Source organism: Herpailurus yagouaroundi, unplaced genomic scaffold (genome assembly GCF_014898765.1).
Source record: "Herpailurus yagouaroundi ecotype Mexico unplaced genomic scaffold, PumYag 193, whole genome shotgun sequence".
In the NCBI taxonomy this organism is placed as follows: Eukaryota; Metazoa; Chordata; class Mammalia; order Carnivora; family Felidae; genus Herpailurus; species Herpailurus yagouaroundi.
The window spans coordinates 799,996-870,810 of NW_024412424.1; the positions used below are offsets into that span (position 1 = coordinate 799,996).

Here is a 70,815-nt window from a genome sequence, read left to right on the forward strand (position 1 = left end):
CCAGCGAATTCCTGGGGCTTGTCGTTTACTTCTTTCAACAAAGACTAGCTGGCCACTAGTGCGAACTGTTCAGTTCTCTTCAGGTTCTTAAACACAGATTAATAGGCAAGGACAGATCTTGTGTGTGGTAACTTTGGTAGCCCTTGTGCCTCAGGGCACTGACTCACATCAGACAGACTCAGGTGGAAATCCTGGGAATGACCTCACCTCTCCGATTCTCTGTCTGAAGACGGGGAAGCTAATAGTAATAGCATCTGCCTAACATATAAACTGTCTGGCACTTAGCACATGTTATTATTTTGCCACTCAGGGGAGCCCTGTAGGACTGTGGCCAGAAGGAATGGAGCCAGCTCACTGTTTGCCTACCTTACCCCGTGCCTTTGGAACTTATCCATCCATTCATTCACCAAACGTCATTGAGAGATTTCTGCGTTCCAGGCTCTAGAAATTCAAACACAGAGCAAGCAAGATGCGGTTCCTTCTGGTGTTTACTTTCTCAGGGGGAGAAACTAGTTTATGCAAATATGAGTTAAAGAGTCCACACGAGCAAAATGCTACTTTCTTGGACTGGCTGTAGCATCAGAGTCAACAAATAAACGGATGTTCTCTCAGAGTCAGGGTGGGCTGCGATGAAATTATTTTCCTGGATTTGGATCCTTCCCCAGTGGGGATCAGGTCCCACTGTTGCTTGTTCAGACCCCCCGTCGCGAGCACTCTATGGAGGCACATACACATGTTGTGTGTGTCCCCACAGGGTCCGCTTTGTTCAGCCATACGGCAAGGTTAACGTAATTGTAAAGCAGGCTCAGGATTCCAAACTCAGTGACATTTTACTACGTGTTTAACTTGGCTTCACTCACGTCACACAAAGCAAAGTGCAAGACAAAGTCACACAACTAACAAGGCACCGCAAGGGGTAAGAAGTTAACAAAGCAAATGCGAGGTCAGTCCGTGAGCGCACAGCTGGGATGAGGCTTCAGTCTGGTCTGGGTCAGCTCCCCGCACATGTTATGTTATTATGTTCAAGTGCTGGAGGATGATCTCTGAACCTCTTGTGGGCAGTCGCCTTTTCAATGCGTTTAGATGTGAAAGGGGCAGCGTCTGGAGAGTCTGACAGTTTGCTGCAAAGATACTCCCCCCCCCTTTTTTTTTTTTTAAGAAATACCTAGAGTATTTCTTTTTTTTTATGTTTATTTATTTCTGAGACAGAGAGAGACAGAGCATGAACAGGGAAGGGGCAGAGAGAGAGAGGGAAACACAGAATCCGAAGCAGGCTCCAGGCTCTGAGCTGTCAGCACAGAGCCTGACGTGGGGCCCGAACTCACGGACTGCGAGATCATGACCTGAGCGGAAGTCGGACGCTTAACCAACTGAGCCACCCAGGCGCCCCGGATACTCCCTTTTGAAAAAAGAGCTGAATCAGTCTTGGGCCTCAGCAGACCTCTTTTGGCTCTGCAGATTACCAGTTCTGGAGGCCATCAGCTTGTGCTGGTTTCGGTGGATGTCTTTGGCTGTGTGTGTCCCTGCTTGACATAAGTTACTGCTTGACATGAGTGACTCCGTCTTGCTCTCTACCCCTGTTCTATCAGCTCCCCCTCTGCCATAAACTACAAAGCCCCATCAAGGCAACCTGGTGGCAGGTGTGTCCACCCTGGTTCTTAATCACTGTCTCTGGCATATTATAGGTACTTGTGAGTTTTTACTGAATGAATCAGTTGCAAAATGCATCCAGAGAGAGCACATGGTTTGGTCCCCTTCGCCAAATCATTGTGAGACATCTGGTCAACCTGGCGACTGCATTTTTCTAATAGCTGAACTTCAGCTACACTTTCTGAAGAACAAGAGGCCACTCCTAGTTTCTGACCACTCACCTCCGTGGTCCTGGAAGAGAATCACATTTTATTTTTCTCTTCTTTGCAGCAGCGATACAGGCATGTATCTCATCCCCATACAGTTTCAGATTCTGACGAGAGAGATGGCAGGGACCAGACCAAATTGCTATTTTGGCCAATTCAAAATGAAACTTATTGGAGAACAATTATTCTGACAGACCTTAACTTTCTTGTGCCATGACTATCTAGCCATGAGTGACACACGTATAAGGAAGAGAGCCTGGGCCAGGTGCAGGGAATGGCCATGCCTAATCCTAATGCCTGATGCCTGCACTTTCTCACAGATCTTGGTCTCAAGAATCCAGGCTTACAAATGTGGAGGAAACTGACATAGGTTTTGGAATTAACAGAAATGGCAAGACACAGTTAAGGGATTGAAGGATTTTTTTTAATGGGTTAAGAATCCACTGCATTGTACAACATAAATCATAATCACAAAGTTAATAAAGGTCTCTGGTAGGAAAGCAAGAGTCAGACTCTTGAGTAGCCCATGCAGATGGTACCAGTTGATTTGGGCCCAGTGAAGGATGAGGAAATGTCCCACAGGAAGCCAGGGGCAGGGAGCATTCCAGGCAAAGAAAACTACAAGAGCAAACACATGGAGGTGTGAGGGGCGTGAAGAAAGGGAAGTGGCCAGATGGTGAAGGGGCTTTGGAGATGTCTTAGAACAATCTCACTGGGAACCAGAGAGGAGACTGGCCTGGAGGGAGATGCTGAAGAGGAAGATAGAGAGGCTGGCTGAGGTAATGGTAATGTTGAATGAATGTGAGGGACCCAATCACCCCGTATCCACAAGCTTTAGGCTTTTTGTGTTAGAAGAAAGCCCTAGATCTTGGGGTTTTATGAAATGGAACTTTGTCCCCTGTATCAGTCAGCATAAGTTCAGTATGCTGCGGTAACAACTGGTGACCTCAAAATCTTAGTGGCCAATAACCACAAAAAAATTCACTTCTTGGTCGTGTTTATGGGTCAGCAGAAGCTCTGCCTGAAGGGGGTCTTCTTCACTGCAGGACCATATTTGAAGGAGCTGTCCTTTCTAGGAAGAGGTGGTCTTCTGACAAGGGCAAACTGAAGATGGAAGAACCACACAAGGCTCTTAAGATTCCTGCTTAACGTGGCACATGTCAATTCCCATCACATTTCATTGGCTCAAGCAAGATCGTGGCCAAGCCTGGATTTAATGGAAGTTAAGAATTATCATTCTCCTGCAAGGATGGGCCCAGGACTGCTTCTGGAACATTCCACTCAGCAGAAATCGGGAAAGGAAATAAAGGGTGAGCAAGCCCAATGCCAAGAAAAGGACACTAGGCTTTGGAGAAATGTCCTCTATTGTTGCCTCTGTGAACTCAGAACCCAGAGAAGGCAGGGATAGGGCTTGAGGCTGTATATCAAGGGTTCTGCATCAGTCCCAGGAAGTGCAGTATAAGGGCTTGGTTAGCAGTTCTGTCGCCTCTCACAAATGAAAGCAAATCTCCCTGATTCACAAGAGAAGTTGCTCCAGTATCCATGGTTGTGTATCATCATGCAGGCGGGGGCAGCTCCATTATCATGTAGCTTCTTGGACTCCCAGTTACTGTCAAGAGATGCCCACAAATTCCTGAGTAGATGGGCCAGTGCCTGAGCCCCCTACCCTGCTCTCTATGAGTGAGGGTCTGGCCCTAAGGTTCTTGAGGCCCCAAGTGGGAATCATTTATTGAGCCCATCTTACAGTAGTCATCTGGTCAACCCCTTCCCATTTTTTTTTTTTTCCAAGTGGAGAGACTGAGCTCAAATGGGAGTAGCAACAGGAAACAGTCTTCAGGGGAGCTGGGAGTCTCCAAGTTCTGGGGCCACTTTCTCTGACTCCCTCATCTCGCTGACCCTCTCCCCTTCTCTGAGGTCCATTCACCTTGAAGCCAGATTCACCCTGTCCAACGTCTAGCTCTGCCACCTGTCATCTATGTGACCAGGGCAACAGTCTTAATATCCGAGCCACTGTTTTCCTCTTTTGCAAAATGGGAGCACATTCTGAGGACGTGATGACCAGTGCATGTAAGGTATATGGTAGGTGCTCAGGTGGCAGATGAGTTTGCCAAGGTGATTAATTATGCCCTGGGCCTGGACCCATCCAGAGCAGTTTGCCAGACAGGGAAGGGTGATGCTGGCAGATGGAAATGTCCAAAAGCAAAGAGTGTGAGAAGGCAGGTAACTGCCAGGAAGGTATAGTGGGTTCAGTGTTGTCCCCATTGAAAAGATATGCCCACATCCTAACCCCAGATATCTGTGAGTGCGACCTTACTTGGGAAAAGAGTCTTTGCAGATTAACTTAAGTGAAGGATGCTGAGAGGGGATCATCCTGGATTGACTGAGTGAGCCTCAATCCAACTATAAGTGTCCTTATAAGGGACGGAAGAGAGAAGACACAGGGGAGAGGAGAAGGGTATGTGACCACAGAGGCAGAGATTGGAGTGATGGGCCCATGAGCCAAGGAACAACTGAGCCACCAGAAGCTGGAAGAGGCAGGAAAAGATCCTCCCCTACAGGCATTGGAGGGAGTGTAGTCCTGCTGACATATTGGTTTGGGACTCTGGCCTCCATAACTGTGAGAGAATACGTTTCTGTTGTTTTCACCTCCCAGTTTGTGGCTCTTTGCTACAGCGACTACAGGAAACTCATACAGTTGGCAAAGGCTACATTATTATACTCCTGAATAGGCACATCCAAGGCTCTGAGAAGTCCTGCAACACAGGACCAGTTTGGCATTGAATCTGCTGTTTCTCAAGCATTTTAAATGGGAACACCATTCCCAGGTAATAAAATAACGATAGCTGCTATGATAGAAAGGGCTTGTGTTTTGGGAGTTGCTTCAGGTAAATAGTGAATGAATGACAGGGGAACATCCGGAGTGGTCATAAAATCGCGCTTTAAAAGCCCTGCCAGTCTCTTAGGGGAAGACTGTCTTGGGTGGTTAGGGACATCTGCATCACAGACAGGGAGACTCACGTGTAAGTGGGGGTTGAGCCATCCATCCACTTGTGGTTTCCTTTCTGGCCCTCTTTGAAGAGGCCTATCCAGGATGTCACCTGCTCAGTTGATGTCAGGAAGTCCTAGATGGGAGAAGGCACAGTGCGAGGTAAAATTCCATCAGAGCTGAAAGGACAGAGGTTGGAGTGTCCGGGGACCGGAGGAGGGCTAAGGTGTAGAGGGGATTTGGGGTGGGCAAGCAGACAGAGGCAGCCACGCACAGCACTTTCTATCCTGATGCGAACTCCAGACCTACTATGTGCATATTGTATGGCCTCAGACATTTAATCCACCCCTTGGTTTCTTCATCTGTATAATGGAAAGAACAGAATCTCCACTTCATAGCATATTCTCAAGATCAAAAGAATAGACTGTGTGAGGTATGTGCACCTAGAAAGAAGCAGTGGACAAAGATTGGTTGTGACTGTTTTTTAAGGTCAATGCATATCAGAGCAAGGTTTGATCTTAGGCTGTAGGAATAGCTCTGGCTGGAAACCCAGCTCAAAAGACACTCTTGATGCGTTTCTTCGGGCCAAGCCTTGTTTCTGGACCAGGAGAGCCAGATATTATTTAGATCCAGCCTCACACTTACAACCCTGATGCAGTGTGAAGTTCTGTGGTGAAGGTCTCTGATGATGTCATGAGAGAATATGGAGAAGGGATGTTTGTGTTGGGGTTTTGACAGGTGAGTAGGAGTTCTCCACACAGATAGCAAGAGTAAGGACCTACATGAATCAGAGCTTGGAGGCAGGACCTCAGTGCACAGGGTCCATTCCCCACATGGCACAGCAGTGAGCTTGGGTTGAAGCAAGATGAAGCAGGTCTTGAAGACCATACTAGGAGTATTGTGCTAGACCCCAAAGGGGACAGATATATGAACCCCCAAATTCTTTTATAATCCCTCTCCCAACCTGCTAAGATTCTACCTTCCGTTTCCCACCTGTTCTGCTCGGCTGTTGATGATAACCAGGTGAGCTTGCTTCTGGGCACAAGAATCATTAGCCTGGGTCCAGGTGAGGTTGTCCAGGGAGAAAAAGTAGCAGGAGCCCTGAAAGACCTTCCAGTCCAGGGGGCAAGGCTCACATGAGGATTCTGTGAGAATGGAGCCATTAGCCAAACTGGCATATCCAGTTTCCCATCCGGTGAAGGGGTGTGTCCCCCATCACCCCCTGGTCACATTCCCAATGGTCTCCACTTGAACACACCCAACAGTTGGAAGCTCACTACCTAGTAAGATGGCACCCCCCATTATTGAACCTCATCAGATGGAAATAGGAAAATGCTATAGATAGCCTATGAGATGGGGAAAAGGGACTCAAGGAACAGTGTGAATAATATCCTACTTTAGTGTAAAATAGAGGCACATAAGTTTTGACATTCCTCATTTGCTTAAAGAAACTCTAGAGCAGTGGTCTTCAGCCAGAAGTGATTCTTTCCCCAGGGGACAATGGCCAACACCTGGAGACCTTTTTTGGTTGTCATAACTGACAGAAGGTTACCCCATCAGGTGGGTCAAGGCCAGGGATGCTACATTACACAGGACAGTTTCCCCCCACTGGAAGAATGATTCAGCCCCAAACATCAATGGTGCACAGTTGAAGAAACTGTGCTCTGAAGAAAAACATATATAACTATACAATATAATTACAGTGGTTCCTGGGGGTTAGGTGGGAACTGAGCAGTGAGGGCTCAGGAGTGATACAGAGAATTCTCACTGCATCCATCTATATCCAGTTAGTGAACGCACACACACACACACACACACACACACACACAGTGGATCTTTGTTATTTGCAGACTCCATATTTGTAAATTCACCTACTTGTTAACATTGATTGGCAACCCCCAAATCAATACTTGTGAGGTTTTCCTTGTCACTCACAGACCTGCACAGAGTGGCAAAAAGCTGGAGTCAGACAGAATAAGGCAAGTTCTGCCTTGCTGTTTCTTTTCTCATACCATAAGCAAGTGCGCCTTTGGTGGGCCATTTCGTGTCATGCGCTTCATGTTTTTATGCCTTCTGTAGGCGATTTTGCTGTTTACAAAGGCCCTCAAGAGTCGTGCTAAAGCACTGTCAGTGTTCCTACATGCGCAAGAAGGCTGCGACGTGCCTTACAGAGAAAATGCGTGCGCATTAGGTAAGCTTCCTTCAGGCATGAGTTATAGTGCTGTTGGCCATGAGTTCAATGTTAGTGAAACAATATCTATTAAATATATTTAAACAGGTGAGCCTGGTGGCTCGGTCGGTTAAGCATCCGTCTCTTGATTTTGACTCAGGCCATGATCTCATAGTTCTTGGGATCGAGCCACAGGTCAGACTCAGTGTTGAAAGCACAGAGCCTGCTTGGGATTCTCTCTCTTCCTCTCTTTCTTTCTCAAAATAAATAAACTTTAGGGGTGCCTGGGTGGCTCAGTCGGTTAAGTGTCTGACTTTGGCTCAGGTCATGATCTCATAGTTGGAGGCCCCTGTCAGGCTCTGTGCTGGCAGTTCGGAGCCTGGAGCCTGCTTCAGATTCTGTGTCTCCTCTCTCTCTCTCTCTCTTTCTCTCTCTCTGCCCCTCCCCCACTCGCTCTCTGTCTCTCTCAAAAATAAATAAACATTAAAAATATTTTAATAAAAAAATAAAAATAAACTTTACATTTATACAGAAACACACAAAAACAAGGTTATGTATTGACCAGTTGACAAAATGTTATGACCAGGGGGTCAAGTAAAACTAATGCTGTTATTTCTGCAATGATTCAGTATTCGCCAATCCATCATTTGCAGGGACCACATAAAACATAGCTACATGAATAATAAGAACTAAATGTAGGTATACCGCATCTCATCCACTCACGCAAAAGTTATATAAAAAGTATGTAGCACCAAGAACACTCCCTCCAGCAGCATTCGATCCAGTAGTGTTTGCTTGGGGCTCAGAAATCTACACTGTGGCAAGTTCTCCAGGTACTTCTAACGTGCTGGTAAGGACTGACCACATTTTGTAACACACTAGTGTGGTTTTTGAGAGTGGAGGCTCCGGATCCTGACAGTCTGTCTTAAAGAAGATAGTGTTTATTTGCCCCCCCCCCCCCCACTTTACAGCTGAGGAAACTGAAGCTCAGAGTGGTTTAAATGGGCTGCCCAAGGTCATACACAACCACAAGCCTAGACCAGATCTGGCTGTCTCAAAAGTCTTGTTTTCCTGGGAGCCCTCCACTCTAAGTGTGATCTGATCATGTCACGTGAACTTTCTGAAAAGATCTAAGGAGCCATTGGCATCGGGGTGCCCCTCTGAGAGCCACTTGCCACAAGCCCCACCACTGTTATAGGTGCTGTGACAGGAGCACAACCCCTCCCTCTCCACCTCCCCTCCCTCACTCCTTACCATTGCCTGCCAGTACAGCCTTCATTTGCCGGAACATTTCACCCCGAATGAAGTCCAGGTCGTGCCTGGCATGCCCCAGTCCCTGCATCACTGGGAGGCCCAAAAAGAAAGGGCTGGTCAAGGTCTTGGCAGAGAGAGGAGATTTGGTGGAGAGGCAAGAGGCTGACCATGTTGAACCCCACTCACCTTTTTCATTCAGTTGAATGACTTCTTTCTGCACCTGCTGTGTCCTCTTCAAGACTGGGGAGAGGCGCAAGTAGGTGTTCTGGACCCCAGAACCTTCCTGGGGTCTCTCCCTGTTCCCCAAACCCCAAGGGGCCAAGACTTTCTCCTGTTCCCAGAGCAAGGCATTCTGGGGCTCTGAAATGCCCCACCCATTTTTCAGATGAGGAAACTGAGGCCCAGAGAGGTAAACGTCCTTGTCTAAAGCATCCAGCTAGTAAGCGGCAAGACAGGACCTTTGTCCAGGTGTATACTTTTTAGCAGGGAGGCTGGAGTTCGAGTCCAGTTGGGGGATGAGCTTTGGGAAGACACTCACCAACAACTCAGACTGACTTGGGCCCATGCAGGCCCCCCAGCCTGTTAGACTGGTTGGGGAGTGAGCTCCATTCTGTTGCCATTATGATCCCACTAGGGACAAAGACAGGCCACCCCTGCACCAGCCCTGCAGACCTGCCTTTGCAGGTTAGGAGCCAAGGTGCTTGCTTCCCTGTGGTCACCCTGTCCCCATTGGCCCAGATGCCTTACCTTTGGGCAGAACCACACAGAGGATAATGAGCATGAGAAGCAGGATCAGGGACACGGCCAGGCAGAGATATCTCCAGGTCTTATCCTTGGACGTCTGTCCCCATCGACCTGGGGGAAACCAGGTAAGCCTCCCTCTCCCCAAGGATATACACTCTCTCACCCCCTGAGATGCCTCAAACAGTCTTCAGGAAACTGCCTTATCCCCCGGGGTATTCTGGGTTCACTTCCTACCAGACGGGAGGACTTAGAAAGGGCTGGAAAAAGAAGGCTATCTCTCTAGTATAAGAAGTCACGGCGGTGACGGCGGATGGGCTGAAAAGGGGCTCAGGAAGACTCAAACCTGATATTCCCTTCCTCCAACCTGTGAGGGAATCGGGGCAACCCAGCACCCAGCTCTTCCTGACATGGAAAAGGGCCCCTGGTCCCAGCTCCCTGACTCACCAGTGTTCCCCGGCTGCGGGGGGAGTTTGGCTCTCAATGCGGTAATCTCATTGGGGTTTGGGAAGTTCCTGGCTTCAGCCATGGCTACAATTCACTCAGCTCTGAGATGCCCCTGCCCTGCAGGCTGTCGGGTGACTCTACCCGGTCCTGAGAAGGAAATACTCTCGTCCCCAACCCTCCCACATTTGTCTTCCTTCCTGGCTCAGTGTGGGGCCCCAAGATCTCTAGATGGCCTGTGATCAAGTAATCTGATGGGGGAAGGGACCTGGGCACCTGGGGCAGAGGTAGCAGGCACCGAGCTTCCCCTGCAAACTTGATCTCCGCCCAAGGTGGTTAAGACACAAAACAACCCAGAACTGGATCCAAATCCCTATACTCATACCGTCACCCCTCTCTGCTTCTAACAGCTTCGTGTAAACAGTCATCCTAGGTTTGCACATTAAGTGGTGGACATTTGGCCTTAGGAAATCACTTGTGTGACTCTTTTCTTGGCTACTGAGGCGGGTGTCACTTCCCAGCACCATTCATTCATTCATGCATTCATTCATGCATTCCTCTAGTTAGCTAGCTGATTAACTATTTATTATTTTAAAGTTGTAAAATGTTGAATATAATGCAATGACAAAGGGAGAAGGAGTTGGTATTTACTGACTGCCCTGTTTGTCAAATACGATGAAATGCCCTTTCCTTTTTTTTAGTTTATTTATTTTTGAGAGAGAGAGAGAGAGAGAGAGACAGAGCATGAGCCAGGGAGGGTCAGAGAGAGAGGGAGACACAGAATCTGAAGCAGGCTTCAAGCTCTGAGCTGACAGCACAGAGCCCAATGTGGTCCTAGAACTCATGAACCACGAGATCGTGACCTGAGCCAAAGTCAGATGCCCAACCGACTGAGCCACCCAGATGCCCCAAAATGCCCTTTCTTTATACATTCTATCCCATTTCATTTTCACAAAAAACTGTCCAAGATAGCGACTATTCAACACAGGGTAGATGAAAAGCTTGGCATGGTGAAAACTCAAGGCTAATAAAAAGCACAGCTGGGATGTAAATCAATCCTTTCTGACACCAAGCAGTTTTCCCCATCATTCTCTGCTGTGTTACCAACATCAGCATTATGCACTTGAAAGAAAGGAAAGAAAAGTTGCCTAGCCATCTATTTTGAGTTGAATGGTAACCCTCTACCCACCCCCCAAAACTTAGGTGTTAGAGCCCTAACCTCCGAGACCTCAGAATGGGACTTTATTTGGAAATAGGGTCGTTGCAGATGTAATCAGTTCAAAGGAAATCATATGAAGGGTAGTAGGGTGGGCCCCCTCATCCAACTTGGCAGGTGTCCTTATAAAACATGGGAACTAGTCCACAAGGAGAATACCATGTGAGGATAAAGGCAGAGGTCAAGGTGATGCTTCTACAAGGCAAGGAACACTGCAGATGGCCAGCATGCTACAAAAGCCAGGGGAGATGCTAGCAACAGATCCCAGATCCTTCCCTTACACCCCCCCCCCCCCCCCCCCCCCCCCCAGAAAGAACCAAACTGCTGATGCCTGGATCTGGAACTTTTATCCTCCCAAACTGTGAGACAATAAGCTTCTGTTGTTTGAGCCCCTCGGCGTGCCGTACTTTGTTACAAAAGCCCCAGGAAACTAACATACCACCTATTTTGCATATTGCATTGTAATCTTTAGCCACATGCATACGTATTTCACACAATTATGACCAAAGTGGTGTATGTCAGAGAGTTTCCTCATGCTTCTAGGCAATCCTGATAATTTTTTAAATAGGAAAAAGTGCTCACATTTATTGGTAATCGGGAAAAACACAAACCAAATGACAAGGGAATATTATTACATGCATATCAGATTGGGGCAAATCTTTAAGTCCGTCAGGAAGTGTTGCTGGAGATACGGAGCGACTGGAACATTCCTACACTGCTGGCGTGAGTGTAAATTGGTGCAGTAATTCGGGGCGCCTGGGTGGCTCAGTCGGTTGAGTGTCCAATTTCGGCTTAGGTCATGATCTCACAGTTCGTGAGTTCAAGCCCCGCGTGGGGCTCTGTGCTGACAGCTCGGAGCCTGGAGCCTGCTTCAGATTCTTTGTCTCCCTCTCTCTGCCCCTTCCCCGCTCATGCTCTGTCTCTCTCTGTCTCTCAAAGATGAATAAACATTAAAAAAAATTTTTTTTAAATGGTGCAGTAATTCTAGAAAACAGTTGAGCACAGACGTCAAAGCTGAGAACACACATATCCTTGGAGTTGCACTTGTAGGTGTATATCCAACACAGCTGTGTGCTTATTTGCACGGGGAGGTGTGTTCAAGAATGCTCATCACAATATTTTGTAATGGCCAAAATTGAGAATAATCAAATAGAATAGAAGAATAAGTTGCGGTATATCCATATGATGGAAAACCAGAAAACATAAATCAATGAAGATGAGCCAACAAGAGCTGTATACAGCAGCTTGGATGAGTCTTTCATATTTTATTCTGATGGAAAAAAAAACCCACACAAGATTACATAAATTATCTCCTCAGAAACTAAAGCAATTATTCAAAAACAATTTGTGCAACCCACTCTCAAATGGAAGAGCAATGAAGAGTATATGTGAGGTAGGTAGATGATAGATGATAGATAAATAGATGGATAGATAGATAGACACATGGACGGATAGATAGATAGACGGATAGATAGATAGATAGCTCTGTAAAGTAAATATATCACAGAGTTGATAAATGGTGAAGCTAGACGAAGGGCACACAGGTTCATTGGGCTATTCCTACAACCTTTCTGTAGATCTAAATGTTTTCAATTTGATGGGGCGCCTGGGTGGCTCAGTTGGTTAAGCGTCTGACTTCAGCTCAGGTCATGATCTCATGTTTTGTGGGTATGAGCCCCGTGTTGAGCTCTATGCTGACAGCTCAGAGCCTGGACCCTGCTTTAAATTCTGAGTCTCCCTCTCTCTCTGTCCCTCCTCTGCTCGCACTCTGTCCCTCCTCTGCTCGCACTCTGTCTCTCAAAAATGAATAAACGTTAAAAAAATAAATACAGGGGTGCCTGGGTGGCGCAGTCGGTTAGGCGTCCGACTTCAGCCAGGTCACCATCTCGCGGTCCGTGAGTTCGAGCCCCGCGTCGGGCTCCGGGCTGATGGCTCAGAGCCTGGAGCCTGTTTCCGATTCTGTGCCTCCCTCTCTCTCTGCCCCTCCCCCGTTCATGCTCTGTCTCTCTCTGTCCCAAAAATAAATAAACGTTGACAAAAAAAAATTTTTTTTAATAATAAATAAATAAATAAATACATTTTTTCAATTTGAAATTTGTGGAGAAAAAGTTCAAAAATGTGAAACACTAATATTCTTAGCAGTTTTACTTTTAATAGCCTCAAGGCTGAAATAACTGAAATGTCATCAATTTGTGAATGGAAAAGCAAATCATAATATCCGCACAATGGAACACCCCTGAGCGATGTAAAAGGAGTGAATTCCTGACCCATGCAACAACATGAATGATTCTTTTTTTTTTTTAATGTTTTTATTTATTTTTGAGACAGAGAGAGACAGAGCATGAACGGGGGAGGGTCAGAGAGAAGGAGACACAGAATCTGAAACAGGCCCCAGGCTCTGAGCTGTCAGCACAGAGCCCAACGCGGGGCTCGAACTCACGGACCACGAGATCATGACCTGAGCCGAAGTTGGCCGCTTAGCCGACTGAGCCACCCAGGTGCCACCATGAATGATTCTTAAAAGCATGTTGAGGGGCACCTGGGTGGCTCAGTCGGTTGAGTATCTGACTCTTGATTTCGGCTCAGGTCATGATCCCAGGGTTGTAGGATCCACAACCTTCCACACTGAGCATGAAGCCTGCTTCAGATTCTCTCTCTCTCCTTCTGCCCTTCTCCCCCGCTCAAACACACTCTCTCTCTAAAGTACATACATACATACATACACACACACATACAAGCAAGCCTGTTGAATGAAGCCAGACCAAAAATACTAGCTTACTATAGGTCTCATCTATACAGAGCTACCTATAACAAGAGAAAATAGAATATAGTTGTCTGGAAATATGGAAACATTCTATATCTTGATTGTGGTGAAGGTTCTGTGCCAAACTCATCAAAATATATAACTTAAGGGGGCGCCTGGGTGGGTCAGTGGATTTAGCATCCGACTCTTGATCTCGGCTCAGGTCATGATCCCAGAGTTGTGAGATCAAGCACTGTCAGTGCAAAGCCTACTTGGTATTCTCTCTCTCTCCCTCTGCCCCTAACCCTAACCTATACATACATGTATATATATGTATATATCTTAAGATGAGGTCATTTTAAGTAAACTATACATCAATAGAGTTGGGTTTTTTTTTATTTTTAATGTTTTTATTTATTTTTTGAGAGAGAGAAAGAGACAGAGCATGAGTAGGGGAGGGGCAGAGAGAGAGGGAGACACAGAATCCAAAGCAGGTTCCAGGCTCTGACCCGTCAGCACAGAGCCTGATGTGGGGCTCGAACTCACGGACCACGAGATCATGACCTGAGCTGAAGTCGGAGGCCCAACCGACTGAGACACCCAGGCGCCCCTAAGAGTTATTTTTTTTTTTAATTTTTTTTTTCAACGTTTATTTATTTTGGGGACAGAGAGAGACAGAGCATGAACGGGGGAGGGGCAGAGAGAGAGGGAGACACAGAATCGGAAACAGGCTCCAGGCTCTGAGCCATCAGCCCAGAGCCTGACGCAGGGCTCGAACTCACGGACCGCGAGATCGTGACCTGGCTGAAGTCGGCCGCTTAACCGACTGTGCCACCCAGGCGCCCCGAGTTATTTTTTTTTTAATGGCAAAACTAAACTATATTGTTTAGGGGTGTATATATACATGGGTAGAAAACTGTAAAGAAAATCAGTACATGATTATCAGAAATTCAGGATACTGGGTAAGTCTGGAGAACTAACCCATGTGATGAGAGAGAAACATGTGGGGGCCTCTGGGTCTGGCAAGAGCACCTTTTACTGCACTTGGGTTGTAAATGTGGGAACATTTATCATATAACCATCCACTGTGCATGTTTGTTTATACATCTTGTGTATATGCATTATGTTTCATAATGAAGGTTTAAAAATGTTGTAAAAAGGGATACAAAAATACTTTGCAAAGTTAAACTGCTATATGGTTGCTAATGGAATGAGGGACTTTTATAGTCCTCTTGCTTTTTGTGATTAAGCGTTAAAAAAAAAAAAAAAGATGGCTTTTTCAGTTTGGAGATCCATCTATCAGAACGGTATTTTCTGAGGACCTATTTTAGAGGTCAGCACAATAACACTGTCTTACTCATACACTACACAGTTGGCTCCTATGTAACCACAAAGTCAGAACATTTTTATGTCTGGTATTGAGCAATGCTGCCTTCTAAACGATTCCCATAAATTCTGTTTCCACCGTCCTGGAGAGAAATTATTCAAGGAAGGTCAAGGATAAGGACAGAGCCTTCCTATACCTGGATTCACTGTCTGGGAACTTGGAAGTGTTGGAGAAACAAAAATCAAAACCCAAAGAACATGCCAATTCCTAAATACAGAATTAGCTCAGTTTACTATTGAACAAAGAAAAGGCCCAGAACGCCTGCGGGTAGCCTGTAATTGGTTACAAAGATGTAAGTGTTCAGCTCTATTTACAAGGAGCTAAAACCACAGTTGACACGCATCACCTTTTAGTAAACAGTCAGCAGTTACTGGATTTGCATTGGTATTTTGTATTAGTCGTGACTTTTTATTTTCTGATGTGTTGACAGCTGGGGTCTTGCTGATCCTGGAGAGACTAGACAATTTCTAAAGATAGCAAACAACTCATCTGGGAGCATATGTTTCATATGCACATCAACCAATCCAAAAAAGCCCATAAACGCCCAACTACCTCCTTTATCTATATACAAATTGCATAACTTATATAAAGTTTATGTAACTATTTATAAATATTCATATATTTATTTTATATGTATAAAGTATTTATAAGTACATTTTAAGTTTATATTCATACATTTATATTTAATATTAATCAAATATTTCTCAAAAGTCATCATATATGCTGTCCAAGAAACACTCAACAGATTCCAGACCATGCATACCTACCTCCAGTTATGGGGCCTTCTTGCTCAACCAAGTTAAAACCAGAAAGAGACAAGACGGCTTAACTCACACACTAAAACCCATTATGCTTATTTCTTATCGCACTTTCTCTAGGCATTGAGGAAGGTGTTTTGCAATGACCAGAACATTCCAACTGCCAGACCAGAAAAGCCCACACCCCACGCTTCCCCTTTCCTGCCTGAGATCCTCAGATCCAGATCCTCAGATCCACAGACCCAGCCCCATCCCCCTCCACACCCTGATCATGTGCTCTCTGTCTGCTCTCTGCCTGCTTTCCTGCAGCAAACCAACCCCTCAACCTCTCCTTATAAAAATCTAGGACTCCTGGGGCACCTGGGTGGCTCAGTCGATTAAGCATCTGACTTTAGCTCAGGTCATGATCTCACCGTGCGTGAGTTTGAGCGGCGTCAGGCTGTGTGCTGACAGCTCAGAGCCTGGAGCCTGCTTCAGATTCTGTGTCTCCCTCTCTCTCTGCCCCTCCCCCACTTGTGCTCTGTCTCTCTCTCAAAAGTAAATAAACGTTAAAAAAAAATCTAGGTCTCCTTCTTGTGGGCACGGAGGTTGCCACCTGCCCCAGCCGGCAGCACCCAAAATAAATCCCCCCTTCTCTTCCAAACAAACCCTCCTCTCTTGAATTATTGGAGGCAGGAGGGAGTGGGGTGGGGGGTGGAAGGAGGTGGGAGTGGGGGGTTGAAGGGGAGCGGGGGTGAGGGTGCACTGTTGGCCTGGGCAGTGTCCTCCCATTCATTTCCTGACTTACAGACTATGATTGATCATTCGGTAACAGCGCCTGCCTTCTTTGACTGCAATGCAAATATGCATTCTGTGAGTGCCCTCAGAGAGACGGGAATTACTCTAGAATAGGTAGAATAACTGGGGGCTATTTCCTGGTTATTCTTCTAACATCACAGCTTCATTATTTCGCTCTAAAAAATTCTCTAAAAATCAGAAATGTTAATTTTGTGTGTGTTCATGTTCATGTGTATCCATGCTTTAAAAAAGGCGGGGGGAGGGGGGATTCCCACATCCCCTCTCTCACAAGGGGACACATAAAGACTTCTGAATTATCAGACACTATTGTTGGCCTTTAGATTCTTTGGAGAGTTCAGTTATCTCCCACAGTGCTTCCCACCTTCCTGGAATGGAGGGTTGGGCAAATGTATCTCCTGGCATAATTTCAGTCTCAAGGGCTCTAGCTCCCATGGCTATTAATTTTCTCTCTCTCTCTCTCTCTCTGACAAAAGGAGATAAAAAGAAGCTTTCTGATGTAACACAGTCCCCCAGGGCCTCTATCCTCAGACAATTTTGTCAGTCACCCCGTAGACCAAGGCAAGATTAATTAATCAAAGGATTAATTTAATGCTGGATTCTGGGGAGGTTTTATCAAGAAAGCATCCCAGTATAAGAAGTGAAATATTTGTGAGGGCCTAGAGGGGGGTCTTTCAGACCCTGGCAAGTAGAAGTGAGAGCCTGGAACCCCACTGCTTGTGGAGGTTTCTGGAGAGTAGGCATGGTTAGAGAGGAGATATTGAGGGCAAGAAAGAGCCTCAGAAGTTTGTAGTTTTATATTCATTTTTATGATGGTGCAGAATTTGAGTGTATGCAGGCATTTGCAGGGACAGGGATTGTATTTGCCTCTTTATCTTCCCCGGCTCACAGGTGAGCATCTTACCATCTGTTTTATCTCAATCCGTCAGCACTGCCAAGAGCCTGAGAGTGCCAGACCCTGGGATGTGGGGGTGGGGTGTCTATTTTAATGTCCACACATGAACTTTCATAGAAGCTGCCCTCTGTCTGATGGAGGGAGGGCTCAGCCACGCTTCCTCATAGGGGGGTGATGGTGTGAAGGTTTTACTGGCAACAGGGAGTCCACTAACTCCAGGGCCTCTTCTCTCACTTTTCATTTCAGCAAAGGGCATCAGGTCTGAAATGCAAACAATAATGAGGAAAAGGTAAGAAGGAAGGAGTTTAAAAGTCAGCTCAAAAAACTGGTTGGAGAGGTGCCTGGCTGGCTCAGCAGGTAGAGCATCCAACTCTTGATCTCGAGGTTGTGAGTCCAAGCCCCACCTTGGGTGTAGAGCTTACTTAAGAAAAAAAGACTGGCTGGAGTTGGAGAGACTCTTGATCCTAAGATATGAGGGAGCTGGCTGACTTAGAACAAGGAGACAACACACCCAAAGCCAAGATTGGTTCCTGTCCCGTGCTTCCTGCTGCCTGGCTGGGGAAGGTGGGTTGAGTGGAAGGAAGTACCCTGTCCTGAAGGAAGAATGTGCACAAAGCCCAAGGCAAACAAACCATGATAGAGGGGCTCACAGTCCTGTTGGAGAAGCTGCTTACAGGAGCTCCCAGAAGCCAGAATGGGAGAGTGTGCTGCTCTGTGGACATAGCATTAGCAAAGAGACCACTTGGAAATTCTGGAAGGGAAAGTGAGGTCAGGGAAACAGTGTTGAGGGTGAAGGAAGGAAGGGAGCCTTTACTGGGTAAGACATTGGGGAGATAATCATGTAGTCTTCAGAGGTAGAGGATCCAAGGTACCAGGGCAAATGGTACTGAGTTCACATCACGCTCCAGACCAATTGACACTTCTTGGAGGTAAGCCAGAGTTGATCTGCATGGTTTCTCAAGGTGAAGAGTAGGGGACTGTTGACCAATCTGCTGAAAGGACCACTGTGCCAAAGCCAGGTGAGTGAGTGGGAGAGCTCCAGGGCAAGAGTATCCAAGACCATGGACCCACAGCTGGTGAGGTCCTGGCTCCTGCCCCAGGCCACACAGGTAGATAATTCTCCAACAGAAGAGAAGAACATAGCATGACTGGAGCAGGAATGCCAAGGGTTTACCTAGAGAAGCAGGACCTGAACAATCCATTATTTTTTGTTAGAAAGTAGGATGTGAAGAAAAAACATAGGAACCCTGGAATCGCACCAGCTGTTGTTTAAAAGTTGATTCTACCACTTGTTTGCTGGGTGACCTTGGATTGGTGTATGAGTGTGCGGGGGTCACAAACTGGGTGGTCTAAAGCAAGACGTGTTCTCTCACAGTTCTGGAGACCAGATGTCCGAACTCAAGGTGTTGACAGGATTGATTCCTTCTGGGGGTTCTTTTTTTTTTTTAATTTTTTTTTTTAACGTTTATTTATCTTTGAGACAGAGAGAGACAGAGCATGAACGGGGGAGGGTCAGAGAGAGAGGGAGACACAGAATCTGAAACAGGCTCCAGGCTCTGAGCTGTCAGCCCAGAGCCCGACGCGAGGCTCGAACTCACGGACCACGAGATCATGACCTGAGCCAAAGTCGGCCACCCAATCGACCAAGCCACCCAGGTGCCCCCCTTCTGGGGGTTCTGAGGGGCAATCTGTCCCATGGCTCTTTTCTAGATTCTGACATCTCTGGCAAACTTTGATGCTCCTTGTCTTTTATCTGGGGCAGTTCAATCTCTGCTTCCATCTCCACACGCCCACCTTCCCTGTGCCCGCTCTTAGAGGACACCCTGAATCCAGGATGATTTAGGCTCAAGATGCTTAACAGTTACATCTGCAAAGACCCTCTTTCCAAATAGGGACACATTCCGAGGTTCCAAGGGGACATGAATTTGAGAGAAACATTATTCAACCTAATATACTCAGCTATTGCCCTTCTTTGAATCCCTGATCCTTCACCTATACAAGGCAGATGATAATACCTACCAGCAAGATTAAATTTAAAAAATGCTTGTAACATACCTAAAATGATCTGGCCCAAAATGTCACTAGTGTCAATGTTGAGAAACCCTCAACTGAAACCCATCAGCCTTTCTCTGACCTTAGCAGGGTGTCTGATGCATAGTAAATGCTTAAAAGGAATTAACTTCCTTTTCTTCCCTTTGGTGTATGGGTTGAGGGGGAGATATGGGTGAAATGAGAAGAGCTAAGTACGCTGTCCACTTGCAAATCCTTTGACAAGGTCCAGAGGGACTATTTGGCTATGAATTTGCCCCAAGGAATAATGATTAAAAGAACAAACCCTTCTCTATACACAGTCATGGAAACAGTGCAGTTCTCCAAGGATTTCAGTTGGGACTAGTCTTATTAATATTTCCTTTAAAATGTATCTGGAAATTCAACTTCACAGATTAATCTCTAGGCACGCATGGGACACGAAGCTCATCCCTGTTGGATAACCAAGACAATGGACTCAAGAGATCTCCCAGAGGCTCAGCTCCAGGTCAGAGAAGAGTTGATGGATATCAGTTGAAGGGTTTCTCGACCTTGGCACCATTGAAATTTGAGACCAAACAATTCTTTGTGGTGGGGGCCATCCTGTGCCTTATAGGATATTCAGTAGCATCTCTAACCTCTACCCACTAGATCCATTAGCACTCTGTCATGGCAATCAGAAATATCTCCAGACATTGCCAATGCCCTCTGGACAGGAAAGAGGGCTAAATTACCTCTGGTTGAGAACCACTGACTTAGGGTAAGGACAGGGAAATTGTCATTTCAAGAGAGCATGACTGAGAATAAACTTGATCAGTTTTTGCCATGCAACTGGACAAGAATTATACTGTTGAATAACATCAACAAAAAGAGCTAATATTTATTGAACAGTACTACTATATCCCAGACATTGAGCTAAGCACCAGGCATACATTGCCCAACTATAGCTGAATTTTTTTAATGTTTACATTTCCTTTACGATATGAGTAATAGTTGTGAACTGAAATCAAGAAATTACCACATGGTTGTCATTGTGCTGAGCTCTTTAATTCACTATCTCATTTGACACTCAGAGCTACTCTTACGAAGAGGTGTTATTTATCTCCATAGGCGGATGGGGAAACTGACTCCCAGAAAGGTTAAATAACTTGTCCAAAGTCACAAAGCTGGGACACAGCTGAGTTGGCATCTGAATCTTGCTCTAGCCCAGAATATATTCTTTTAACTATATTCCAAACAATCCAAACACACTACATTCCTTCTCCAGCCTCATCATCTCCTATTATCTTTGGCAAAGTCTCCCTAGTTGACATCTAATCTCTTTGGAATACAACCTCTGCTTTGGCTCCAGGACATCTGGGATGGGCATATTCCAATATGGCACTGGGATTGACTTGGACTCCTTAGGTTGGGGATAGAGAGTTTAACTGCAAGTACAGGTGGATAGGGCTTGCCTGGAGGGTAAAGGCAAGACTTTGCTATTCCCTACCTCCTGACCAAAGCATATATAATGAATCAATTATTTTTTTTCTTACTGAGACTGTGTTCTTCATCCTTCTTGAGACTCCAGAGCAACCCTTACCAAACAATTCTATTTGGCATGCAAGACAAAACTACTACCCACTGAGACTCCTTCCAAATATCCCCTTCTTCCTGCAGATGGGTGATGCCTCCTGGAGGATGGGGGAATCAAATCAGTCAGTGACCTCAGACTTCACTCTCATGGGGCTCTTGAGCCACTCGGGGCCACATCTGGTCCTATTCTCCCTTGTGGCTGTCATATTCACTATGGGCCTTCTGGGAAATTCCATCCTGCTCTTCCTGATCCGCACAGACTCCAGGCTCCACACGCCCATGTACTTCCTGCTCAGTCAACTCTCCTTATTGGATGTTGGCTTTCTACTGGTCACCATCCCCAAGATGGCAGCCAACTTCCTGCAGGGAGTGGGTTCCATCTCCTTTGGGGGTTGTGCAGCTCAGATGTTCTTCCTGATGCTGATGGGCGTCTCTGAGGGTGTCCTGCTATCCCTCATGTCTTACGACCGCTATGTTGCCGTGTGCCACCCCCTGCATTATCCTGTACTCATGAGACGTCAGGTCTGCCTGCTCGTGGTGGGCACCTCCTGGTTGTCAGGTGTGCTCGTGGCCTCCATCCAGACCTCCATCACCCTGCACTTCCCCTACTGTGCCTCACACACTGTGGATCACTTCTTCTGTGAGCTACCGGCTCTGCTGAAGCTCTCTTGTGCAGACACCTCTGCTTATGAGTTGTCGCTGTCCATCTCAGGAGTGCTGATCTTGCTTCTGCCCCTGTCACTCATCACCACCTCCTACAGCCATGTGTTGAGGGCCGTTCTCTGCATGCACTCAGCAGAGACCCGACACAAGGCCTACACCACCTGTTCCTCTCACATCACTGTTGTGGGGCTCTTTTATGGGGCAGACATGTTCATGTACATGGTTCCAGGCACCTACCACAGCCCACAGCAGGACAATGTGGTCTCCCTCTTCTATAGCCTTGTCACCCCCACACTCAACCCCCTCATCTATAGCCTGAGAAACAGAGAGGTTCGAATGGCTTTGGTCAAGGTTCTTGGCAGAACTGGCTTTATGTCAAAGAGATGACCTCATGGAGGATTCTGGGTTGTTTCTGGGACCCTCCCTTACAGCTGAGGCCTATCCTTCATTTACAATTCATGTGGTGCAAGGTAACTATATCCAACTCCCTTTTCTCCTCCAAGAGTTGCTTTTTCTCTTGGGGATTTATAGAAAACAAGAACCCAATCGCTTAAATAAGAGGAGGAGTTGTTTGTTTGTTTGTTTGTTTGTTTGTTTTCAGTGTTAAACAGAAGGAGATTTTACTGAAATAATGTTAACCCAACAGCTTGTGGATATTTTGGTCACCTGTTATTGTTATGGCTTACACCCTATTCTTATACATTTTTGCAGAGTGAGTGATGGGTCTGGGATCCCATCTCTGAAATCCGAGTAAGCCGTGTTGGTTCTCAGTGGTATCTTTGTTCAAGTCATATTTTTAGGTTTCACTGAAATGGAAGACTGTCACTCACGATGACCCTGGTTGGACAGTCCAAGCATGTGTTATATTTACTATCTCAATTATTATGAAGCGGTTGTAAGATGGTGAAGACCACTCTTATCTGAATGCCCAGGCCTTCTAAGATTGGATGCTGCCATTTTTAAACTTTTGTTGTCATCACCATTGACTACAAGAGTTAAGATTACTCAATTAAGGATTTCCAGAAGAATGATACATCCCTACTCTTTGTCTTTGCAGAGATATGTACCTAATGTATCTTTGGGTTAAGAATCAGAGCTGTTATGCATACCAAGGCTGAGTTGACACGTTATCTTAAGCATTTTGAATGATGGGTGTCAATCTATGTGTGTGGAGGTATTGTGTGTGTCGAGGAAAGGAGTTATTGAGTGAGGGCTTTTAAGTATTTGAACTATGTCATCAAGCCCACATTTAAGCCCAAGTTCCATTTTCAGAGCTCTCTTGGACCAGTGAACATAGGTATCAGGGATGATACCTGTAGAATACTATACTATTTGTAGTACACAATATTGCAATATACTATCACAATTTGACTACAGTATAGTATCAGAGTAGTATAGTATGGTATTAGAGATAACCTATACTGGGATTTATGTGGGTGATAAACTTTTATTTATAAAGCCAACAGGGTTTCTATTGTCACAGCATATACCCTCAACAACCCTCTGAGTCCATACTATTATTGTCTTATGTATAGATAAAGAAACTGAAACATGGGGAGTTTAAGTAACATACCCAAGATAACCCAGGTAGGAAGTTGCTAGGATTCTTTTTTAAATTTACATCCAAGTTAGTTGGCATATAGTGCAATGATTTCAGGAGTAGTTTCCAGGGATTCATCCCCTATGTATAACACCCAGTGCTCATCCCAACAAGTGCTTTGATTAATGCCCCTGGCCCATTTAGCCCATCCCCCCACCAACAACCCTTCCAGCAACCCTCAGTTTGTTCTCCATATTTAGGGAGCTGGGATTCTAACCCAGGCTGCCCGAGTCTGTGTTCAACATATCACAGTGCTTCCAACTGGCAAATGGCTCCTGAAGACTAGAAAGGAAATTGTAAAAATCAAGGCAAGGAAATACAGCTTTCTGGTGAGAATTCTCTTGTCTCCTACTGGCCACAGTCATCCTTGGGCTGATCACTGTGAGGTCATAGGTGAAATGAAGGTCAGGAGACATGAGTGGAAGTTCCTTATAATGGTTTTCTACTCTCAGGACTGGGCAGGTGAGTGGGGTGGGGAGGGCATGTTTTGTGCAGTTTTACAAACCAGCGAGAATAAGCTGGCCAGGATCTTGAGTCTTCTCTATTGCTCTTCTCTTTAATTTCTACCCCCGCTCTTCCCAGACCCAGTAAAGCTTCCCTGAAGTTACAAAAAACAGACTGGATGTGTGTATATTTCTCCCCAAATTTGAGATACTTTTAAAGAAATATTCGATTGTAGAGACGCTTGGGTGGCTCAGTCAGTTAAGTGTCTGACTTTGGCTCAGGGCATGATCTCACGGTTCGTGAGTTCGAACCCCACGTCGGGCTTTGTGCTGACACCTTGGAGCCTGGAGCCTGCTTCGGATTCTGTGTCTCCCTCTCTCTGTGCTCCTCCCCTGCTCACACTCTGTCTCTCTCTCTCCCTCAAAAATAACCAAACACTAAAACAATTTTAAGAAATATTTCATTGTACTCAATACAACAAAGGTAATATGGAAAAGAGTAAGGTTCTGTGAGGCTGATTAGTTTTATTTCTTAGACTTTCATGAACATTAGCATGAGAGGCTTTAAGCAAGTTCAGTGGGGGAAATGGTGCCAGGCCTGGGTCGGGCTCTTCCTCTGCCTTCACCTACACCACTGATCTTGTCGGAAGAACTGAGTCTCTCACTTCCTCTCAATCTCATCACACCCAGCTGTTATCTCTAAGAGATGAGTGGCTTCCTCATAAAGTACACACATTTTTTAAATAGACATTGCCAAATTACTGTGCAAAGATTGCCACCCACACAGGAGACTGGTCATTTCCCCAACTATGTCAACAACATTTTGGACGATAAAACTTCAAGATGTGGCCAATTTCTTGGAGGAAAATTCTATGTCTTGGTTGGTGTACTTTCAATCTCCTTGATTTCTAGTGAGAGTGAGAATCTTTTCCTAAGTTTATTGGCCATTTAAGTTTCCTTGGCTATGTATCTCTTCTAAAAGTATGGAAAGCAAATTGTGAAAATATTAATCATAAGAAAGGTGGAGTGTCTGTATCAATATCAGGAAAAAAACAGACTTGAAAGCAAGAAGAATTACCAGAGATAAAGAAGGACATTTCAGGGGCACATGTACCCCAATGTCTATAGCAGCGCTTTCAACAATAGCCAAATTATGGAAATAGCCCAAATGTCCATCGATGGATGAATGGATAAAGAACATGTGGTTTATATATACAATGGAGTACTACTCAGTGATGAAAAAGAACGAAATCCTGCCATTTCCAACAATGTGGATGGAACTGGAGGGTATTATGCTAAATGAAATAAGTCAGTCAGAGAAAGACAGATATCATATGATTTCACTCATATGTGGACATTGAGAAACTTAATAGAAGAGCATGGGGGAAGGGAAAGACAAAAACATATACAGTTACAAAGAGGGAGGCAAACCATAAGAGACTCTTAAATACAGAGGACAAACTGAGGGTTGCTGGAAGGGAGGTGGATGGGGGGTGGGCTAAATGGGTGATGGGCATTGAGGAGGACACTTGTTGGGATGAGCACTGGGTGTTATATGTAAGTGATGAATCATGGGAATCTACTCCTGAAGCTAAGAGCACACCGTATACACTATATGTTAGCTAACTTGACAATAAATTATATATTTAAAACAAGGATACATCATAATGAGAAAAGGGTCGATTCATCAAGAAGATATAAATATAGATGTTATGGAGGAATTCCTTCCTCATCCCCATTCACGGTGAAACCCTCTTCCATGATGTGTAACCCAAACCAAGCGCTAGGGGACGCTAGTGTTTCAAAATCAGGTGGATCATTCCCAAGATTTTCCAGAGGCATATTGCACATAACTTAAGGGTTTAACGAGGCCTTTATTTCTTTCCTCAAGCTTCAAACCTGGCATTGCCCACTGGCAGTCTGCAGCATCCCAGGAGCTTCTGAACCTAACGGGGACCTAGGAATGAAAACAAAATTTTAAAAAAAGGAGAAAAGCAGAGTTTTGCTCCAAAGCACAAAAGTAAAACCACAAAGTTGAAATCAATAAGTGTTTACAGAAATGAATGTTGAGTGAAATGTTATATCAATTTCACTAATTGTTGGCTTCGGAATTTATAAAAGTGACAATACAGCCCCCCCCCCCCACACACACACACAAACCTGTACACAAATATTCACAGCAGCTATCATTTGTAATAGTGAAAAACTGGAAATGACCCAAATATCCTTCGACACGTGAATGCTTGAACAAACACCAGGAAACCCTACAATAGTATTCTACCCTCTGTATTAGTTATCTCGGGCTAACTGAACAAAGTACACCGACTGGGTGGTTTAAACAACAAAAATGTATTTTCTCACAGCTCTGGAGGCCAGAGGTGTCTTCTTATGTCTTCACATCATCTTTTCTCTGTGTCTATCTTTGTGTCCAACTATCCTCTTCTTATAAGGACATCAGTCATATGGGATTAAGGCCCACCCTCAGAGGTCATTTTAAACTTACTAATCCCTGTAAAGACCTTATCTCCAAATGAAGTCATATTCTAAGGTACTAAGGATTAGTACACCAACATACGAATTTGGAGTGAGGAGTACAATTCAGCCCATGACATGCCCAGTAATAAAAAAAAAAAAAAAAAAAAAAAAAAGGAATAAAATGTCATGATACATACAACAACTTGGTCAGATTTCCAGGGCATTACACTGAGTGCAAAAAGCCAATCACAAAAGGTTACACATTGTGTGATTTCATTCTATGGCACCCTCAAAATGACAATTTTATCCACGCCTGTGATTAAATTGCATACAACTATATAGATACATTGTACTAATGTGAATTCCTTGGTTTTGATTTTGTACTACATACTTATATACAATGTAACTACCGGGTGAAACTGAGTGGAAGGTTTGCAGAATTCTATGTACTATTTTTGAAACTTCTCATGCATCTATAACTATTTCAAGATAAGTTTAAAAAAACAAAAAAAATTACTTTGGTAATAAAGACTCATTCTTGGGTTAAAAAAATCCAGTGGAAGTCATTTATATTTTTGTTTTTTAACTTAATGGGAAAGTCCACTGATGCTCCAAGTATCCAGCTAAGGGTTAAATAAGCAATATACTCATGGTAACAAAATGATTTCAAGAGAGAAATACCCTTTTTCCTCAAGAGATCATTTCCTCCTCTTCTTTTTTCTTAAAGTTTATTTATTTATTTTGAGAGACAGAGAGAGAGGGGAGAAAGAATCCCAAATACGCTCTATGCTGTCAGCACAGAGCCCGACATGGGGCTCAATCTCACAAACTGTGAGATCATGACCTGAGCTGAGATCAAGAGTCAGACGCTTGGGGCGCCTGGGTGGCGCAGTCGGGTAAGCGTCCGACTGCAGCCAGGTCAGGGTCTCGCGGTCCGTGAGTTCGAGCCCCGCGTCGGGCTCTGGGCTGATAGCTCAGAGCCTGGAGCCTGTTTCCGATTCTGTGTCTCCCTCTCTCTCTGCCCCTCGCCCGTTCATGCTCTGTCTCTCTCTGTCCCAAAAATAAATAAACGTTGAAAAAAAAATTAAAAAAAAAAAAAAAGAGTCAGACGCTTAACCAACTGAGGTACTCAGACACCCCTCCTCTTTTTCACAGAGAAAAATACACATATTTTCACAGATAAATATATTTTTAATGTATATTGTTCTTAATTTGTCTTATAGAAGGATTGCATACTTGGTAAAGTGCACAAATGGCTTGAGTTATCCAGATTTCCCTAAACCACCCTCCATGTAACAGACAAGTAACTTAAAGAACGTTCCTTGAAAATAATCTGCAGAAAAAAATTAATTTTAACAACGCAAGCACAATACCTGTGAAAGTGACTGAGGCTAGGACCCTTCACTGGGTAAAATGTGAGAGGAAAATACCGTAATCAGTGACATTAGCAGATTACATTTTCCAAGGATGACCACACTAATATCTGCCATCCCACATACTGTTCTTACAATGTGATGTTGATACTCTTCCATCAAAAAGTGGGGCGTAAATATCCTCCCCTTAAATCTGGGGGGGAGGGGCACTGTGACTATGTCAAAGTGGCCCTATGTGACTTCCAAAGCTGAATCATTAAAGGTCATACAGTTTCCACCTGGTCCTGTTGGGATGCTTACTCTTGGAATCTTGGAACCCAGCTGCATGTTGCAAGGAAGCCAAGGTGTAACATGGAGGCACCACCCAGAGGTGTCGCAAGCCAGTCCCAGCCGAAGTCCAGCTGACATCCAGAATACACTGTGTTCAATGATTCCCACCCTCAGCCTTCCAATGGAAGAGGTGAACTGGCCTTGCCAAGCCCGTCTCAAATTAAAATCCATAAGCAAACAAACACAGTTTTACTTCTTTCTTTCCAGTTGGATGCCCTTTATTTTTTTTTTCTTGCCTAATTGCTTTGGCTAGGACTTCTAGTACTATATTGAATAGGAAAGGTGAGAGTGGGTATCCTTGTCTTGTTCTTGATCTTAGAGAAAAAGATTTCAACCTTTCACTGTTGAGTATGATGTTAGCTATAAGCTTGTCATATGTGGCCTTTAATATGTTGAGGTTCAGTCCTTCTATATCCAATTTGTTGAAAGTTTTTATCACAAAAGGATGTTGAGTATTGTCAGATGCTTCTTCTGCATCTAATGATATGATCATATGATTTTTACCTTTCATTCTGTTAGTGTTCCATATCACATTTACTTACTGTATATGTTGAACCTTCCTTACATTTCTGAGATAAATCCCATTTGATCATGATGTATGATTCTTTTTTTTTAATTTTTTTAACATTTATTTATTTTTTGAGAGACAGAGAGAGATAGAGGATGAGTAGGGGAGGTGCAGAGAGAGGGAGACACAGAATTGGAAGCAGGCTCCAGGCTCTGAGCTGTCAGCACAGAGCCCAACACGGGGCTCAAACTCACAAACCATGAGATCATGACCTGGGCCGAAGTTGGTCGCCTAACCAACTGAGCCACCCAGGCGCCCCACGATGTATGATTCTTTTAACGTGCTATTGAATTTGCTTTGCTAATATTTTGTTGAGGACTTTTGCATTCATGTTCCTCAGAGATATTGTCTTGTATTTCAAAAAGATATCTGGATGTTGAAGTTCATTGCAGCATTTTTCACAATAGCTAAGACACAGAAACAACCTAAGTGTCCATCATCAGATAAATGGATAAAGGAATGCGATATACAGATGGAGATTTATCGATATAGATAAGAGGGAAATAATGCCGTTCGTGACAACGTAGACGAACCTGGAGGACATTATGCTCAGTGAAATAAGCCAGGCACAGAAAGACAAATGCTGCATAGTTTCACTTATCTGCCACATCTGGGAGGGGGAAAAAAAATCAAACTTATAGAAACGGAGCAGAATGGTGGTTGCCAGGATTGGAAGGGAGAGAAATGGGGAGGTGTTGGTCAAAAGGTACAAACTTTCAGTTATAAGATGCACAAGTGCTGAGGATCTAATGCACAGCGTGGCTACTATAGTTAATCCTTCTGTATCATACACTTGAAATTTGCCAAGAGAGTGGGTCTTAAGTGTTCTCATCACACAAAGAACTTTGGTAACTGCAAGAGATTATTGATGTGTTAACTCGATTGTGGTCATCGTTTCACCATGTAGACACATACCAAATCATCACATTGTGTGCCCTAAATATATACTGAATTATAATTCAATCCCCCCCGCCCCCCCCCAGAGATTCAATCTAAAAACAAAAGAAAACAAAACAAAGATATTCATAAGCAAAATAAATGTTCTTATTGATGTTGCTGTTCAAATCCACTAACTTTGGGGGTTATGTGTTGTAAAGCAATTGATAAATGCAATAGCAGGAATAGAAGTCAGCCTCCCGGCAAAAAAATGTGAAAGTATCGAGAAGACTGTCTTATATACACATGTGTAAGCATTAATATTAACCATTATATGTGCCTGGACGTGTAAGCTAAGAATAATATGAAGCTGCCGTAATTATAAATCTACTTAAATAGCGTTCATTTTCTTCTTGCTTTTTGTAAGTTAGCATTTACAGGATGTGGTTCATAAAATACTGTATATTCTATCTGTAGTAGATGTATCTATTTATAAATAAGCATGAATATATGCTTACATGCTTTTCTCCTATAAAAAGCTGTGTGAAAAAAAGAAGTGAGGTCCTGCGTAAGGATGGGAGCCATGGTACGATTTTGAGCAGGAGAAGAGCACCTTGGGTTTGTCACAGGACGCAAGGGTGCCAGGGAAATTCTGCCACTTCCAGAGCCCTGGAAGAAAGTTCTCTCCAAGAAAAATGTCTCAGAGATCAGAGCCTCTACAGAAGTGGAGGAAAGGGAAAAGGAAAGGAATGATGAGAGTTACTCACTTTCCCCAAGAGGCCACATCTAGTGGTGGTTCTATATATGGGAGACAATTATTTGGCTTCTGGATCCCTAACGAGGCACTCAGGGGCTCACCCCAAGGCAATGGGCTATGAGCACTGAAACTCCTTCCTGGGGGACCACAGACCTACCTCCCCATCACTCAAAGCCCCAGACCCCATCCTCCACGCAACCCAACTCACCACTTACCAGATACCTTCAGATCCAGAAGACTGAAGTGTATGGACCACCGTGGGCTTAGTGCCTGACATCATAGCTCACGTCCCAGGTGAGTGGGAAGAGAGGTAGAACAGGTGGGAGCAGAGAGAAAGAGCAGGAGTTCTGGAGATAGCCAGACCCGCTGTGTGACCTTGGACAGGTGACTTTGCCTCTCTGAGTCTTGACTAGTTAGTCTTCATATTGTACGAATGGGACTAGAAAGTCTTCATGTGTGTAAGCCATGCTAACCCCTGGGCTGGGATGTTTTATACGAATGGGCTTTGGAAGCAAATAGACCTGAGTCATCTGACCTCCTTGCACCTCAAAGTCTTCTAGGGAATGGGAGTAGTCGTAACTACCTTGGAGAATCAGATACACAGAACCACTCACATAGTGAACCCTCAGTACAGGTGACCTCTTGGTAGGAAGAGCTATTGCAGGGTTGCTGGAAGGGAGGCACGTGGGGTTGCAAACGGGAGAAACTTAGCACGTCTGACTCCATATTGCTCCTACTTTCCTTGCTGTATGATCCGCAGCTTGGAAACTTCTGATGAGCCCTGCGGGGAGACATGTTAATCATGAAAGGAATTTTGCTTAGAGCTGAGATTTGCAAAAACTGCTTTTTTTTTTAACCTGAAACCTACCTCACTTGAGATGAGAAAGGATGTACAGAAATGACTGTGCTAAGTTCAAGATTTTCAGGAACGATGTGAGCAGATTTCTGTATGCAAGGATCAGCTGACCAAGAACTAAGAAGTTTCACGACCTTCCTGGGATGTCGGTCACTTTTTGACTCCAACTTCCTCCTGTTTCCCCCTTTTGCTAACACAAAGGAAGCTCAAATTTCATGCCCAGGGAGATGGCTCTTTGGGACAGAGCCAGCCATCCTTGGCTCCCTACCCCAAACAAAGTCACTTTCCTATCCCAACATCATGCCTCTTGATTTATGGGCTTGTTGTGCAAGGAGTTTGGACTTAGTTACAAGGTTACTTTGGGGATTGTCCAGGGGACAAGAGAGAAAGGGGAGATAATAGAGCGACCAGTGAGAGCATAGAATGGTTGTCCAGGAGAGAGATGAGAGGCAGGGGGCTGGAGAGGAGAGTAGGGGACAGGAAGTAGGGATATTTTAGGAGGTAAGAGAAGCAGGGGGTGGTGATCTATTGGCCATGGAGGTGAGGCAGCACAGATAGGGGTGACAACGCCCAGGATCTGGTTTGGGGGTTCAAGGAATATCAGGGAGGCTGGGAAGTCCTGGAGGATGTCCACCAGTGGATGCCCAGGAGGGCGACATCAGCCCGAGCATTGTGGTCAGAACCCAGATACGAGCCAGTGGGCCCAGTCTACTTGTTCCTGTTCCCACTTTCTTCTTTGAGAATGGAAGACAGGAACCAAGAACCTCGTCAAATGTGTGTGAGAGAGACAGACAGTCAGACAGAGACAGAGAGTGACCAGACACAGAAACAGACAGAGAGACAGAGACACAGAGGCACAGAGAGAGAGACAGAGAGAGAGAAAGACAGAGAGAAACAGAGGCACAGAGAGAGACAGGGAAAGGAACAGACACAGACAGACACAGAGACTTAGACCGAAACAGAAATACAGAGACACAGAGACAGTGAGAGACAGAGACAGAGAAAAACAGAGACATACACACGCACAGAGAGAAACAAAGAAGCATTTGGATTTCAGGCATTCAAATAAATGTTCAATATCTTTCTTGTGGCCGGTTTCACAGGCCACATGTATGCCATTCATCGCTCGTAAGGCACACGTCAAAAAAATAGTAATAAAAATCAAAAGGGAAAAAATTTAAAGTATAGTTTACAATAAACAAACATTAACCCTCTTCACAGGAGGGTGTCACAGATGCAACTGAGACCTCGTGAGTCCCTTCCCCTGTCCCATCGTTTCCCTCCTCCAAGGTAACCACTGTTCTAAATATGGCCTTTGTCATGCCCCTACGGGTTTTACAATCTTCATATAAATACAGTCACTCTACACATCTTTCTGCAGCTTGCTGTGTTTTGCTTAGAGCCATGTTTTTAAGATTTATATCAGTCAGCACACGTGGCTCTGGTTCATTTGCTTCCGGGGTGACAGTATTCAACCGTGGCAATACCCCCTCATGGATTTCTCCATCTTTCCGCTGAGGGTCATCTAGCTATTTTATAATCTTCCACCATTATGAGAAGTGTTGCCAATGGTTTGCTTTCCAAAGTTTTTCTTGTGGCTAAAATACACATGATGTAAAATTTACCGTCTTCAGCATTTTTCAGTGTCCAGTTCAGTGGCACTAAGTACGTTCACACCACTGCACGGCCCTCCCCACCATCTGTCTCCGGAACACTTTTCGTCTTGTAAAACTGCAACTCTGTCCCCGTCAAACACTGACTCCCCATCCCCTCCCCCAGCCCCTGGCTCCCCCCATCTACTTCCTGCCTCTGTGACTGTGGCTCCTCTAGGGAGCTCACAGAAGTGGAATCGGCCTGTATTTGTCCTTTTGTGACTGGCTTACTTCACTCAGCATGATGTCCTCGTTTCATCCATGTTGTAGCCTGGGTCAGAACATCCTTCCTTTTTAGGGCTGTGTAGTACTCCATTGCATGGATATACCACATTTGCTAACATATATTCCTTTGTTTTTAACGTCTGTATTTATTTTTGAGAGACAGAACATGAGTGGGGGTGGGGCAGAGAGAGAGGGAGACACAGAATCTAAAACAGTCTCCAGGCTCTGAGCTGTCAGCACAGAGCCCGATGCAGGGCTCGAACTCACAAACCTCGAGATCATGAACCTGAACCCAAGTCGGATGCTTGATGGACTGAGCCACCCAGGTGCCCCATGCTGACGTACATTCCTGATCACAACCTCTCATGTGCTCACATGGAAACATATACCCCACGCTTCCCACAGGACACATCTCTATGTCCTATATCTCTGTAGGGTATAAAGCTAAGAATTACTAATAATAGAATAGTGCATTCTCAGCCTTTCCAGATACTGTCACGTTATTCTCCAAAGTGATCTTGTCCATTTGCTCTCCCCGCAGCAGTGGATAAGGGTTTCTTTGTCCCAAAGCCTCAAAAAACCTTGTTGCTGCCAGACTTTTTCATCCACCTTGGGTAATGAGCGTGACACAGCATCTCGTAGTGGCTTCCCGCCCCCATTACTGAAGAGGTTGATCATCCTTGTGTTTTTTCATGTGGCGTCTGGGTTCCCCTGTCTGTGATACTGTTTCTTTATGGCTCTGCTGTGGGTAAGGGTGGGATCTTACACTGGTCATCTGAGTGTCTGGTCATAGGTTTAGGAGTACCCCCAAATGAGATGCTCAATAAGGGTTTGATGAATGAATGAGGAAGTGGAGGCTGTTACAGACCCACCGGGAAGGGGAGAGAGACAGGCGGCAAGCAGAGGGGCTCATGGGGACCAGAGAGGGTTTCTTCAAAGTCTGGACCAGAGAGGGTTTCTTCCTCCTCAACCGAAGGAGTTCTGCCACCGCGGCTGCCAGAACCTCAGCCACCTGCTGATGCTACCAGGAGAGCTTCCGGCATTTATGACAGCCACCTGTCTCCCTCTGATCTGACTTTCCTCTAACCTTCTGGGCCTTCATGAGACACTCCTAGTGGCAGAAACTCATTGGAAGCAAGCTGGAAAGTGAGAAGCACTGACTCAGAGAAACAGGAAAATGTGAGCCCTGAACCAGAATATGTCCCTCCTCATACCCTGGGAAGCACCGCATCCTCTCTGGCCCCCGTACGTAGCAGCCCCTCACACCCTCTGCCCACAGAAGCACTTGCCCAAGCAGCCTTTTCTGGCTCTTCCTCAGGACACTCCTTCCCTTGGTCTCCCCGGAAACATCCGCACATGAGATCTCCAGGTGCCCATAGAAGAAAGAAATAGCGTTGCGTGCTTCCTGAAACCATGAACCAGGGAGGACGCAACATGTCTGTGGTTCCTGCCAAACTGTAACCTTGAATCTAATCATGATCAAATGTCCAATAAACCCACGCTGAGAGACATTCCACATTAAAATCCACCAGAGGGTGCCTGGGTGGCTCAGTCGGTTTCGCTCAGGCTGTGATCTCACAGTTGGTGGGATACAGCCTGGTTGATGGGCTCAAGCCACGTGTTGGGCTCTGCCCTGACAGCGTAGAACCTGCTTGGGATTCTCTCTCTCCTCGCTTGGGCTCTCTCTCTCAGTGTAAATAAATAAACTTAAAAAAAAAATCCACCTGTTTTCTTCAAATGTGTCAATGTTGAAACTTTGAGAACCTTTGAACCAGGGTGGCAGGCATATCAGAATTCATTGTAATCAGGGAGCCTGGGTGGCTCAGTCGGTTAAGCATTCGACTTCAGCTTAGGTCATGATCTTGCGGTTTGTGAGTTCAAGCCCCACGTCGGGCTCTGTGCCGACAGCTCGGAGCCTGGACCTGCTTTGGGTTGTGTGTCTCCCTCTCTCTCCACCCCTGCCCTGCTCATACTCTGTCTCTCTGTCAAAAATAAAGAAACATTAAAACAATTAAAAATAAATAAAGAATTCATTATAAAACTCTCTCAATATTTTTATCCTGTAGGAAAATTTATAATAAAAAATCAAGTATAGTTTTACATGTTTGATGTTATGAAAGAACAAGAAAAGCTGAGAGGCTGGTCTTTATGAAAGGAGTCAAAAGAACCATAATAAGTAGAAATGGATGCTTGATCCTGGACTGGATCTACATGCACCTGATCCTGCTTGTACCTTTTGGATCTTGGATCACAGAAGAAAACCACTATAGATTGTAGCTATGTGAGGACAATTGGAGACATTGGAATCCGGACTAGCTATTAGATAATAAAATGTGTCCGTGATGAATTTCTTGAATTTCATAAATTATCTGGGGTCACATAAGAGAATACCCTTCTTCTTAGGAAATTCACATAAAGTAGGGGTAGAGGGGCATTATGTCTGCAAGTGGTTCAGAAAAACCCTCAAGTGGTTCAGAAAAAAAAAATGTATATGTACAGAGATGGAACTATAACACAAATGTGGGGAAAAAAGGTTAGCAATTGGTCAAAGTAGGAGAAGGACTTGGAAGAATTCTTTGTAATATTCTCGCAATTATTTCATCAATTTGAATTTATTTTAATGTTATTTGTATTTTATATATTTAAAATTAGTATTATAAATCATTATATATTTAAAATTAGTATTATAAATCAGTATAATTTTAAAAGCATGCATGTACACACCCATCAGAAGTTATCAAATTGCACACTAAATGTGTGCCCTTTGGGGGCGCCTAGGTGGCTCGGTTGGTTAAGCTTCCCACTTTGGTTCAGGTCAGCCCCGCATCAGGCTCTGTGCTGACAGCTCAAAGCCTAGAGCCTGCTTCGGATTCTGTGTCTCCCTCCCTCTCTCTGCCCCTCCCCTGTCATGCTCTGTCTCTTTCAAAAATAAATAAACATTAAAAGTACTAATAATAAATACATAAATATGTGCCGTTTTCTGTGTAGCGATGATACCTCAATCTAGTTTGGAAATAAAAAAAAATAAGTAAAAGAATAGAGAGGGAACTTCCTTTGCAAAGACAGAGAGGCGTAATAGGAATCTTGTGCTGTGGAGACACTTCCTTCTAGTTTCAATTTGGGTTTCACCGGGCGGGGACAATGACAGCGGGTGGGGCGAGCTGGGTTGCAGGTTGACTTTTCACAGCCCCAGGCCGGCCAAGACCCTGCATCCTTGCAGGGTGCGTTTCCCAGTATGGGCGCTTGGGGGCGCCAGTATGCCGACACGCCAGGATATTTTTCTGGGAGTCTGAAAATGTTCAAACCTGGAAGAAAAAACTAAAAACTACACACTCTGACGTTTGAAAACATAAAAGCAAGGCTGCACAATCAAAATCAATAAACGCTTGGAGGAAAGGTCTTCTTCCACTAGCATGATGTCAACACCCTTCATTGTGAACGGTAGCATTCCCCCCAAAAGTGGTTACATTTGGAAAGTTACCTGTGGGTTAGATGTTCTGTGTTTGCAAGAATCCCTGTAGAAGCACAGCAAGCAGGTGGTGCAGTCATTTTCATGGCCCCTAAATAATTTCAAAAGCAAAAGTATAACAATCTTTTCTACTTTTTATTTAAGTTCATTGATTTATTTTTGAGAGAGAGAGAGAGAGAGAGAGCACAAGACAGGGAGAGAGAATCCCAAGCAGGCTCCGTGCTGCCAACACAGAGCCAGAGGTGAGGCTCGAACCCACAAACCGTGAGATCATGACCTGAGCCCAAGTCAAGAGTCAGACACTTAACTGAGTCACCCAGGCACCCCTACTATTTTTTTTTTTTAACAGAGGAAGAAATGCATTTACTGCGAGTGGCTTGCTAAGATGTGTGTTATGAGGCAGAACGGATCTTTGAGAGTGCAGGTGCCCTGGGGATGTCCTGCCTCCTGCCTTCACACCTGCTGTTCCTTTGGCCTGAATCACATTTCCCTCTCTACTTCGGCCAACTCCACTCACTTTCATTCTTCCCGTCTCAGTTCAAGGCCACCTCCTCAGGGAAGCCTTCTCTGACCCCAACTCAGGCCCCCATTACCTTTGCTCTTAGCATCACATGGTTTATAGCCCCTGTCACGTTGTAACCATATATTTATTATTTGTGCAATTATTGGGTTTCTGCCTGCCTTCTCCATTCAAATGTGAACTGGACGAGGGACAATGATGCTGTCTTTCCTCCCTTGGCCCAGGGTTTGGCACATACAGGTGCTCAATGACAATCGAATGAATGAATGAGTGAGTGAAGGAAGGCCGGCAGGAAGGTCCAAACAGGTGCATGAGAATGATAAAGCTGTTCTTGTAGGCTCTTCCCACCCAACTCAAAATTCATATGATTTCATCGCAAAACTCAGAATATCAGCTGTCAAAATCTTCTTCAAACTCATACTTAGGGACACCTGGGTGATTCAGTCGGTTAAGGGTCTGACTCTTGATTTCAGTTCAGGTCTTGATCTCATGGTTCTGGAATCCAACCCCATGTTGGACTCTGCTCTGACAGCATGGAGCCTGCTTGGGATTCTCTCTCTCTCTCTCTCTCTCCCTCTCTCTCTCTCTCTCAATAAATAAACTTTAAAAAAAAATAAACCCATGCTTTTATTTCAACAACAGACCACTCTTCTGCTGGCCCCAACCAGCACAAATGTTTAGGGATGGGTCAGAGTGAGGGTCCTGGGGGTTGATCAACAGTGAAGGAAAAATGTCCTAGAAATGAGGCTTGAACTTGGCATGGAGAACATAGTATAAAGAATCGTTAGTCTGTAGAGATGGTGGCTTTCCCACATGTGCAAAGGCCCTGGGGCTTGAGAAAGCATGATTTTAGGATAGAGTGGAGATAGGAACTTGCTGTAGAGGAGACTGGCAAGGTCCACTGGAGCTAGGTTGTAAGGAACCCTATTCGCAAGCAGGTGAGGGACAACATCCCACCACAAGAGAATAGATCAGCGTCCGCTGTTGTCAACCTGGGGCAGGCAAGATGCTCCAGTGAGAAAGACAGGACTGGCAGGAACAATGGAGTGGGGTGTGTGCACTGCACTAACCTCATGGGGGCGCCATTCACACAGACAGCAATGAGAATGGTTCACACACCCACACACACACACACACACACACACACACACCCTCCACACTGGGGAGTTCTGCTGTATAGTGGCCCTGCATGTAAGGAGAAAACAGAATAACTTTCAAGTACATTCATTTTCTCTTCCAAAAACTTTTCAAATAACAGTAATCAGAGAGGTGCTTGGGTGGCTCAGTTGGTTGGGTGTCCAACTTCGGCTCAGGTCATGATCTTGTGGTCCGTAAGTTCAAGCCCCGCATTGCGCTCTGTGCTGACAGCTCAGAGCCTGGAGCCTGCTTCGGATTCTGTGCCTCCCTCTCTCTCTGCCCCTCCCTCGTTCGTGCTCTGTCTCTCTCTCCTTCAAAAATAAATAAACATTTAAAAATTAAAATAACAGTACTTAGAGAAAGGACAGAAGACTTGCACACACGAACACTTCACCAAAGAGGGTATACAGATGACAAAGACATGAAGAGACGTTCAACAACACTAGCCATCAGGGAAATGCAAATGAAAGCCAAGAATGACATCAGAACACAGCTATCAGAATGGCTAAAATAAAAACTCTGACAATACCAAGAGCCAACAACCAGGACTTTCACACATTTCTGCTGGGAATGCAAAATAGAATGGCCATTCTGGAAAAGGATTTGACCATTTCTTATAAAGTTAAATTTACACTTACCACATCATCCAACAATCTCACTCCTGGGTAAAAACCCTTGAGAAAGGAAGACTTCTGTACACGAATATTCATAGCAATTTTATTTGCAAAAACCAAAAGCTGGAAACAGCCTAACTGTCCAGTGGTCCATCCATGCAATGGAATACTACTCAGCAGTGAAAAGGAGCAGACTATTGATACAAGTGACAACCTGGATGGCTCTCAACCTGGATGCTGAGTAGGTCACATACTGCCTGATATTATTTACAACTTTCTTGAAATGTTAGGATTATGGGGGTTATAGTGACCAGATAATGGTTGCCAAGGGTTAGGGAAGGGGGGAGTATATTGACTGCAAAGGGGAGGCATGGGGGAGTTTCTTTGGGGTGATGAAATGGTTCTGGGCCCTGACTGTGGTGGTGATGGCATGACTCCATGCAACTGACAAAATTTCATAAAGCGTTTCAAAGCAATTGAGGGCATATAAAAAGTGATGCATCCCAAAAAAAGGTATTTAGTTCATAGTATTGTGCCACTGTCAATGTCCTGGTTTTTATAATTGTACCATAATTATATACTATTAAATATACAGAATATAAATCTATAATTATATATACATATATGTTATACAATATATAATTATAACTTTAATATGCTTTTCATATATAATTATATAATTATAAGAATGTTTCTGTTGGGGAAAGCTGAGTGAAAGATACACGGAATCACTTCATCTATGTTTGCGACTTTTATGTGAGTCTAAAATTATTTCCAAATAAAAAGGGCTTCAAAAGTAACAGGGAAGTGTACTTTGCTAGCATTTTCTATTTCACTAGATTGACTCTAGCTCTCAGCCTATTTTAAGGGGCATTAATGAGATTTCTGTGCGCCAGGATGAATCAATTTACGGGTTGTATTAACCATTTTTATATCAACCCATCGTCAAAAATGAACCCCTGTCATGAAAGACAGCACATTGGGACAGTGTCAACCAGAAAATGCTGGTGGCATCATTTCTACCCCTAAAGTAAACTCTGTGCCCGCCCCATTGTGACAGGGAAAGGCAGTGGCAAAGAAATTAGTTGTGATTGGAAAGAGTCTAATATTTTCCCGTTGTCAAAAAGCCCTTGTGATAAGGGTTTCTATCCACAACCTTAGCCATGAACTTGGTCCCAGGGTACCTTGAAGCATTAACCATTGTCAGGGTTAATCAGGGTGATCGGAAGTGACCAAGAGTTTATGTCATCCTCAGAGCTTCTCTTTTTTTCTTTTTTTTTTTAAGTTTTTTAATGTTTGTTTTTGAGAGAGAAAGAGAGATAGAGCATGAGCAGGGGAGGGGTAGAGAGAGAGGGAGACACAGAATCCAAAGCAGGCTCCGGGCTCTGAGCTGTTAGCACAGAGCCCGACGCACGACTCGAACTCACGAGCTGTGAGGTCATGACCTGAGCCGAAGTTGGACACTTAACCACCCGAGCCACCCAGGTGACCCTCTTTTTAACTTCAATTTGGGAGGAGTGTTTTATAATGCTCACAATAGTACTTTGTTTTTAAATAAATATACATGTAGCAGGGGTACGTGCCCAAATAGATTTCACCAGTAGCTATGCAAGTTCCGAAGTATTTGGAACATGAAAAGATGCACAACTGGATCATTCATGAAAGGAAATGCAAGTCAAAACCACAACGAGATGACACTTCACACCCCTTAGCAGCTACAGTAAAAAAGACGGACAATAACAAGTGTTGGTGAGGATGTGGAGAAGCTGGAACTCGTATACGTTGCTGGGGGGAACATAAAGTGGGGGAGCCACTGTGGGAAACAGTTTGGCAGAGTTCCCCAAAAAAGCCGAACACAGAACTGCCACATGACTCAACAATTCTGCACGTGGGGATGTACCCAAAAGAACTGAACGCAGAGACCCGAAGAGATATCAGTACATAGATGTTCACAGTGGCCCTGTGCACAATAGCCAAATGGCGGAAATACCCCAAATGTCCATGGTGAATGGATAAACAAAATGTGGCTCATTCATACGAGGAATGTTACTCGGCCGTGAGAAGGAATGAGGCACTGACATACACTACAATGTGGATGAGCCTAGAAGCTGTCGTGCTGAGTGAAAGAAGCCAGACACGAAAGCCCACATACATCATTCCATTCATATAAAACGAGCAAATCCACAGGGACGGAAAGCGATTGGTGCTTGCCAGAGTCTGGGGGACAGGGACGGTCAGTGAGTACAGATGGGGGACAGCATGTCCTTCTGGGGAGATAAAAATGTTCTGGAACTAGATAGAGGTGGTGGTCGCACATTGTGAATATGCTACATGCCATTGAAGTGGTCGCTTCTGAATGGCTAATTCTGTCATGTGAATTTCACCTTAATTAAGAAATAAATGTTAGTAGGCTGTTGCTTCCGGCAAAGGGGAGCCAAGGACATAGCCCAGAGGTGAGGCAGCTCCAGGCAGAGCTGAGGGGGCGGAGGGGGGGAGTCTGCTGGGCTCAGGCCCCACAGGGAAGGTCCCCCGAAAAGGCCCAGAGCCCCCTGCCACCTGCAGCTCAGGAGTAGAGGGAAAGGCCCAGAGCAAGCTGCAGTCGCCCTCCTCCCCAAAGAGACAGGCCAGTAGGACAGAGTGTGGAGCGGACAATTAGCACGTGCCCCAGCAAGACCCGGGGGACTGGGCTCAAGGAATGGGATGGAGGGATAAATCTGACTCTGTCAGGTCCTTGAGCTCCCTCTTGTGAGGCCAAAGACTTGCCTCTACATCACGTGTGGCCCACAACGCTCTCCCAGCAAAAGCTGGCTCACCTTTGGAGACACATCTCTGTGGCTAGAGGTGACACCTTCCGTAGGTGAGTGGGGAGAAAGGGAGGCAGACAGGGTAAACCACAAGCAGGGGACTGTGCAGTCTCCAGCCAGGCTTGCTGTGTGCCTCAGGGGAGTGTCTTTGCCTCTCTGGGCTTCAGTTATTTGTCTGTATAATGAAAACAAAATAAAATAGGAAGTGTCCTGTGCTAAGAGGTCCTCACCGGAGAGCTTGAGGAGGTTTGGAGCAAAAGAAACTGCAAGGTGGGTGGTTGATTGTCCTTTCCAAGCTTCCTGATCCTAGAAATGGAGGTAAGAGTGCCCATCTTAGGGGGTAAAGTAAGACGAAGCATGTTGAACTTCTTGCCGTGGCATGCACAGGAGGCATGTAAGAAAGGTTAACTGTTAGCAGCAAGGCAATGGGGAGCCAGTGCAGGGTTCTAAGCAAGGGAGAGGCATGTCATTTCACCATGGTGGTGGCCATTATGGAGGCTCATCCAGAAGAGGAAATCTGGAACCAAAGAGCCCAGAGAAGGAGCAGGGTTGAAGTTGAAGAACGACAAGACAGGAACCCGGTAGGATACTGGGAGGAGAGGAAGAAGAGAGGAAGCTCAGGTAGAACCTTCAGGATGCAGTGAGTGGGGCGGAAGGAGACCAGGCTACCACCCGCATCTCTGACCCAGGTGCCTGGGGGGGGTCAGTGAGGTCAGCGCTGAGCCCGGGCACAGAGGTAGAACAGGATTGGGGGTAGACGCTGAGCTGGGCTTGACACAGGGTCTGTGGGAGCCAGGGCAAGTTCAGCAAAGGTGGGGCACCCAAGAGATGTGTCTGGAGCCTTGGGATGGGAGCTCGAGGGACGCAGTGACCTTGACCTGAGAGTGAGGTGGAATCCATCATTTACTTACCCACCCATCTCTCCTGATGAGTTCCTTGAAGGTATGTGGGGACCAGTGTGTGTGTGTGTGTGTGTGTGTGTGATATTGCATAGATCATGCTTCAGGCTGAAACATAGTTTGTATTCATCCTTCAAATTAAGAAGTAAAACATCCATGTACATCCCCCCCCCCACCATTCCCATATTCCCTGTCCTCCCTACCCCTCTCTCTGACACACCCAACATCTACAGCTAGTGTCGATCACTCCCATACACATTTTGCACCTTTACTACAAGGGGCATATCCATGAACAATCCATAGAATCATTTTGCGTGTTTTTAAACTTTACCTAGGCAACATTCTTCTTTATTTTATTTTATTTTATTTTATTTTATTTCATTTCATTTCATTTCACTTTAAGTTTATTTATTTATTTTGAGAGAGGCAGAGACAGTGCAAGTGGGGGAGGGGCAGAGAGCAAGGGAGAGAGAGAATCCCAAGCAGGCTCTGAGCTGTCAGCACAGAGCCCAATGTGGGGCTTGAACCCACAAACCGTGAGATCATGACCTGAGCCGAAACCAAGAGTTGGATGCTCAAATGACCGAGCCACCCGGGTGCCCCTTTTCTTTATTTTTTTAAATTTTATTTAAATCCAAGAAAGTTAACATATAGTGTACCATTGGTTTCAGAAGTAGGATTTCATGATTCATCACTTACATAGAACACCCAGTGCTCATCCCAACAAGTGTCCTCCTCAATGCCCATCACCCATTTAGCCCACCCCCCACCCACCTCCCCTCCAGCAACCCTCAGTTTGTCCTCTGTATTTAAGAGTCTTGTATGGTTTGCCTCCCTCTCTGTTTTCATCTTATTTTTCCTTCACTTCCTCTATGTTCATCTGTTTTGTTTCTTTTTTTTTTTAATTTTTTTTTTCAACGTTTATTTATTTTTGGGACAGAGAGAGACAGAGCATGAACGGGCGAGGGGCAGAGAGAGAGGGAGACACAGAATCGGAAACAGGCTCCAGGCTCTGAGCCATCAGCCCAGAGCCTGACGCGGGGCTCGAACTCCCGGACCGCGAGATCGTGACCTGGCTGAAGTCGGACGCTTAACCGACTGCGCCACCCAGGTGCCCCTGTTTTGTTTCTTTAATTCCACATATGAGTGAAATCATACAACCTTCTTCTTTTTTAAAATGTTTATTTATTAGCCATACAGAGAAAGACAGATACCATATGGTTTCACTCTTATGTGGATCTTGAGAAACTTAACAGAAACCCATGGGGGAGGGGAAGGAAAAAAAAAAAAAAAAGAGGTTAGAGTGGGAGAGAGCCAAAGCATAAGAGACTGTTAAAAACTGAGAACAAACTGAGGGTTGATGGGGGGTGGGAGGGAGGGGAGGGTGGGTGATGGGTATGGAGGAGGGCACCTTTTGGGATGAGCACTGGGTGTTGTATGCAAACCAATTTGACAATAAAGTTCATATATTGAAAAAAGTAAATAAAAAATAAAATGTTTATTTATTTATTTTGAAAGAGAGCACAAGAGCGTGAGTTGGGGAGAGGCAGGGAGAGAGGGAGAGAGAGAGAGAAGCCCAAGCAGGCTCCAAGGTATCAGTGCAGGGCTTGGGGCTCGATCCCATGAACCGAGAGATCTTGACCTGAGCCCAGATCAACAATCGGATGCTTAACCTATTGAGCCACCCAGGCACCCCATATACCACATTTTCTTGACCATCCACTGACAGATTCTTGGGTTGTTTTCCATATCTTGGCTATTGTGAATAATGCAGCAATGAACTTGGGGTTGCAGATAGCTCTCAGCTATTCTGTTTTCATTTCCTTTTTAATTTTTTGAGGAACCTCCATATAGTTTTCCATAGTGGTTGCACCAGGATTTGGAATTGTACTCTACATATTACGGGGAGGGGGAATAGAATGCTACACAAAGGACAAGATTGAGTTTACTTCTGTAAAAGCTCCTCCTGCCTGCTTAACGAAGATGTTATTTTAGGGGCCAGAAGTGGAAAACAGAGCCATGTGGATATCTGGGGAAAAAGAATGTTTAAGCAGAGGGAACAGAAAGTGCAAAGGCCCTGAGGCAGAAGCATGTCTGGCTTGTTCCGGGAACATCAGTGATACCAGAAATGAGTGCAGTGGAGAGTAGGAGGTGAGATCAGAAATGAGAAGGGAAAGATGGAAGGAGGTACGGTTCAAGGTGATTGTCATTAAGTCACTTGTAGCTTCAAAAAGTCAAGTTTTCTCTTAACATCAGTACCAATGTTCAAGGTGCTGAGTCCTTTCTCACCTTCTACTGAACAAACAATTCAAATTGAAAGCCAAGTCCTAGCTCTTGTAATCCTGTCTGAGATTTTTATATATTCAATACCTCTCCACGTGATTAAGCTCTAGCAATGGTTTAATTGTCCTATTTATTTGAAGAGCTTGATTGCATTAACATTTGTTCCACGGAGCTTCACAGATATACTTTGATCAACTCTTAGGATTCCATAAATGGATTTGTTTTTACTCGTGTCATCAAACAACAAATTCATTTTCATAAAATCTAGTCATGGACCTCCAAATAGTCTCCCACTCCCCGCACCTGGGGATTGATGTTTATTTGTTGGTTTTCAGATAGCATTGCACATTTCTTCATTCTTGTAATATCTTTCACTTCCGTCTCGGTGGGTTTTTTTTTTCAATTATTTTTATGTGTTCAGTTCTTTTTAGACATCAAATTACCATCAGCTTTAATAACCCAACCAAACCTTTTTTTGTAAAACCAGAGTATTGATGTCCTTCTTAGAAATGTATTTATTAAAGCCAAATCTTAAACAACTAAAAACAAACCAAAAAACACACACCTTTATTTTCTAAAGGCTGACTCCTTTCCCACAATTTTACTGAGAAAAGGATTTACCAGACCTGACCTGATTTCCAGTCTGTTCTTTGCAGCTTTGGCTCCTCTCAGATTGTCCATTTGTGTCCAAATACGCCTCCAATTTTCACTATTTCCGTCTCCAGTTCTTCAGATACATTGGTTTATTCTCTGCATTTCCTGGATGCGTGGTGGCATATGTAAAGTTCTAAGAGAAATATTTAAAGTATTCCATTTTAGTTATATCTTTTTTGACTCATTCAGCAACAACTAAACAAAAAGACTTGAATGATAACAAATTAAAACATCCAGAATGTTTTGCACACTTTGCCCAAAACTCTGGACTTACATTATATCTGTACAAACTCGCAGAAAGTCTTCACATGCATATTTTTCGTGGAGATGACATTTCTAAAACACCACCAAACTGTCACAAGCATCATGTGACCACCTTTTCAGATCCAATAAATTTGACTCTATTTTTTACTTATGTCAGATTTCATTCAAATGTTGTTCTGAAATAAATCACACAGCCTCGCGCAATCAACCACAAACCTAAAACTACTTTCAAGGTCTTGAATTTCACTTTTAAAATAAATTACAGAAACAATTCTAGTGACACTGATCATGGTTGAGGTTTTAGTTACTTGAGGTAATTTTTCACAAAGCTGTTTTTTCTTTTCAGTAAATGGGTTTTGCCACACACAGATCCACAAGTCTGAATGGTACTGTCATGCCCATATGGGTATTATAGTTTTTGAGGTTTTATTAATTATTTTGTTTCTGCAAAGTCTCAGCTACTTTTAACCATACATCGGAGTATTTTAAAAAGTCATATTACTTTTGGGGCACCAGGGTGGCTCAGTCAGTTAAGCGTCCGACTTTGGCTCAGGTCATGATCTCATGGCTCATGAGTTCAAGCCCCGCATCGGGCTCTGTGCTGACAGCTCAAAGCCCAGAGCCTGCTTCCAATTCTGTGTCTCCCTCTCTCTCTCTCTCTGCCCCTCTCCTATTTGCACTCTGTCTCTCCCTCTCAAAAATGAATAAACATTAAAAAAAATTTTTTTACGGGATGCCTGGGTGGCTCAGTCAGTTGGGCATCTGATTTCAGCTCAGGTCATGATTTCACGGTTCGTGAGTTTAAGCCCCACATCGGGCTCTGTGCTGACAGCTCAGAGCTTGGAGCCTGCTTTGGATTCTGTGTCTCCCTTTCTCTGCTCCTCCCTCACTCACGCTGTCTCTGTCTCTCCAAAATGAATAAACTTGAGTGAACAGCTTGTGAGCAGTATTTGGATCTAATACCTCTTTCACCTGTTACTTCCTATAAACTATCTATATTTTTATTGCTAAATAATTATTTGCCAAAAATGTAAATTAGTTGTCATATTTTACAGTGAGTCTTACATCGAAGCAAAACTGTTTCAGGATGCTCTGACTTCTGCTGTCATCAGATGTCGCAGGGTTACAGTTCACAGTGAATAGCATTCCTCCTCTCCTCTCCCACAAATTCAGAGTACTGTTCATATTTACTAGGAACATGAAAAAGCTTATTGAAACCTTGTTGCCTTTTCATCCTGAATCCTTTTTTAAAAAGTTTCTTAAAAGCGTATTTATTCTTGAGAGAGAGAGGCAGAGCACGAGTGGGGGACAGGCAGAGAGAGAGGGAGACGCAGAATCCCAAGAAGGCTCCAGGCTCTGAGTTGTCAGCACAGAGCCTGACAAGGGGCTTGAACCCATGAACTGCGAGTCCGTGACCTGAGCCAATGCCGGATGCTTAACCTACTGAGCCACCCAGGCGGCCCCTGGATCTTTTCTTTTTAATGTTTTATTATAAACTTGATTTGATCATTATCCAAGCATCGCACACTTAATCACTTACGCAAAAGTTACAATGCACAAATGGTAAACGCCGAAGTAAATCTTACCTAAGACCAAAGCCCACCTCGGATTTGAGGATACTGACACACTGGTACCTCTCCTACAGTGCAGAGCATTTCATGAGCACATGACCACGCCGCTCACAGTGACAATAGCCAAACTGGCAAAAGGTTTGGCAAATATTTCTCAGATGTTGCCAATGTATCAGAGCTCATTGCAACCTTCAACAGCAATGAATTGAAGTATTGAGTTTATGTTATGATTTGTATTGTTGATAATTTTACTATTCTTTGGAAGGACTATAAGCGTATGCTCCAGCCTGTGCCAAACATTTCCGGATTTTATCAATGGACACTTGTGCCGGAACATGCTGGCTGTCTTGGAGGGGTGGTGGGGGGTCATGGCTCCTCTTGACGTGTAAGAACAGGCAATGTTTTTGAAAAGTATGGTGGTCCAGGGAAGCAGGGAAAGGGGGCAGTAGCTGGAGAGCTATTTGGGACAAAGAAGGGATTCTCTCAAAGATGGAAGAAATTCTGGAATCCTTGAGTCTTCCTTTGGATTCTCCCCACAGCAAGTTCTGAGTCAAGGACTTGAGTGCAAATAGTTTCGTTAGGAGGTAGTCCCAGGAGAGCCAATGAACGTTTGGGAAAGGGAGGCATGGATGAGCAGATTCCCACTTCAGAGCAGCTGAAGGGTGATGTTTCTAGGGATCCCAGAGAAAGCACACCTCAGCACTGCTTCACTCAGGAGTGATGAAGCCAGGGGAGTCGCCCAAAAAGCCCGGTCCTTTGTGGGCTATAAGTCACTCCAGGGAATGCTAATGCCCACATCCCCACATGTGAAGGCTGAGCTCGTGACTGTACCCAGATGAAGCCCTGGGGCATAGAGGTGTAGGGGGTGAGGGTGAGAAATGGGCCCGGTGCTTGGCAGCAGTCCACCCATCTGCAGGTGGATGATGGGGAATGAACGGTGTATTCACTGATGGAAATCATGCAGCAAAGCAGGTGGGTGGGCCGGGGTCCTGTTGCGGGAGAGCATGGGAAGAATGGATGAACTCCTGGAACTAGCCAGAGGGCATGAGATCCAGGGCGCGGTGCAAGGGCTGGCCGAGTCAGGACCCTGGACAACTCCTGGGTTTCCTTTCTGATTGCTCCAAGATGGCGGTGGAAGGGGCAACTCTCACCGGGGTCTCTGAGTTCCTGCTCCTGGGCCTCTCAGGGAACCCCAAGCAACAGCAGCTGCTCCTCATACTCTTCCTGAGCATGTCCCTGGTCACAGGACTGGGGAACCTGCTCATCGTCCTGGCCATCGCCACTGACTCCCAACCCCACACGCCCACGTACTTCTTCCTGGCTAAGCTGGCCTTTGTGGACATTTGCTTCACCTCCACCACCATTCCCAAGATGCTGGCCAACCTCGTGTCAGGACACAAAGGGATCCCTTAACGCAGGCTGCCTGACCCAGATCTTCTTCTTCATCTGGTTTGCTGGCATCAATAGCTTCCTTCTGATGGCCATGGCCTATGACCGCTATGCGGCCATCTGTCACCCTCTGCACTACACTGTGTCTGTGATGCCACACCTCTGTGGCCTCCTGGTGGCTGCATCCTGGACTGCAGCCTTCAGGAATGCCCTGACCCACACAGTATTACTGACTCGCCTCTTGTTCTGCACCCACAACCGGGTTCCCCATCTCTTTTGTGACCTCAGCCCTCTGCTGAAGCTGGCCTGCTCTGACACCTTTCTCAATAATGCAATGTTGTACACCGGGGGCACCCTACCCATCATCACCCCCTTTGTGGGTATCTTGGTCTCCTACACATGCATCTTTGCCTCCTTGCTGAGGATCCCATCCACGAGAGGCAAGCAGAAGGCTTTCTCCACCTGTGGCTCTCACCTCTCTGTGGTGTCCCTGTCCTACAGGACACTCATCGGGGTTTATTTCAGCCCTATGTCTTCCCACACGGCCCAGAAGGACACGGCCGCTGCAGTGATGTACGTGGTGGTCACTCCCATGCTGAACCCCTCCATGTACAGCCTACGCAACAGTGACAGGACGGGTGTTTTGGGGGCCCTCATCAGTAGGAAGCCAGTGTTTATTCAGTGACCGTAACATTGGGATGTTTCAGTGTCCAAATCCGGAGCCCATCTGTACTAAATTGCCCTGTATAGTTCCAATCTGAGATATTTCTTTCACTTCACTCTTGGTTCTCTGTTTATTACATCATCCTTCCAACAGCTATTTATTGGACATCTATTACATTGCAGACACTCTTTGAAGGGCTGAGGGTCCAGCAGGGAACAAACAAAACCCCTGACCATGTGGTGCTCACACTGCAGCCTGAAGAACACATCACAGCTAAAAGAGAGTGCTCTCTGGGGCATCTGGGTGGCTCAGTCCATTGAGTGTCCGACTCTTGATTTCGGTTCAGGTCATGATCCCAGGGTCGTGGAATCGAGCCTCGCATCCAGCTCCGCATTGACTGTGGAGTCTGCTTAAATTCTCTCTCTCTCTCTCTCTCTCTCTCTCTCTCTCTCTCTCTGTCTCTCAGGGTGCCTGGGTGGCTCAGTTGGTTAAGCATCTGACTTCAGCTTTGGTCATGATTGCACAGTTCATGAGTTTGAGCCCCACATCAGGCTCTCTACTGTCAGCACAGAGCCTGCTTCAGATCGTCTGTCTCTCTCTCCCTCTGCCCCTCTCCCCTGAGCTCGCTCTCTCTCTCTCTCTCTCTCTCAAATAAAAAATTTCAAAAAAGGAAGTGCCTAAAAAAAGGAAGTGCTCTGCTGATGAGAGAGACCAGAACACAAGCCCCACTTTGGTTAAGATTCAGGTTAAGCAACTATAATAAAAAGACCCAATTGCAAAGGCTCAAGAGTTATAAGATTTTGCAGACTGCACTCTTTGTTTCTTTAACAACTTAGTTCCTTCAAAAAGCTTAGAGTAGACATCTGGTCTTGTTGTTTCCAGTGAGTTCCATCGCTAGGCACCAGATCCAATGGGCTTTTCTAGCCAGAGCTCTTGTGTTTATTTAATTTGCAATATTTGCTTCCTTGAACTACCTACACTTTTGTCACTCCCCGTTAATGGTCACCCGAAACAATAGCCTTAGGTGGGAGGCAAGATCCTTATTTACACTGTTTTGAAGGAACAGGAAGCTGTTGGCTCTTCTAACCTTGTGATGTTTCTGACTTTGAAATGTGGCCAATTCTCCTCCAAGATCATCTCTTTCTTGTGATTCCTTGCTGCAAGCGGCAAGCAGCAGTCAACTCACAGTGACATTCTAGCTCTTTCCAATCACTTCTGCAAACACAGGCTCAGGAGGCATATGATCTACCTGTCAGGTTGTCACCCATGGCGGTATTTCTGGACGAAGTTCTTTGGCATAACAAGGGTTACCAGCTTTCCCAGCCTGCAAAATTTGTGTCCTTAACCACCGGACCACACAACTCATTCAACTGGTTCTTCATTTGTGGGATGGCCACATCTCACTTCTGGTACCAGTTTCTATATTGGTCAGGACGAACAGCTTATGGGCTGTATGAGTTTCCTGGGGGTTCTGTAAAAACAAACAAACAAATAAAAAGACCAAAACCAACCAACCAAACAACCACAAACGAGGTGGCTTACACAAAAATTCGTTCTCCCACCGTTCTGGAGGCCTGAAGTCCAAAATCAAGGTGTTGGCAGATTGGCTCCTGCTGAGGCTGTGAGGGAAAATCTGTCCCGAGCCTCTCTTCTAGCTGGGGAGAAGCTGGTGCTTTGCTGGCCATCTTTGGTGTCCCTTAACTCGTAGATCATGTCTTTGTCATTACATGGCATCCTCCTGGTGTGCATGGCTGTCTCCAAACACCCCCTTTTTATAAAGACACCAGTTCTCTTGGAGTAGGAACCCACCCTACTCCAGAATGACATCATCTTAACTATTATATCTGCAACAATCCTATTTTTAAGATATGAATTTGGGGAGGAGACATGAGGCAACCCATAACATTTTTTTAATGTTTATTTATTTTGAGAGAGAGAGAGAGAGAGAGAGGCAGAGAGAGAGAGGGAGAGAGAGAATCTCAGGCAGGCTCCATGCTGTCAGTGCAGAGCCCAACTCGGGGCTTGATCTCACGAACCATGAGATCATGACCTGAGCTGAGATCAACTAAGATCAAGGAGAGCTTCTGAGGAGCTCTGCAGCTGTCATAGATTTTGATTCCTCTGATGCAAATTAGTGCCAACAGGCACAGGCGGGGGCCCTTGATTTCAAAGGAACTCTCTAGAACTCTTAGTAGGCTATTTGCTTTGAGTCAGTAACCACGCCCAAAGTTCTTTCCCAGACAGAATGTTTGCATTCCTTGATGTGCTCATGTCTCTCTAGCACATTAACGGTGGCTACTTGAGGTCATTTGAAAACAAAGGTCTTGGCAGACCTGTGTGCTGGTCTCAGCCCACTGTTGGTGATGCTCTGGCTGGGAACACCTAAGGCACTCACCTGAGCCTGTGCTATTTGTGAGGGTGGCCACAGACATTTCCCCCTCGACAGGAGTCAGTGTTGTGGTGGAACAGCCCTCGTGGTTCTTGCTGCGATTACAGGGCACACCTCAGCAACAACTATTGAGGAGCTTTGAAACAAATAAGACTCTTCTGCATATTTCTGGAGGGTACACAGCACACCTGGGGGCCACGCAGCAAGGTTATAGGGAGACAGAGAACATAGACTTCAGGCTCTGCGTTTACTAGGGTCCATGGATGAGGTGCCTTGGGTTTGGGGGGCTCACTCTCTATTGGCTAATTTAGAAATTTTTTTTAACATTTATTTATCTTTGAGAGACAGAGACAGAGCGCGAGTGGGGGAGGGGCAGAGCGAGAGGGAGACACAGAATCCAAAGCAGGCTCCAGGCTCCAAGCTGTCAGCACAGAGTCCGAGGTGGGGCTCGAACCCACGAACCGTGAGATCGTGACCTGAGCCAAGCCGAAGTCAGATGCTTAACCGACTGAGCCACCCAGGTGCCCCTGTATTGGCTAATTTAAAGCATAAGAGCAAGAATTAGGGAGTTGGAAGGGGAAAGTGGGGTCACTCAAGTGGTCCATTATTTAGATTATCCAGAGGTTTCTAAAAGGGGAACTTCATGCTGAGGGTTCCCTAATTCCTTATCTGGTGGGTCCATTAGTAACTGCGTCACGATTATTCAAGATGGGTGACTTATTTGGTCATAAAAAAGAAGGAAATCCTACGCCGGGGCAGCCTGGGTGGCTCAGTTGGTTAAGCATCTGACTCTTGATTTTGCCTCAGGTCATAATCCCAGGGTTGTGGGATCGAGCCCCGCGTCAGGCTCTGCGCTGAGTGTGGAGCCTGCTTGAGATTCTCTCTCCCCCTCTACCTCTCCCCACCTCTTAAAAAAAAAAAAAAAAAAGGAAAACCTGCCATTTGCGCCAAGATGGATGACTCCAGGGCATTGTGCTAATTGCAATAAGTCAGAGAAAGACAAATACTGTTTGGTCTCACTTATATGAGGAACCTAAAACAAAACAAACAAACAAAAAGAAAAAAAATTCCTAGATCCAGAGAACTGATGGATGGTTGCCAGAGGCTGAAGGGTGAGTGATAGGGAAAATGGGTACAGGTGGTCAAAAGGTACACACTTCCGGTTATAAAATAAATAAGTCATCGAGTGCAATGTCCAGCCTGGTGACTGTGGTTAATGAATGATACTCTACCATATATGAAAGTCGCTAAGGGAGTGGATCTTAAAATTTATCTTCACAAGAAGAAAGGAGAGTATAACCGTGTGTGGTGACGGACGTTAACGAGAGGTACCGTGGTCTTTCACAATATATACAAATATCGAATCATTAGGTTGTACACCTGAAACTAAAAACAAACAAGTAAGCAAGCAAACAAAACAATCTGAGTCAGGACAAGAGTCAGCGAACTATAGCCTATGGGCCAAATCTGGCCCACCACCTGTTTGGGTAAATAAAATTGGATTGAAACACATTTTTGAAAAAAAATGGACATCTTGGGGTACTTGGGTAGCTCAGTCGGTTGAGCATCCAACTCTTGATTTCAGCTCATGATCACAGGGTCATGGGATCGAGCCCCGAGTCTGGCTCTGCACTGGGCATGGAGCCTGCTTAAGATTTTTTCTCTCTCTCTCTCCCCCCTATCCTTCTCCCTCTCTCCCCTGCTCATGCTCTCTCTCTCTCTCTCTCTCTCAAAAATAAGATAAAATAAAATAAAATGGACATTTTTTGAAATGGATGCCTCTTACCCTGCAGAAGGCAATGCCCTGCTTAACCACGGGTTCCAAAATCAGGATCATGGGGTTTCTCCAACCCTTTGAGGACTCTCATCTGTGGACTTTTCTATCTCTATGCACCAACTCTTGTCCCCTGAGTCCACATCTTTGTTGTAATACTTTGCAAAACTCAGCAAGGAGCAACCAATTTACAATGATATCCTTGCTCCTTCTTTTTTAAATTTTTTTTAATGTTTATTTATTTTTGAGAGAGACAGAGACAGAATGCGAGTGGGTTAGGGGCAGAGGGGGAGGGAGACACAGAATCCGAAGCAGGCTCCAGGCTCCGAGCTGTCAGCACAGAGCCCGATGCGGGCTTGAACTCACGGACTGCGAGATCATGACCCGAGCCGAAGTCGGATGCTTAACCGACTGAGCCACCCAGGTGACCCTGCTCTTGCTCCGTCTAATCCCTCCATATAGAGATGGAGGCTTTGTAACCGCTTGAACGATCTTCCAAGTTCTCAACAATTATCGTTTCACCTTGGCCGTGACCTGAAGAGGATGCCCGGCTCTAGCCTGGGGTACCATGTCCTCACAACCCAGCCACTAAGCTAATGCCACCTACTGCCATGGCAGCACCCCACTTCCAGGACCGGCTACTCTATTTGTTAGGACAAAGGTCTAAAGCTCCAGAAAAAAGAGAGAATCCCAAAATGCAGTATTTCAACCAAGACAGAAGCTGATTTTTCTCTGAGTTCCGGGTCGGCAGGAAGTTCTCTCTTCATGCAGCCGTCCCTAAGACACTGGCGTTGTTTGCAAGCTGGGTCATAGGCATGTCCAAATTCCAGCTTGCAAACAAGGGGCCAAAGAGCACGAGGGAGGGAGGTCTTCTGTCCTCAGGCTTTAGCCCAGAGGGCACACACATAACTTACATTCACATCTCAGCAGTGAGGACTTAGCCACCAACGTGGCTTAACCACGAGGCAGACTGGAAAAGATATTGCAACTACAAGGTCGCAATTCCACGTCATAGAGGAGGTGAGAATGGAAGCCAGCCTTTTCCTTCCCACGTAGCCTTGGGCCAGCCTGAGTTTTCTCTTATGTAAGATAAAGGTCTTAACCCGTAAAGCACAGGGATGTGAGCAGGTGTGGCATCCATGACGGGCAAGATCCTTGTTTTGGGGTCTACTTTTAGGGAAACCCAAAGTAAGACATGCACAGGAAGGTAGAGGTGATATAGGAATGACTGAAGTTTGTAAATGCTGAGACATTGCATCTAAAACACTCAGTGCCTGGCACGTAGTAAGTGTTCAGCAAATGCTATTAATTGTTACTTCTAAAAAATGTGGTAAGGGGCACCTGGGTGGCTCAGTGGGTTGAGCGTCTGACTCTTGATTTCAGCTCAGGTCATGATCCCAGTGTCGTGGGATTGAACTCCAAGTTGGGCTCCACCCTGAGCGTGGAGCCTGCTTGAGATTCTCCCTCTGCCCCTTCTCCCCTGCTCATGTTTTCTCTCTCTTTCTCAAAAAAAAAAAATTTTTTTTAATTAAATTTAAAAAATTAAGTTAAAAAATAAAAACAAATAAAAAATAAATAAAAGACCACTCACCTGTGGTCTTTATATATGTAACACCTGTTTCTACCACCCCACCTCTCAGTCGTCCTTTAGACCTCACTTCAATGCCACCTCCTTGGGGAAGGCTTCCCTGACTTCCACCCAAGGCTAATCAAGTCCCCCTGTTGCATATTCCATGGTAAAATACACATAACACATAACATGAAATTTACCATCTTCACCATTTTTCAGGGTTCACTTCAGTGGCATTAAGTACATTCTCGTGGTTGTGCAACCATCACCACCGTCCATCCCCACAACTCTTATCATCTTGAAAAACCAGAACTCTATCCCCATTGAAACACTAACTCGCCATCCCCCTCCCCCAGCCCCTGGCACCCACCATCCTACTTCCTGTCTCTATGAATTTGACTCCTCTAGGGACCTCCTATAGGTGGCATCAGACAGTATTTATGCTTTTGTGACTTGCTTCTTTCACTCCGCATGACATTGTCAAGGTTCAACCATGTTATAGTGTGTGTCAGAATTTCCTTTCTTTGGAAGGTTGAGTAATCCATTGTATAGATATGACACATTTATCTTTATCCATTCATCCATCAGTGGATACACGGGGTGCTTCCAGCTGTAGGCTATTGTCACTAATGCTGCTATGAACATGGGTGCACAATGTTGTTACTTTTTATCATTAATCCATTCATTCAAAGTCTCAGGAATTCTGATATGCCAGTGTTCAAACTGAGGGCATTTCAGGAATCATTTCCATATAAATGTGGGAGTAGAAAGATGTTGATCCTTCCTAGAAGGAGTGATTCTCAAGAACAATTTAGCTTGCCCCCCTCCCCTCCCAGGGGACAGTTGGCAATGTATGGAAACATTTTGGGGTTGTCATGACTGGGGGTGGGGTGCTCATGGCATCTAATGGGTAGAGGCCAGGGATGCTGCTCCACAGTATCCACTGCACAGGACGGCCTTGAACCATCACAGAACGATCTGGCCTGAAACATCAGGAGCACCAAAGGTGAGAGATAAACCTTAAAAGGACTGCATGCTTTAACTCTTCACCACTCCATTCTGCACCAGCTCAGAAAGGCAACAGCAAAGGTGAGAGGATAAAATCCAGGATCCCATGAGAGACACCCTGGTGACACGTGGCATCAGAGAGAGCAAATAAGTATCAAGAACTATGAAGGGTCTGGGTTGTCACCTTCCCTACAAGCTGACATTTTAACCTGATACAGTTTTGGATGCTGGCAGAAGACACGAGACTCCAGGGTCAGAGACAAAAGACTTTATTACTTGCAGTGCAGGTGGCATGAACTTCCTGTTTGTGCCAGTTCTTCCCAAGTCCCACAGGGACCATTCAGGTGATCCCAGGTAGGTAATGGACACAAAATGTGCTTGAACCACAGCCGGGGAGCTCTACGCTGAGAAATCCCAGACTTTTCTAGTAGATTACACACAAACCTGCTCCACCTTTATCTCAGAGGGAGGCATTATCGTTATCATAGGGACAGCAAACAAACCTGCTCTCTGCTCTGCAGGAAGAAACTATCTTCCATGGCTGTTTGCTATACAAACATCCTTGAAAAGACAACCAAAAAAACCTTGCCCATGCCACTGTTTGCAAGCTGTACAGAAATGCCAAACACTCACAAAGATTGTTTCCCAGTAGTGGTGGCACTGACACCCAATGGGTGGTGGCTACTGTCTGTAAGGGTAATTGGGGCTGAAGGTCAAGCACAAAAGTCTGCTCAGGGTATAGTGTAGTGGTTCAATGAGTAGACTCTAGAGTCTGACCACCTGGGTTCAAATCCTGATTCTGTTACTTTTTAGCTGTGTCACCTTGAGCAAGTCACTTGACTTCTCTGTGCTCCAGTTTATCCTGCTATATGTTGGAAATAGTAATAGCCTCTATCTCAAAGGGTTAGGTGAAAATTAATATATGAGCTTATATATGCAAGGCACTTAGAAGAGCATGAGCTGATTGGGAGCCACGTCAGTGTTAACTATAATTATCACTAATTATCATGATGGTGCCACAGAGCTCGTGGTCATGCCTGCTTTTCGGCATTTGTGGCCAAGCTCTGTAACCCACACAGTTCCCCTGAAGTCTGTCTCCGAGATTTCTAGGAGGACACAGGGCCCTTTGCTTCCTCCACCCCACACTGGCTTAGTAAACAGGGCAGTGGGGCTGGAGCGGTGGTGGTCTCAGGTCCCAGGGTATCAGACAGACTCAGGTTCAAATCCTGGCTTTGGCACATGCCAGCTGGGTGGCCTTGGTGTGCATTTCCCTTGTGGGCGTGCGGGGGTGGGGGCTCCAAGTTCTTACTGAACAAGGGTCTGGGTGAAGGGTCAGCGAAACCCCCCTCACACAAATACCACACACGCAGCATGTGACCCACCAAGAAGATAATCTGGATCATCCTTAGCCAGTGCCACTTTGGTGACATTGTTGTCATGTTATTCAATCAGCAAGACTTCACAGGATGCCAGAGGAGGAGATCTTTGCTCTTGTCCACCAACAGTAAGTGCACTCTGGCTCCCTTGGTCTCTCTGGTGCCTCAAACTCCGGGAGACACATCGAGGGCCCCCCCCCCATACTGTCCTCTGTCATCTGACCCTAGTGTCCTCATTTCCCACCTACCACACTCTTTCTGCCCGTCTCTCCACAGTCAAGGCATGCTCACCTCCTCTAGGACTCTCTCACCTGTGGTCTTCATATATGCAACACCTGTTTCTACTCCCCCCCACCCCACCCCACCCTCGGTCCTCTTTCAGACCTACTTCAATTGTCACCTCCTCCGGGAAGGCTTCCCTGACTTCCACCCAAGGCCGATCATGTCCCCACGTTGCATATTAAGTGTTAAAATTAACATTTCACTGACATGCTCAGTGCCTACCTAGGTGCCCTCGGCTCCCACTGCTCCCCCTGGCACAAAGGGTTTCCTTCTTCCAGCACCTGCATGGGGTGGCGGATCGGGGAAGGGAAGGGTGCCCCACGCAAGGGCAGGCCAGAAGTGCTGGCCAATCAATACCCCCCATATACACAAGCATCCTTCAACCAAGGAGGATGGGGATTGGTGCATAAATACCCCAGCCTACCACGCCCTCAGCCCCTACAACTCCGAGGAGCGTGTTCTCTGCTGCGCCCCCAGAGGCCCCCAGTGGGACTGCGCCTCAGTTGTCCAGAGAGGTAACTGGCTTCATCCAGGCAGCCTTTTACGGGCCTCCTTCCCTTCTCTGCCCCACCTCCCCACCTGCTACCCCTGTCTCCTCGGGTTGCCTCCCAAATAAATCACTTGCCCTTGAATTCTTGTCTCAGGGTCTCCTTCTCGGGGAGCCCAACCTAAGACGGCAGTTTAGCCTACTATAAAGAATTCCCTAACTGTAGTTACGGTCACCTCTCTCCCTGGGCTGAGTCGTGTCCACCACCATGTCTTCAAGGCCCACACAGTGCCTGCCATGTAGTAGATGCTCAATAAATGACCCCAAGTGTCATGGCTGTGAGGTGGCCAGGGTGGCGATGGGTCCCTCCGTGCTCACCACCATCCTCAGAAACCAGTGTCGGGAGGCGGGGGTTCACACCTCCGGAGGGATAAATGGTAGTTTCCACCTGCCTCATGCCCCACAGCCTGGACAGCTGGGCCAGGGCCCCCAGGAACCCTGGCCGACACTTCCAGCCTTGGTCAGCACTCCTCAGGCGTCCCTGGGGCAGGTACACAGACAGGGCACAAGTCCCAAGGCTACAGGGCAGGGGGCAGAGCAGAGCTTTAATGCCATTCCTAGCCTCCTTCTCCTCTCCCCAGCATCAGATTCCACTCCGGGAGCTCCCTGAACAAGAGGACATTCCAGTGACAAGGGTCTACCCTACAAGGCCACCGAGCTAGCTAGCCAGCTAGCCCGCAGCTCCTGGGGGAGGGATCCCTTTCCTGAGCTGGTGGTGTCAGGCCTGGAATTAGCCTCACCACCTGTGGAGAGGCTGGTCCCCGGGACTCCCAGGAGGCAGGGGTGGGGCAGGGGGAGGGAGTGGAGGGAGCTGACCTCTGATGACTTAGTCTGAGACCATCAGAGGACAGGAGAAGGGGCCCAGGGAGACATGGTGGGGGTCTCAGGACCTCTCTCCAGCTCTGTTCTAGAGGGAGCTGGGTCAGGTTTCTGCTCTGCCATTCACAAGCAGGGTGACCCTCGGGAGGCGACTCGGAGCCTCAGCTTCCTCCTCTGTAAATGGAAATACAGTTTTCCACCTCTTAAGGTTCGGGGAGGCTGAAGTGAGGTGCTCTGAGTGCAGTGCTCAGCATGGCTCCTGGCACCAGACTCCACTCTTTTGATCACTGACATTCGTAGAGAGGCAATTATGATGATTTGCTTAGATCATAAGAGGAAGGGGGGTCTGCACAACCAGGATGTGGGAAGGGGTGAGATAAGGGAGAGTGATGGAGAATGGAGTTGAGGAGGGATCTGGGCGGAGTCCCCTTGATTCCTGAACATGGGGAGAAGCCAGTGGCTTCTCCCCAGTGTCCTTGGGGCATGAGAAAGCTTCCAGAATGTTCAGTTTGCTACCGTTTGGGCCCCCATGCTGATGGGGGGTGGGGGATGGGAGTTCTCCACATGACAAAGAAAAGGAAGCTGGCTTAAGGGGGGGGGGGGGTAAAGGGAAGCAATGACTCTATATCTGAGCCTGACACCCGTGCTCCCCAGTGGTGCTGGCCACTGCCCAGTCTCCCTTTATCCCATCCTTCTGTGGTCTTGGGCAGGAAACACAGAAGCCTCACTCCTTCTACTTCATCCCACACAGAAGCTTTGATGCTGGGCTGGAGGCCCCGGGGCTCTCTGTCTAGGAGTCCAGGAGGGCTTTCTGGAGGAGGAGCCACCCGATCTGGACTTTAAAGAATGAATACAAGCTTTCTAGTCCTAGAAGAGTGTGTGTGTGTGTGTGTGTGTGTGTGTGTGTGTGTGTGTGTGTGTAGGGGAGTATAAGTGTGTGGGAGGGAGTGTGTGAATGTATAGGGGGTTAGTTCTTCACTTTAATTAACAAGGATTTTCTGATCTTCTGGAGGCCGGGTACTCAGGAGGCCACAGATGATGCTTTGGAGCAGCTCACAGTTCCAACCTGATGATCAAATAATAACAATAATAGCCCCCATATTCTGTGGTTATGCTGCTGGGGCTCAGCGTGGGCAAGGCCCTCTGTGTTCATCATGTGAATGAATGAATGAATGAATGAATGAATACACCTTTCTGAAGGCAAGAAATCTTACCCCAGGTTGCTGGAGGACAGAAGGGACGAGCATGGCAGGGGGTTGGGGGGATGCCCACACATGCCAAGGCCTGAAGGTGAGGAAACGGCAGCCCTCCCTGGGAAGCAGTGTTGGGGACAGCTGGGGAGCAGAGGGCAGGAGTCTTGAGTGACAAGCTGAGAAGCTAAGGCCACCTCCTTTCCAGTGGTACTGAACGGAGCAGGGAGGGCATCAGGACCTGGTCTGGGCCTGCCTTGGCTTCCAAGAATTCCCAAGAGATGACCCAGGTCACTCTTGCCCTGGTGGTGCCGGCCCACAGGGGCAGAGGAGCTGACAGAGAGAGACACAGGAGGAGGCAGAGATAGAAAGAAGGGCAGGGAAACCCTAAAGAGAGAGAGAGAGAGAGAGAGACAAAGAGATCCAGAGGGAGTCTGAGAGAACAAGACCAAAAGAGATGGGGAGACAGACACAGAGATAGAGAGAGAGACACTCATTGGAAAAGAGACAGAGGGAGAAGATGATGTGTCAGAGACTCGCCAGAAAGCGGGGGTGACCCAGGGAGCCCCTGGGGCAGAGCGGGAGGTGGGTTGGAGTCCTGACCCCATACCTGGAGGCTGGACCAGAGGGGAGGAGAAGGGAGGATGGGCGCCACCCCACCCCACCTGGCCCCTACCCTGCACCCACGCACAAGCCCTCTTCTGTGCTCCCCAAGCACAGATGGGGAAGGTGAGGCCGGCCCGGCAGGCCAGGCCGCCAGGATCCTCCTGAGCCAATGCTGTGCCCGCACACCCACAAGGGACCTGTGTCAACAGGTTAAAAACGGAAACGGGTCGGGCTCTTTCTTTTTTTTTTTTTTTTCCTTTGAGAAAATCCTAGGCCCAAATAAGGCGAGGGCTGCGGGGAGGCTGGTGAGCTGGCCAAGTCCTCCTGAGCAAGCGAGTGGCGGCCGGCCCGGCGGCGGCCTGGGCTTGGGCCTCCTCCAGGACTCGCCCGGCAGCGGGGCGGTGCGCCCGGAGCCTATAAGGGCCTCGCCCCCGCCGGGCCGCTCAGTCCCGACCTGCAGCGCAGCCCCCACCCCGCAGAGTCCTCTGCGCCCGCACCCGCCACCCAGCCATGGAGGCCATCAAGAAGAAGATGCAGATGCTTAAGCTGGACAAGGAGAACGCCATCGACCGCGCCGAGCAGGCCGAGTCGGACAAGAAAGCCGCCGAGGAGAAGTGCAAGCAGGTGAGGCCCCGACGGCTGGGCCGCGTCCGGCTGCCCACTGCCGTCTCTGGGCTGCTCCCAGCCTGGAGGCCAGGTGCTGGGCCGGGGTGGGGGGGTGGGGGTGGGGGGACTCTCAGAAGCCTTGATCCCCGGAGTCAGGAGGGGGACAGGGAGCGATGCTCTGGCTGGGAGCGAGGGGGACCACTGTCTTTCCAGGGTCCCTGAGCTGGGAGAGAGAGGTGGCCCCAGCAGGGCCAGTGTGAGCAAAGTGAGAGAAAGAGACAGATGGAGACAGAGACAGAGAGACAGAGAGAGGGCGAGCGTGAGCACGAGCGCAAGGAAGGGGTCTTTGCGCCGGGCGCGTGTGCAAGCTGGTGCGCGTAGGTGTGCTGGGACGAGGGCGTGAGCGTGGAAGTGTGTGCTAGGAGGGGGTGTGGCCGACACCGTATGTGAGGGTGTGTTTGTGAGTCTGCCAGCGTGTTGGTGGTGGTGTCACCGTGGGCTTGTGTGTGCGGGCGAGAGGCCGTGCGCTTGTGCCAAAGTTGACATGACAGCAATGGAATGTGTGTGTGTCGGGGAGAGCGTGTGTGTGTTCAGGTGACTGTATTTGTATTGGCGTGTGTGTGCATGTTGGGGTGATTGTTTCTATCGGTGTGTATATGTGCGTGTGTCAGGGTGTGGAGCTGTGCGTGAGTGTGGGTGACCCTGGCCCCATGTCAGCGCATACCCAGGTATGTGTGGACCGTGGGTCCGCACTGGTGACCGCCCAGGAAGGGTGGCCGAGTGTGGGTGCGTAGTGGGGCCAGCTGTGTCCAGCTGCTGGGGGAAGCGGGTGAGAGTCTGGGGACTGGGCTAGTTGGAGACTCGAGGGTGAAGCTGAGAATCTCTATGCATCTCTGTGTATCTCAGGTGCCCCTGACGTTGCTGCTGTGAACCCAGAAGGGAAAGGTGGGGGGCGACAGTGACAGGCAGTGGCCTTGGACTCTGAGCTCCGGAGACGAGCTTTCCAGGAGGCTCTGGCAGTAGGGGTGCATCAGGGAGCTAATGTGGCCAGTGGGCAGGGGTCTGGGCTGGGCAGTCCCAAGGCCAGGGCTTGGGGCAGAGCAGAAGTCATTTGTCTGGGTCTGGGCGGCCAGATCAGCCAGAGGGAGGAGGGAAGGGGGTGCTGCTCCCTCCATAGCACCCTGCCCCCCACAGGGCTCATCCACTGCCCCAGGGTCAACCGTCCAGCCCTCAGGGGCATCAGGGTCTCAGATAAGTCCCGGGAGCCACCCAGGACAGTGACACTACACTCCTAGCCCTGCCCAGCCCATATGCCAGGCCAGCTTGGCAGGGAAAGGGGCAGGCTGTGAGCTCAGGCTGGCCCTGTTTCACAGCCCGGTCACGGGGCGCCCTGGAGGGAAGGCCTTCTGTGCCTCAGTGGCCCCACGTTTGAGACAGGAAAGTGACCGTGGTGCTTCCCTCATGACCATGGGAGGATGAGAGGTGACTGCAGGTGGAGCCCTCGTCCCGGTGCCCCGCACAGAGTAAGCACTCAATAAATGCAGGATTATTTCCTGCTCCACCCTACTTCCCCTTTGGATCTCCCCATCCCCCAGTCTCCCCGGGCTTCCTAAGAGCCTGTGACACATTGGGAGAGGCCAGCCCTGCCCCAGCGCTCCCTGCCACACTCCCTTCCTCCCTCCTGGTTCCCCTCCCTGGCAGATACAGCCGCCCCTCTTGTGCTGGCCCTGAGCTGCCTGCTTCCATCCATCATTTAGCCCTTGCCATGAGATGCTTAGCTGGGGATTCAGAGAAAAGCGAGTTTATGGCTCTAATTTTCACTAAGGTGTGGGTGGCTGATACAGCATAATCTCCCCAGGCAGACACAAATTCAAAAGGAAAGGCTTCTCAGAGCCTTCAGCCAGCTGTATGGCCCCAAAGCAGGGACAGGTTCTCTCACCTTCAGCTGGATTTTTATTCTGTTCTTGTGTCTCCACGAAGCCACCCACTGGGGTGGGCTCGTGCTTGAATCCAGGCTGGATCTTCTAACTTTGACTCAGGACACATTGCTGCCCCTCTCTGCACCCTCAGTGTTCTTATCTGTGAAATGGGGCACAGGCTACCTTCTGATGGCCAGGCATGGAACCCAAGATTCCAGAGGCCCAAAGCAGAAGCCACATTCCCATGGGGCGGATGGCCTGTCCTGCCTGGGAACAGAGGCAGGAGGCAATGAGGGACTCAACTTACCTGGAGAGCCTTATGCTTCAGGAGGCCAAAGAGCGTGGGCCGTGGGGCCTGCCTGACCCTTGGGGACCCTGCAGCAAAATCCCAATTCTAGGCCCTGTTTGTCCAGTGTGGGAACAGGACCAGGAGGCCCAGCCCCCCCTGCTTCCTGCCCGCTCCCCTCCCAGGGCAGTGACATCCGCCACAAGTGGCCTTTGACCCCACATCCTGCCTCAGCCCTGCCCTAAGGCCCCATTTACACAGACTAAGGTGTGCAGTCCATGACCTTCCCAGCTGTTTTACAGGCAGGGAAACTGAGGCCCAGAGAAGGAAGTGACTTGTCAGAGACCTCCCAGAGCCAGGCCAAGGCCACGCATCCCCCCCCCCCAACCCCGACCCCAGCAAGGTGCATACACTAACACACACTCTGTGCTTAGAAACCGGACAGACAGAAAGAAACCTGGTTTGTCAGTCTTATTTATTTTTCATACCTGGCTCCAACCGCTGAAGGGTTTGGGGTTGTGTCATTGATTCATTCCGCGCACTTCCCCTGGGGTTCCGCGGGGAGCCCTGGGCCTGGTGCCATGCTGAGTGATACTGGGGCTCAGAGGGACCTCAGCCCGAGGCAACTCCAGGGGAGCCCAGGCTGGGAGAGACAGAGCCAGACATGGAGGGACGCTCCCTGCCTCAACAGTCAGGGGTGGGCCAGAGGGAGGGACAGGGGCTGGGAGGGTCCAAGGTGGGCGGTAAGGCTCTGCCCAGGGCAGCAGGGCGGGCTGCTCAGGGGAGGGGGCATCGGTGCTGGATGTGGAAGGTAGGCAGGAAGAGGGTACACTGGGCAGGGGGCATGGGTAGCCTACAAGTCAAGCGAAGCAGCTGTGGAATCAGTCAGCCCTATCTGTACGGCCCAGGGACAAGTCCCTTCCTCATTCTGGGACTCAGTTTACCCTTCTGTGACATGGAGCTTTAGTGAAACAGTCCTTGTAGTGTGCCTGGCACATTCTATGAGAGAATGCATGAGGGAGGAGCAGAAAGAAAGGGAGAGAGAGAACCTCAAGCAGGCTCCGCACCGTCAGCACAGAGCCCAACATGGGGTTCGAACTCTTGAACTGTGAGATCATGACCTGAGCCAAGATCAAGAGTCGGACGTTTAACCGACTGAGCCACCCAGGCGCCTCAGTGTGCCTGGCACATTCTAAATGCCTCATGGCGCCCTGCCCACATTACCCCAGTCCCCGCCCCTTGTTGTCCAAATGTTGCCGGAAAATGTTGTCAAACACTCAACCATCTCAGCACCTGGATGAACCCAATGCTGCAGAACTTGCTCTCACTCTTTCATGTTAAGAGAGCGCTCCGCTGGGCACATAGGTGGCACCTACGAAATACTGCACCCCACAGCTCCTTCCAGAAGGAAGTCAGGTGGACGCTGGGTCACGCTGACCCGTCTTTAAGGAAATTGGCTCATTTTCTCAGTCAAGGCAAAAGTTTCACAGCAGCTACTGGGGCACTCAGAGAGCACCACAACAAGGCTTCCATTTTACAGATGAGGAAACTGAGGTCAGTAAAGGGGACAGGGTATCATAGAGCTGGGATTTGGAGCCAGGCTTTTGGGCTTATTGCCTGAAGGTCCTTCCTTCCACTCCCCTCCCCACTCCCTAGCTCAGCAGCAGGACACTCAGTGGCCCTGAAGACGGGACAGGGGGCCTTTTAAGAATCTGTACAGGCGCGCCCCCCCCCCCCCCCAGGCAGTTCAGTCAGTTGATATCCGCTCAGGTCATGATCTCACGGTTTGTGAAACGGAGCACGGAGCCTGCTTGACATTCTCTCTCTCTGTCCCTCCCCCACTTGCGTGCACGCTATCTCTCTCTCAAAATAAATAAATGAACATTAAAAAAAAAATTTGCACGGGCACACACACACACACACACACACACACACACAAAGCATCTGGCACATTTTAGACATCACCTCGGGGGTGAGTGTGTAACCCAGATCAGATTCAGAGCTTGACCTAGAAGTCACATCAGCGTTTCTAACATACCTTCTTCGGGAAGTTAGAGAAAAGAAGGAAGTCAGGAAGGGATGCAGGAAAGCAGGCCTGGCCTAAGGGTCTGTTCGGAAGTGGATTCAAATCCTGTGCTGTGTGTTCTGGAGAAAGTCATTCTACCTCTCTGGGCTTCCTGCTGGGAAAAGGAAACAGGAGGATGAAGTGAGGGCCTCCCGCCCACCCTGGGAGCATGGAGAGGACCGGGGACATATGTCAGATCAAAGCACGAGCTGGACGGGCCACCCCAGACCAGAGTTAGGGGTAGGGGAGGGAGGTACAGCCTGGAAGTGATGGAGAAAGCTGACTCTTTTTTTTTTTTTTTTTTTAAAGGTTTTTTATTTTTGGGACAGAGAGAGACAGAGCATGAACGGGGGAGGGGCAGAGAGAGAGGGAGACACAGAATCAGAAACAGGCTCCAGGCTCTGAGCCATCAGCCCAGAGCCTGACGCGGGGCTCGAACTCACGGACCGCGAGATTGTGACCTGGCTGAAGTCGGACGCTTAACCGACTGCGCCACCCAGGCGCCCGAAAGCTGACTCTTAACTGGTGTGGTGGAGGGCAATGGAGAGGGAGAGGTGAGGGGGTCTGTGGTTTGTATCCCACAGACCCGAACTTTTCACACTGGGAGTGCCCAGAGAGCAGCAAGTCTCCAAGGTAAACAAATAGAACTGAAAACTGGGGGGAAGTAGGGGACATTTTAATTAAAATGAACATAAGCCAGATGTGCAATAATTTTAAAGGTTTAACTTCTGCCTTCGAAGAAAATGGTCTTTGTGGGGGCATCTCTCTTCTGGCCAGGACCCCCAAGTACAGGAGTGGAGCAAGTCTGAGCCCTTCAATCTTTCAGAGTATTTTGTGAGACAGTCTGAGAACCAGTCTCTTGGGCAATGGGGAGCCACAGCAGTTCTCGGCAGGGGGAGGGCAAACATTAGCTTTCTAAAATTTTTTCTGGCTGCCAGTGTAGGAGGCAGAATTGGGGGGGGGGGTACAGGCTGGGGCTTGGGGGACAGTCCAGGCCCAGAGTATGAGAGTCCTATTTCTGCCTAACCGGGGATCACCAGCAGGCCGCACCCCTGAAACTGGGATGCAAACCTGAACGTGTGTTCCTGGGAAATGGTTTCAGGCCTTGTTTCCCAAAAGCTGTGATTGATTCTGAGAGAGCATCTGGGACCCCCCCCCCCCCCCGCCCACCCGCCCCAAAAGATCAGCACAGCTGGTCCCAGGTGGTGGGAAGAATGTGAAAAATCCTATTAACAGGTAGCATTAGAGTCGTGCCTAGTGTTGTTATCTCTGTTGTGCAGATGAGGCAACCCAGGCTCAGAGGGAGAGAGAGGGCTCTTGTGAACGGGGGGTAGGGGGCGCCCCTGCGCCTCGGGCACGTGGCCCCCAGGCTGACGCGTCCCCCCATCTGTCCCCAGGTGGAAGAGGAGCTGACGCACCTCCAGAAGAAGCTGAAGGGGACGGAGGACGAGTTGGACAAATACTCCGAGAACCTGAAGGACGCACAGGAGAAGCTGGAGCTGACGGAGAAGAAAGCCTCCGACGTACGTGCGCAGTAATGGGGACGCCCGCGGCTGGGCCGGGCAGGAGCCCCGGGGCCGGACGGGCTGGCGGGCGGGCAGCGCCAGGAGGAAGAGGAGGAAGAGGAGGAGGAGGAGGAGGAGGAGGAGGAGGAGGAGGAGGAGGAGGAGAAGGCGGTGCCTCCCGGCGCTTTCTCCAAATAAGTCCCGAAAAGGGGCACTTTCCAGCAGCTGTGGCCAGCGGTGCCGACGTCAGGCCCTCCCCCAGCGGTGCTGACGTCGGCGGCCGGGCCGGGTGACCTCATCGCCCCGACGGCGGCCGGGCCGGGGGCGGGGAGAGGCGGGGGCGGCCCCGGCGCAGGCAAAGGCTCGGGGGGCCGGGGCGCGGCTGGTGCAGCTTTCGCCGGAGCCGGAGCCGGAGCCGAGCCGAGCGCCCGCCGCTGCCCGCCGCCCGCTGCGTGCGCCTCCGCGCCTCCGCGCCTCCGCGCCATGGCCGGCCTCAACTCCCTGGAGGCGGTGAAACGCAAGATCCAGGCCCTGCAGCAGCAGGCGGACGAGGCGGAGGACCGCGCGCAGGGCCTGCAGCGGGAGCTGGACGGCGAGCGCGAGCGGCGCGAGAAAGTGAGAGCCCGCGCCCCGCGCCCCCCGGCCCAGCGCGCGCTCCTTTCTCCCCTTCTCCCCGCGCCGCCCGCTTCCCGCGCTGCCCGGTCCTCCCCCCCTCCCCCACACCAGCCCGCCTTCGCGCCCTCCGGCCTGGCCGCTCCGGGATCGCGGACCCGCACCCCCCCCCCCCCGCTCCCCGGGCGGCCTGCTGAGACCCCTTCCTCTGCGATCGTCCGGCCCGGACCTGGGGCGGGGGAGGGGGCGCCGCCTCCGGATCGGGCGTGGCTGGCCAGGCGAGTAATAGGGGGATGGGGCCGGGGAGGATGCGCGATCCCGGAGTGGGGAGGGGATGGGGGGGGGCGCCGCGCTGCCATCTGACTCCGGGCTGGCGCCGGGGTCCCGGGTAGGGGGTGGGGTGGGGGGACCGGCGACTGGACCCAGGAGCGGGAAGTGAGAGTGGAAACATTGAGCTTCCATTGTCTGGGGTTGGACTGGCCGACACGGACTCGGGGGAGGGGGGGGGGTGAGGGGCCGTCGCACTTTCTCCCTTCTTACGCGGCTTCCCGGCTCCAGCTGAACTTTCCCAGCTGTTCCCAGGGGCGCGGCGACGACGTGTCGGCCCCTGGCGGGGGGCGGAAGTTCAGCCCAGAGCCGCCGGCCTTTCCCTCCCCAGCTGGTCCCTGCGGGAGCGGCCGCCGAGCGACGGCCGCGGGACCCCGCCTTCCCAAAGGATCCTAGGAATGTTAGCTCGGGGCCCTGGACCCGAGACGGTTTTGTGTGCCTTCGCTCCACGCTGCGGGGCCGGAGACAGATAATGGGGCAGAACGAGGAGGCGCCCTCTTCGCCCTCTCGGCTTCCTCTGACCGCCCCTCGGGGCAGGACAGATGGTGGCAACTCCTGGGGCTGGGGAGAGATCTGGATTCTAACGCCGTCGAGTACTTAACCGCTAGGAACGCGTCTCCCCATCTGTAAAGCAGCGGGGACAGTACCGACCCCCTAGGAGAGCTGGGAGGGTCCCAGGAGTACAACCTCCCTGCAGAGCACCCGGCGCCGAGTAGGTGCTCAGTTCCTGGGCTTATTTTTCCCCTCCCTGTAACCTCAGAAGAGCCCACAGTCTGATGGAGGTGAGGGGTACAAACAGGGCTGGTTAGCCTACCCGAGGGGTTCAGTGTTCTGTTGTGGGAGCATCACAGGGAAGCCGCCGCTCGGTGGGGTAGGCTTCAAAATGGAAGTTGAGCATTATTCTAGAATAAGGCTTTGCTGGGAAGAGGGACTTAGGTGTGCAAAAAAGTTGGAGAGGGCCCAGGGCCCCTGAAAGCTGGAGTGTTGAGAGGAAGGGTGAGGACCCCAGAAGTGGAAAAGGTGTCATGTGTATTGTCAAGGCTGGAGGCGAGCCCCAGGCGGCTTCAGTGTTGGCCTGAGTGGAGGTGTTTAATCCTGTAAGTTGCTCTGGCGTGAAGAGGCCTCAGAAACCTGGTGCAAGCCTCAAACAGTAGCTGGTTTGGCCTCTTTCACACAAGGAACCGGCATAACCCTCCCTCTGATCTCATCCCAAGTCATCTCGCTGGAGGACGATTACTTCTGCTTAAAAATGGCCCTCAGCCTCGAGCCAAGACATAGGAGGAGGACAGTCCAGTTGGGAGGAAAGATGTTTTTGGAAAGTTGCGGACTTCTTAAAAAGTTTGCTTTTCAGAGCATGCGCCTCTTGGTCAGGATGGGGAAGTCTGAAGAAAAAAGTTCCTGGGCAAAGGAACTGAGCCCAGAGAAGGGAAGAAAAACCCAAAAACACACAACAAAAAACCTTTCTCAGTCTCTTGTGGAGAAAACCAAGAGCCGGCGTGTGGCAGACTTCTGGGTCTCCTCCCGACAGCTGGTTTCGTTTAGATTTTTGTGTGATTAACCGACATCTTCCTGTTCCTTTGCCACATGTATCTAGCAAGCCTCTTTTACCTTATAAGGGAAATCCTTTGTAGAGTGTAGAAGCTTTGATTGCAGGAAGGGGTGGAGCCCAAAATGACTAGCAGTGACTAGCAGTTTTTCAAAAATACATATATATGTATGGATGTATATCCAGCGTTCTTTCAATTCCAGGCGGTTGAAAGTGTGCCAAAAAGCATGGTTATCAGGACTCAGAATTCCCCACGTAAAGAAAGCCTCGCTTTTATTTTTTTGAAGACAATTCATGAGTCAGGCACCTTTGTTTGATGTTAAAAGCAATTCCTTGATAGCTGGCGGGGATGGGGTTTCTTTTGGGGAGGGGTGATGAGAATGTTCTGGAATTAGGTAGTGGTGCTGATGATGAGGTTTTGCTAATGTAAAAAACTGTTGGGGGGGAAAAAAAATCAATTCCTGCCCTGTTGCTGAAGGAGTTAAAGAATCATGTCATCAGAAAGAATAAAAGGCAACCCACTCATTGGAAGGGGTGGGTGAGTTTCTTAAAATAGTTCATCGGTGGTTTTAACAGAGGAAGTTGCGATCAGAGACACCTGTGGGAGTTTTCTCTCCATCTGCCGCTAAGACTGTGGAGCTGAGAAAAGTTTCCTGATTCTCTGTGTTTTTCAGCATCTCTGGCCTCATTCTTTTACTCCATTTTTTTTTTTTTTTTTTTTTTGCTGTATAAATTCAGAGGGCAGTGGGGGGGGGCCTGGGTGGCTCAGTCGGTTGAGCGTCCAACTTCAGCTCAGTTCCTGATCTCGCAGTTCGTGGGTTCGAGCCCCGCATCAGGCTCTATGCTGACAGCTCCCAGCCTGGAGCCCGCTTCGGATTCTGTCTCCCTCTCACTCTCTGCCCCTCCCCTGCTCGCGCTCTGTCTCTCTTTCAAAAATAAACAAACATTAAAAAAATTACTAATAAAATAAAACCAAATCTAGCACAAACTGATAGAAAACTATTTTTAAAAAATTCAGAGGGAAGGCAGTGGTTTCCTGCTAATTTTTATGGCTTTCCCCATTCAGAGATTATTTGTCTTGATATGAAGAAGCCAGTGTAGCTTCAACACGTCTTCCCTCAGTTGAGTCAAATCTCACCAGCTCTTTAGTATTTCTTCCTGAGGGTGGCTGGCCTCGAAGCCCCAGAGGACTGGGGTTTAACAAGGGAAGATCTTGCGGGGGGCTGGGGTTCGTGAGACCATTTCTCACCAGTTCTGTGACATTGAACAGAATCACTTCACCTAACTGAACCTCTCAGTTTCCCCACCGTAAAGTGCTGGAGGATTTTTTTTTTTAAGTTATTTACTTTTGAGAGAGACAGAGAGAGTAAGGAAAGGGCAGAGAGAGAGGGAGAGAGAGAATCCCAAAGCTCTCACTGACAGCGTGGAGCCCAACGTGGGGCTCGAACCCACGA

General features: G+C 47.7%; 4 protein-coding genes across 7 annotated transcripts in view; 3 read left to right on the forward strand and 1 right to left on the reverse strand.

Annotated features, from left to right (window-relative positions):
- Window positions 1-2,258: 2,258 nt before the first annotated feature.
- On the reverse strand, window positions 2,259-9,590 carry LOC121010939 (C-type lectin domain family 4 member G-like). Its single transcript, XM_040444788.1, has 7 exons — window positions 9,455-9,590; window positions 9,014-9,121; window positions 8,453-8,506; window positions 8,267-8,356; window positions 5,836-5,987; window positions 4,875-4,978; window positions 2,259-3,465 (listed from the first exon to the last, which is right to left on the reverse strand). Exons 1-7 carry the CDS (start codon window positions 9,534-9,536, stop codon window positions 3,327-3,329), a joined length of 729 nt encoding a protein of 242 aa, XP_040300722.1. The 5' UTR covers window positions 9,537-9,590; the 3' UTR covers window positions 2,259-3,326.
- An 11,363-nt stretch (window positions 9,591-20,953) lies between these two features.
- On the forward strand, window positions 20,954-21,898 carry LOC121011297 (olfactory receptor 2Z1-like). The gene has a single exon (XM_040445569.1). It carries the CDS (start codon window positions 20,954-20,956, stop codon window positions 21,896-21,898), a length of 945 nt encoding a protein of 314 aa, XP_040301503.1.
- A 26,108-nt stretch (window positions 21,899-48,006) lies between these two features.
- On the forward strand, window positions 48,007-48,955 carry LOC121011298 (olfactory receptor 1361-like). The gene is given in 2 exon segments (XM_040445570.1): window positions 48,007-48,291; window positions 48,293-48,955. Coding segments are annotated over 2 exon segments (948 nt in total).
- An 11,918-nt stretch (window positions 48,956-60,873) lies between these two features.
- Window positions 60,874-70,815, forward strand: part of TPM4 (tropomyosin 4) — a 22,367-nt gene continuing 12,425 nt past the window's right edge. Inside the window, exons 1-2 of one of the 4 annotated variants that reach the window (XM_040444793.1) lie at window positions 60,874-61,119; window positions 66,769-66,894. In XM_040444793.1, the coding sequence (XP_040300727.1) occupies window positions 61,006-61,119; window positions 66,769-66,894 (240 nt within the window). In that variant the 5' untranslated portion in view covers window positions 60,874-61,005. Of the gene's footprint in view, window positions 61,120-66,768; window positions 66,895-67,228; window positions 67,492-70,815 lie in introns of those variants that run through there. The other 3 variants (XM_040444792.1, XM_040444795.1, XM_040444794.1) reach the window with 3 other exon arrangements.

What these genes read in the sequence shown, in the direction of transcription:
- LOC121010939 (XM_040444788.1), bottom strand. Translation starts at nt 9,536, where the DNA reads ATGGCTGAAGCCAGGAACTTCCCAAACCCCAATGAGATTACCGCATTG. An exon ending in CCCGCAGCCGGGGAACACTG is followed by an intron (nt 9,122 to 9,454) that starts GTGAGTCAGGGA and finishes GGTTTCCCCCAG; the next exon opens with GTCGATGGGGACAGACGTCC. An exon ending in GGCTGTACTGGCAGGCAATG is followed by an intron (nt 5,988 to 8,266) that starts GTAAGGAGTGAG and finishes CCATTCTCACAG; the next exon opens with AATCCTCATGTGAGCCTTGC.
- LOC121011297 (XM_040445569.1), top strand. Translation starts at nt 20,954, where the DNA reads ATGGGGGAATCAAATCAGTCAGTGACCTCAGACTTCACTCTCATGGGG.